This window comes from Erpetoichthys calabaricus, chromosome 4 (assembly GCF_900747795.2).
Source record: "Erpetoichthys calabaricus chromosome 4, fErpCal1.3, whole genome shotgun sequence".
Classification (NCBI taxonomy): domain Eukaryota; kingdom Metazoa; phylum Chordata; class Cladistia; order Polypteriformes; family Polypteridae; genus Erpetoichthys; species Erpetoichthys calabaricus.
This window is the reverse complement of record NC_041397.2, coordinates 194,195,841-194,267,929: the sequence shown is the minus strand read 5'-3', so window position 1 is coordinate 194,267,929 and position 72,089 is coordinate 194,195,841. Positions and strand designations below refer to the sequence as shown.

At 37.4% G+C, this 72,089-nt stretch overlaps 1 protein-coding gene across 1 annotated transcript; it reads left to right on the top strand.

The window, feature by feature from the left end:
• The first annotated feature begins 13,384 nt into the window (after nt 1-13,384).
• On the top strand, nt 13,385-52,684 carry dgat2 (diacylglycerol O-acyltransferase 2). The gene is made up of 8 exons (XM_028800120.2): nt 13,385-13,538; nt 20,039-20,167; nt 20,486-20,593; nt 20,957-21,027; nt 28,353-28,557; nt 39,632-39,806; nt 47,309-47,511; nt 50,881-52,684. The coding sequence occupies exons 1-8, from the start codon at nt 13,499-13,501 to the stop codon at nt 51,033-51,035; spliced, it is 1,086 nt and encodes a 361-aa protein (XP_028655953.1). The 5' UTR covers nt 13,385-13,498; the 3' UTR covers nt 51,036-52,684.
• The last annotated feature ends 19,405 nt before the right edge of the window (nt 52,685-72,089 follow it).

The following is a 72,089-nucleotide window of genomic DNA, read 5'->3' as shown; positions in this document are numbered from 1 at the left end:
CACAGGTTGGATAAGGACAGCTCCAGGTAACTATAAGCTATCTGACTAGGCATGGAGCCTATCAGGGGTTAGCTGTCTGCCAGTCACATACTGTATACTTAGTCTACACAACAAAAAATAATGAATTCTCTAAAATTGCGATATATTATTTTTGTAGTTATTCCAGTGTAAATGAAAATAAAAGAATGCAATGATTAACAAAGACAGAGTGTTTGACAACTGAACACATTTTGATCTTCTCTACAGAACACGTCCCAGAGCCGTGAAATCTCTGTTTCTAATTTATTGTGCACAACAATAACACACATTACTGTGCTCTTGATTTTCTAGGTTCTCCAACTTTGAATTTTGCACTGCTTCAATGTATATGAAAATATCAATACTTAGCAACCAAAAACCAAAGACATAAAGAATTCTGAACCACATTGGGTTACATTAAAAATAAAGACCTCTGTTACAGATCACCAAATTGAAAAATGTCAGGCAATAATAAAATAAGAATCACACAGCAGCAAAGGGGAAGTTGTGATTAGAAGTGATGTTAGTTTTCCAAGAATTGACAGGCTTTGTCTAGAAGGATACAAGAACATGAAGTGATGCTCTTCACAAATTATTTTTTCCATGCTCATATTTTCTAAGCCATATAGACTTTCCATATGCTCTAGAGAGGAGAGGAATGAAGGTCAGCAGGAACAAAACAGAACACATGTGTGTAAATGAGAGGGAGGTCAGTGGAATGATGAGGATGCAAGGAGTAGAGTTGGCAAAGGTGGATGAGTTTAAATACTTGGGATCAGCAGTAAAGAGTAATGGGGATTGTGGAAGAGAGGTGAAAAAGAGAGTGCAGGCAGGGTGGAATGGGTGGAGAAGAGTGTCAGGAGTAATTTGTGACAGACGGGTATCAGCAAAAGTGAAAGGGAAGGTCTACAGGACGGTAGTGAGACCAGCTATGTTATATGGGTTGGAGACGGTGGCATTGACCAGAAAGCAGGAGACAGAGCTGGAGGTGGCAGAGTTAAGGATGCTAAGATTTGCACTCGGTGTGACAAGGATGGATAGGATTAGAAATGAGTACATCAGAGGGTCAGCTCAAGTTGGACGGTTGGGAGACAAAGTCAGAGAGGCGAGATTGCATTGGTTTGGACATGTGCAGAGGAGAGATGCTGGGTATATTGGAAGAAGGATGCTAAGGATAGAGCTGCCAGGGAAAAGAGAAAGGCCTTAGAGAAGGTTTATGGATGTGGTGAGAGAGGACATGCAGGTGATGGGTGTAACAGAGCAAGATGCAGAGGACAGAAAGATATGTAAGAAGATGATCCGCTGTGGCAACCCCTAACGGGAGCATCCAAAAGAAGAAGAAGAAGACAGACTTTCCACAACAAAGACATATAAGAGAAATGAGGGTGATTGATTCTCTGACATCAATCACATTATGGCAAAATCACAAATAGACTGAAACACCCAAAGAAACCACATAGAATTTTAATTTTCAGAAATAAAGAAGCACAAAGAATGAGAAAATTAAGACATGTATGCCATAACCAATAAAAACCATCATTAAGTGATATTTTTATTCATGTAAAATAAAATACCGCTAGCCCACATATTTTAAATTATGGTTGAGTTTCCCAAAAGCTGCATAGCATTAAAAACATCGTAAACTACTTTATCTCAAGATCAATTGAAAATTTACATGGTTGGGAGAATGTGTTTTACATTGTAACTAAAGCAGCACATTAAATACTTTGTAATTTATGTGTTCTCTGAGCCACTTGTTAATCCCTAAGCAATTCTGAAACTGGCCAGCAGTGTTTTCTAGACAGGATGCCTTATATTCATGTTGTGATAATTTATTGAACATTTAAAATGCCAAGATTTATAATTGCCTGGATGATAATATTTTTCTGATGAAATACAATAATGCGTTATTATCTATTGTCACACACACTTGTCATGAGACAACCTCAGGGTTCTTTTAAAGATTGTTACATTCTGAACCAGAACACTCTGAACCACTGTTGCCTAATGCCTTTTTTCCATTCTCTACAGGCACTAGTGTGGTGCTGAGGTGTCAAATGTTGCACAGCTGCACTCGGGTCCTAATTTGGGATCTTGAGGTAATTGACAGGTTGGGTAGGCAGTGTGGTGTAGTGGTTAAGGCTTTGAGGCTTAGAGGTTGTGGGTTCAAATCCTATTACTGACACTGTTTGACCATGAGCAAGTCACTTGACCTGCCTTTGCTCCAATTGGAAAACCCAAAGAAATGTAGCCAATTGTATCATAAATATTGCAAATCACCTTGGATAAAGGCATCAGCCAAATAAGTAAATGCAAATAAAAAAATGCATCACTGAGTTAAGGTTCATGAAACTTTGCAAGAATATTACTTTTGATACAACTAAAAATACAGACTTTATGGCCTTTCAAAAGTTCCTTTGAGAAACTTAGTTGTAATGATGGACATCAAATCACACCAAAACAGTTTAGCCAATGGTAATGAAATTGGCATATTGTTTAGGTTAGGTTCTACTTAAAATGAAGGGTACATTCCATATCAGTGATTCAATGGAAACAATAATGGAGAGTGACTGTGGTGTAATGGGAGACCAATACAAGAATTGTGTATCACTCAAAAACAGCTATGTCTAGCTTCATTAAATTTGTATTTACATTTTTGGTCATGCAATGTAAATTACAGTCTTCATGGACTTTCAAAAATGTTGTTGCAGAGTTGGAATGGGTGGGCCTACACCACAAAAACCATGCATTACTGCAACAAAGCTGAGTTTACCCAAATTAACATATGGCATTTATGCAAAGTTTCTAAAGTTTAATCATGAAAAGAAGTTTAATAGAGGGAACAACACAAAACCTTGTAGTTTTACCTTGCTTAGATGATTCAGTTATTAAGCAAGTCTTCCAGTTTGTTCAAGTGGGATTGAACATTTATTTGTTAAACCAAGGAAATCCAGGAAATAGAAAAAGTACTGTTTATGGTTCCAACCCAGCAAGGAGTTAATGCAATTATGGAATCCATTCATACACAAAAAGAACACATTCATGACTCATGAGAGCTGAGAAATTAATAGCTGTCGGATAGGTAGTGTGTAGATGACGGATGGGGCACAAGTATTTCAACCAGGAATGACAAAAGGGTCCACTTTTAAAACACATAAACATCTGCTTTCTTAACTTAACCCATTACACAAACATACCTGGGCAATGCCAGGCAAATTGACTAGTTTAAGATAAATGTAGCTAATATTTATATCTGCTTTAAAAGTTCTCCACATGAATCATTTGTGTGATTTGCAATCACCAAGTACTTTTTACAGATATTAGCCTGGGACTACCAACAATAGTTTTATCTGGGTCAATTCTCCAGTGTGTCAGAAGGCACAAAATGGGTTTCGGGTGGCTATTAGGTGAAAGAAGGTATGACCTTAAGTGTATACTTATTGATATGAGTAACTAACCCCCAGAAGGTTGATAAAGAATATTACAATGCAGCATAGAAGCAAACCCACAATGTTGTGTTTCACAAGACATATTGAAAATGTACTTCCACTACCTTGAAACACCATCGGCTCACATCAGATCATTCACCTCAGAGATTCCACATAGTAATAGTTGTGTGGGCAATGCTGCCCAATGAAGTCAAGTAGTAATGGAGTTTGGCAATGTCAAAGTTCCTGATCTTAGAACACTGGAAGTACTAGGCTGGTGTGGAGGCTAAGCAGGCCTTCATCCCTACCATTTTCATATAATTATTTTGCTGTTCATCAGTTTCCAGTTGAAAGACTGTTTGTGTTTCATTTTACTTGAGTTTCTCCCTAAGAGAAATTTACAGTAAATGTTTAATACATTTTGGTAATTATTTACTAATCTTTCTGAGGAATTGTGAAAAATAACAAATTATACAAGTTAAATATATACGCTAACAATTTACAGATTGATTCCAGGCTGACCATGGTGTGTCTGAAGAGAGTAAAGTTGGGTTGTGAAGTTGCAGGCACTTGTTCTCTTTGCTGTCTCATCTACTACTTTTGTTTCTTCTTTCTGTTGGAAAGGTTGTCATGTGCCTTAGTAAACAAATACATGCTGTTGTCAAATAAATGAAGAGCAAGCTGTACTTCAAAAAAGTGTGGTTTAAGTTTAGAGCATGTGTCTGTCATTTCTTTTGCATTTGACGTAAAAACCATCAGTGTCTTATTATTTGCTTATTAATATGTTTTAGCTCAATTGCTGGTGATGACATGTTTACTTCATATTACTTTTTTACAACATTATTTCTTCCCAACAGAGGACCTAAACTGACACCAGGAATGTAAGTATTGTTAATTGAATGGTTTAACAATTGACTTGTGAGGTTTTGGCTAATCGACTTTAGGTGCAGTGTTAACAAAGAGGTACTTTAAAATACATATCTTGGGAAGCATCAAAAAGTTACTTGCTCATCTCTAAAATGTACTGTTTTCATGAAACTCACCCTTATTTAGTTCAATCCATGGCTACACTGGCAAAACATACTAAAAATGGAATACTCAGTGTCACACGTGTCCATTTGATGATCACCATCAAAGATCTTCCCTGGTATGTGATACCACCCTAGGGCGAGAGGGAGTGCTGCCGCTAACTGTCGTGTCGTGTCAAGAAACTGCCAAGTGAGGGCAACTGGGGCTTTGTCAACCCCGGAAGGAGGTGTCACTTATCATGGAGACGACTTAACCAAAGGAGCTACAAGTCTAGCAAACAACCAACAGAGCTGAGTTAATCCAAAAGCACCATTATTTTATGGCAATTGCCTTTTTTGTTGATTTGTTTTGCCATTGAGCGTTATTTTTTTGTTAAAAACAGCAAGTAAACAGGGAGAGCCATATTGGCACCCCAAAATATTCTACAACTTTTCTCACTCAGGTGACCACAACAGAATATTTTGGACAAAGTTGAAATGGTTACAGCGTTTAAGAATGTATTAGATTATATTAGGTTAGATTAGATCAACTTTATTGATCCCATACTAGGTGTCTTAAAAGCAAGTATAACCCATTTACCAAAAGTAGTTTGTGTTTTTCCTGTTTAAGACATATCAAAGTATTAAGATCTGTTTGAGAATTTTGTTCACAGGTGTTTGTTCAGTCATTTCTGTCTAAAACGTTTTTTTTTCATAGGATATTAATCTGAGATATGTGTGCAAACAACTGTCAGAAATTAAAAGGAAATCTTATCATTTTGTTGCAATCAATGTATGTTTTGTGTCGATTTGCTCAGTTACAGTATGACATTATCAAGTGTCACAGCTTAGTGGCTTTTTGCTAAGATGTCATGCATCACGATACGTCACATCTTCTATGTGTGTGCATGCCTGTGACATCAAAGTGGTGTAGTCATGTGGTTCTAGAAGCCATCTTATTTAAGGGGTAGACACATACTCAGTAGTTGTCTGCATTTTGAAAAAATAAAGGAGAGACTCGCTGGAGAGGGCTAAAATTAGTTTCTTAACCAATTTAACTTAAAGAACAGTTTAGCTTGTTATTGACTTTGAGCTTGTTTAGCCTTTTTGGTGACTGAATTTCATATTTTTGTGTAACAATTCCTGCTGATGGTTAGAGGCTTAAAAGCCATTTACCCTTGAAAAATACCTTTGCCAGTCACTTAGTATTGGTTAGATCTCTTCTTTTGCAGAAATGATCCTAACCAGTTTAATGTCAGTCTATTATAGAGCATGTCCATACACACATACCTCTACATACTCCAAATGAACAAAAAACATTACTTCTTTAGTTATAGAATACAAATTAAATCTTAGGAGGAAGAACACAGAAGCATAAGTTGAGCGTTTAGAATTCATATAAAAGGCACCATGACTGGAAATTGAACTGAGATCCGGGAGTTGTGAGATAACAAAGCAACCCACTAGGTCACACTTTTACTAACCACATAACATCTATATCATTTACTTGAAGGATTACTAATTGATTTAGTTTGGATAATGCATGAATGAATTTAACCTCAACTTTCAACACAAATAAGTGACAGTATTTCAGTCAGATACCTACTGGTATTTTCCCTGTGCCAACTGAAACAATCACTCTCAACTCAGACAGTTTTATTGCCAAAAAAAAAAAAAATTAAAATAGAAAGGATAAAAGGTCACATCTGGGATATGCACGTGAAACAGGGACGCTTAAGCAATCAGACGTGCATTAGCTGGCAACTAGACACTGTCTGAAATCTACATCCAGACTTGGCAACAGAAAATAACTTTGAAAAGAGTGACAAAAAAGTGGGAAAAAGGTTTTCCAATAAACATGACAAAAGACCTGAAGTAACAGTCTGCATGTACAGTGATGCAATAGCCAACACTGAGTTCAACACTGAGGCAAGATGAGCAGAATGAGGACACTGAAGGTCTGAAGGGTTCAGGCCATTTTAAAAATAGATAGTGTTGGAAACAGCAGACATGTATAATAATGCAATTGAGATGTATTTTTTTTGCATTTATTTAGAGTTGTGTTCATTATCAATGAACAGTTTATGTTTTCTTTGGGATTAAATGTTTGTGTAATAGGAATAAATAGATTATCATTTCCAAAGAATCCAATTGCTAGAAAGTTGTGCTGTTGAGACCCACAAATGACAATGTTTGTTTTTAAATACATGACATAACAGGCCATTGTTATACATAGAGAACTCTGAAGCAGTGCTTTTCAACCCTGCAGGCTCAATGTGGCTGCTGGTTTTCATGGTATGAGAAACTTTAATTAGAAAATTAATTTGAAAGAGTATTGCATTTTAGTTTATTTTAACTGCTGTGCCATGTTGTGTGGATTTACATTCTGAAGTGAAGTGTTGAAAGCTAACCACAAATATTTACTTTCTGTAAATCACCTTTCTTTAGTTAATTCCATTGCAAGGTGTAGACAATGAATAAGCAAACCTCACAGTTGCATAAATGCTGTTTTTATGCAAATTGTATTTGTAGTATGTACTAGGAAAGTATTGTTAGACACATTAGTCAATTTGAATTTCAGATTAATTTCCTGAAATATGTACTTTTATGCACGTGTTATTCAGCATTTCTTAGCATCAACAGCGGCCAGACAGTATTGCATGGGCACATGTGAGAATTCTTTGTAAACATCAAGGAAAGGCAGCTCAGTTGCTACAATACTGTACTTTCTTTTCATTTCCTTTCATTTTGACACACAAATAGGCTTGGGGAAGCCTCCTGTATACTTGAGAATTGACTGCAAATGCGAGAAAAGGTTAAGAAAAAATGGTCTTTACAGACAAGAGTCCAAAACAGAACTGAATAGGTTAGAAAACATGGTGGATATACAGTTGAAGATCAGGAAAAGGAGGGATCTTGGGACCAGAACTGAGATGAGGTCATTGGGCTGCGACTTGTTGGGAGGTGGAACTGGAAGTGACATCTTATGGGACGGGTTCAGAAGTGACGTCTTCTGGGTCAGAACCGGAAGTGAGTCTACATGGGAACCAGGTGGAATTTTCTACATTTGGTCTACTGGGAGATAAGAGAAAGAATTAATGCACTTTGACACCCTGTGGTCTTACTGGGAATTATCTTCTTTTGAGTCCTTTAGCTGCCTCCCATGCGCACGTGTGTGACAGTATATATATACAGGGACAAACAAGGACAGCTAAAGAACAAGGATGGCTATTTAATTATTGTGCAACAAAATGAAAAATTTAAGTGAAGGCAGTTCCAGAGACTGTCAGGTCCAAAGTGAACGCTTCTTTAACTTTAGAAAAGAGATCCAAATCAGGAAAAGAATCCATCCTCTTCAGAAGCTGGTTCTTCAATAAACCTTGACTTCCGATGCTGGGATTCCTTAAATAATAGATTCAAGGCAATGTCACATTAGATGACTTTTCCTGTGGTTTTTAGTTGTAGCATAATGTGACATGCTCAGCGACTCACTGACTGCTAGTCCTGACTCACTCTGGCACATTCAAACAGGCCTGATTATGTGTTAAGTCATTCGTGGGTTCTGTGCGTGTGACAGCTGACAACCAATGAATGCTCACCCAGGTGTTCAATACATATAATGCAGTGAAGAGGAACAAGGAATGGGGGTGTTTTGGACCTCACAAACAGAGGAATGTTTTGTCTGTCCAATGTCTCGTGTTTTATGTACCACAACAGAATGGAAGAAAAGAAAGAACGGCAGAGATTGCTGCAGAACTCAGCATACTTGCTAACCCTTCATACAGCAGTGGCTCTGTCAGGCAGCACATTAATGGCTGTCTCAAGAAGAGGTGAACATGACTCTACTGAAAGTTTGGCATGCATTCAATAAATGTGGCATGTCTAGCGTTTTTCAGTCATGTAAATAAACATGGCCCAGCGGCGAGATCAGCAACTGTAGTCAGCAAGTGTGACACACCCAATGACTAGAAGTTGCGTAATATGACATCAGCTTTACTGGAAGAAATGGGACTTCGAGAGTCAAGTCGAAAATGATGTTAGTGCTCCCCAACAGTGTCCTCCTTTATTTTAGGTGGCATTGAGGAAAAAGAAGACTGCATTCTCTTTTATCTTTCTCCCCATCTCCTACCTAAACAGAGCCTTTAAGAACATTCCTAGTCTTGTGTGTTTGATCTGGAAGACCTACTGGTATACAACCCCAATTCCAATGGAGTTGGGACATTGTGTAAAACGTAAATAAAAACAGAATACAATGATTTGCAAATCCTTTTCAACCGTCAATTGAATACACTATGAAGACAAGATATCGAATGTTCAAACTGATAAACTTTATTGTTGTTTTGCAAATCTTCACTCATTTTGAATTTGATGCCTGCAACACGTTCCAAAAAAGCTAGGACGGGGCAGCAAAACACTGGGAAAGTTGAGGAATGTTCAAAAAACATCTGTTTTGAACATTCCACAGGTGAACAGGTTAATTGGAAACAGGTGTTTGTCATGATTGGGTATAAAAGGAACATCCCCAAAAGGCTCAGTCGTTCACAAGCAAGGATGGGGCGAGGTTCACCACTTTGTGAACAACTGCATGGGCAAATACTCCAGCAGTTTAAGAACAACGTTTCTCAATGTACAATTGCAAGGAATCTAGGGATTTCATCATCTACTGTCCATAATATCATCAAAAGATTCAGAGAATCTGGAGAAATCTCTGCACGTAAGCGGCAAGGCCAAATACCAACACTGGATGCCCGTGACCTTCGATCCCTCAGGCGGCACTGCATTAAAAACCGACATCATTCTGTAAAGGATATTACCACGTGGGCTCAGGTATACTTCAGAAAACCATTGTCAGTTAACACAGTTTATCGCTACATCTACAAGTGCAAGTTAAAACTCTACCATGCAAAGCGAAAGCCATATATCAACAACACCCAGAAACGCCGCCGGCTTCTCTGGGCCCGAGCTCATCTGAGATGGACTGACGCAAAGTGGAAAAGTGTGCTGTGGTCTGACGAGTCCACATATCAAATTGTTTTTGAAAATCATGGACGTCGTGTCCTCTGAGGCCAAAGAGGAAACGGACCATCCGGATTGTTATCAGCGCAAAGTTCAAAAGCCAGCATCTGTGATGGTATGGGGGTGTATTAGTGCCCATGGCATGGGTAACTTGCACATCTGTGAAGGCACCATTAATGCTGAAAGGTACATACAGGTTTTGGAGCAACATATGCTGCCATCCAAGCGACGTCTTTTTCAGGGACGTCCCTGCTTATTTCAGCAGGACAATGCGAAGCCACATTCTGCATGTGTTACAACAGCGTGGCTTCGTAGTAAAAGAGTTTGGATACTAGACTGGCCTGCCTGCAGTCCAGACCTGTCTCCCAATGAAAATGTGTGGCGCATTATGAAGCGCAAAATACGGCAATGGAGACCCCAGACTGTTCAGCAACTGAAGTTGTACATCAAGCAAGAATGGGAAAGAATTCCACCTACACAGCTTCAACAATTAGTGTCCTCAGTTCCCAAATGCTTATTGAGTGTTGCTAAAAGGAAAGGTGATATAACACAGTGGTAAACATGCCCCATCCCAGCTTTTTTGGAATGTGTTGCAGGCATCAAATTCAAAATGAGTGAAGATTTGCAAAACAATAAAGTTTATCAGTTTGAACATTCGATATCTTATCTTTGTAGTGTATTCAATTGAATATAGGTTGAAAAGGATTTGCAAATCATTGCATTCTGTTTTTATTTATGTTTTACACAACGTCCTAACTTCATTGTAATTGGGGTTGTATATATTTATATATATATATATATATATATATATATATATATATATATATATATATATATATATATATAAATATATATATATATATATATATATATATATATATATATATATATACTGTATATATATATATATATATATATATATATATATATATATATATACAGTGTATATATATATATATGTATGTATATATATTACATTTAACATTTTTACATTTAATATTGCAACATGGTTGATATTCAAATGCTTTTTGATAAAAAAACATTTTGGTTTTGCTGTTGGATACCCAAAACATTGCAGATCAATACCACATAACCTTTGAAATTGCAATATATGTCATCTTTAAAACATTAGAACATTACAGACTTCAGTCATTCAGCCCAACAAGCTCATTCATCATATTCATCTAGATTGTCCAAAATAGCATCCAGTTGAGATCTGAAGGTCCCTAAAGTCCTCATTCATTGGTCATGAGTCCAGTCCAGCAGCAGCTTATTCTTTGGTTAACATTATAACATTATAACAGTGATATATTGACAATGCAAAGTTCACTGAGAAACTAAAAGATTAAAACTAAAGATTAATAGTTAAAAATAATCAAGTGTAAACATTATCAGGAAGAGAATATGCCTTGGACTTGTGCATTTCCAAGGTGCTTTAACACAGAGAGAGTTAATTCACATGTGCAACGTCACAGCCTGCCACTAAATAATTACAAGGTACTCCATTTATGGTTGCCCACTATGTTCAAATGCTTGTTTACGTCTGAGTATGTTCTAGTTCAAAAGAGTATTTTCTGCAAGAGACTAATTTTAAAATATTCTTGAAAATGTCACAGACATTCTGATATTGCTTGCTAGTCTCAAATTTGGTTACCATAGACATATGTTGTATCTTCTTTCTGCATAAAAATATGAGATTAAAATGTTTCCTGGTCATCACAACAACCTACATGAGATAAGTAACATATTAAAAAAATCATTTTTTGGTGGATTATTCTTTTAAACTTCATCAATACTGACACTGTAATTGTGTATCGAGATCTGCTCATTATTATCAAGTTGCAGTTTCAGAACAATCTGTCCATTCACTCATTTTTTAACCTGATTGTTATTGTAAATTCCAGAGTGACATCAAGCTGGAACCTATCCCCTCAGGATAACCAGTCTTTTTTGGGAAACACACTATAATGCATATTAAAAAGAAGGGGCTGCTTCTCTCCACATTCACTTGCTAAGTTAATTTCTTTCTTTTTTCAAATCTGATTAATCTAAAGAAGGGTTATGAGGAAATGGTAATCTATTCCAGCATCTTGAGGCACAGAGCAGCATCAATCCCTAGAAAAGGTGTCAATCTATAGCATAGCAGACTCAAATATAAACTAGACCAGTTTAGTCACCACTCAATCTAACCTCCACATCTTTTAGACTGAAGAGGACATGGAGATACCTGAGAAAAATGTACCGTACCATAGGGGAATATGCAACCCTCACACCAAGTGCCAGATACACATCAAAATCCTGTCTTACTCTAATCTATTCTAAATTACTTCTGCAGAAAACAATAACTAAAATCAAAGACTGGAGACAATATAATATTAGAGCAGTTAGCTGTGTTATCTCACATCTCCAAGCAGCTGAGTCTGAGTTGTGCCCAATTATTCTCTATGTAGACTTTGGACATTTTCTCCATGTCTGGGTGGATGTTTCTTTATGCACATTTTAGATCTGACTGGCAGCTCTGAACTGGTATGAATTTGTGCTTTCTGTATCAGATTTGCATTTCGAAATGGGCTGTGTCCTGCTTTGTGACCAGTGCTGTTAGAATTGTCATTATTTCACTGCTGTCCTAAAATTATTTTTGTATGTATGTGTCAGTTGATGGATGGCATACAAACACTGAAAACATTAACTTCAGCTTTAACATTTGCAAATACACCTAAAAACTACATTATAGAATGTTTTTAATTGATTAAACTGAGAAACTAATGATGAAAGTTAGAATTCCTTTTTTATAAAGATGAAGAAAATATATTCCTCAAAAATATAACTTTGAGTTCTACCATAATTGTTTAGTTTTTAAAAACTGTAGGTCAATTCAGTTTAATTTTTATCCATGTTTTTTTTTATCTATACCAGGGTTGTGGAGACCCAGAACATATTGGGATACTGGGATTAAAGCGTCCCTAGAGTCTTTAATAGAGTACACAAAGTGCCACCTAAGGACAAGTGCATGTTTTTTGTGATGTGAATGGAAAACTGGACATATGCAGAGAGAAAGTGTCAACTCTACACAGATCATGTCTAGGTCAAGATTTGAAAACCAGGACTCGGTAGCTGTGAGGTGGTAGGGCGTATATGCCACTCATTATGTGTGAGTTAGAAGTTTCATTTTAGGTGGGTTTAAAAAAAAAGTCTGTTTATTTTTACACAGTTTACTGTATTTATTATGAACTGTCACGCTGTTTAAGATCAGATCATACCTTGCATTTGATGCTGCCCTGCTAAGCTCCAGCACCCTGGACCACTGAATTTGTTCAGACATTACATGAGAATGTTGTGACAGATTCATTTGTTTAATTTGTTCATTTTTAGATTACTGTACATAGGCAGAAACATTGATTGTTTAATTTTCTACACTCTTTACATCCTTCCACACACATACACACACACAATTTTAAAGGTACTGTATTCAATACTTCATTCGGTTTGAATGAAAACCACAAGCCACTAGTCACACATTGCACTCGAATGTAAATAACAAGGCACTAAAACATAAATGACTCTAATGTTTATACACAAACGGTGGTAAAAACCTACTGTGCAAGATACGATGCAAGATAACATACAGGTTAATTTTAGCGTGTTAACTTTTGTCACAGCGAAGCTTGCACTTTTTATTTGTAAAGCCCGAGCTGAACCATTCAGTAACAAAAACTCGACTTTTTATCTTTTAAACAAAGAGATGAGTATTATTTGTAACCAATTTAACCAAATTTAAAAAAAATTATTTTTTTAGAAATTCGTGCTCTAGAAAAAAAGGAATATGTAGCATGCTGTGTCATAACAGCACTAAGACTAGCTCAGTTTCTGCTCCCCCCTGCTCTGCGGTATTGGTAGCGTCCCAAGGATAGTTAAATCGCCGATCAGTTTGGCAGCGACTTGTCATAGTCAGTCGCGGTTACATTTTGACAGCAGTATTCGCCTCTTATTTTTTTTTAATTCATTTTACGAATTAATTCAGCTTTAACAATGAAGACAATCATTGCAGCATATTCTGGCGTATTGCGAGGTAAGAAGGAGAACGAAAAAAGCATTATTTAGGTTCTTTAATGTGTGACGTCTTTCTCTAGAATGTATTTTAACAATTATGATTGTCGTTTTCCTTTTAGTATATTATTAATACGTTTTGTCAAATCTGTTTGTGCTTATAATGTTTGTAGTGGTTGCTTCCTAAGGAAAAATTATATATAAAATGAACGCTTGCGTTAATCAGCCTGTTAGCATCCGAATTCTTTTAACCTCAGTGCAAATGAGTTGCAGAGACTTTCAGGTTTAACTGTTTGCAGGTAATAAGAAGATGGGGTATGCAGTATTTTCCCGCTTGGTGCTTGCATGTGAATGCACGTTCCCAGTACTGCGCGCGTGCACGCCCACCCCTTCCACACGCACAGCGTTCAGATCATATGTATGTTGCTAGCACGCGAGGAGATGCCCTGCTTCTCGGAAGATGAATACCTGCAAGATGTGGTATAACTTTCTTGCCTCTACTCATCTAAAAAGACTATCATGCAGAGGCTTATTAGATGTGTACGGACTGTTTGGTGGGCAGTAAACGAGCACGCTGCTTTATAATTGCACAAACAAGAACTAGTGGCTACCCAGAATCTTCTAGAACTGTAGTAGATGACCTCCACCCTGTCTAACTGTAGCCAATAGACAGTGAAGAAAATACTTAACAAGTGGCAAGAAGCATTAAGGAATGTAACTACTTAAGCTCCATATGTAATGTTGGTGACATTTTATGATGGAATAGTGTTGATGAGGATTACTATCCATACTAGATATTTTAATACTGCTGCTTCAAGAATGTTCAGCCCACACTACCTTGAGGGTAGTACATGTCTTCAAACGTTCATACAGAAATGTGAGGTGTCCTTAAAAAAAAAAAAAAAAAAAAAAAAAAAACCCGCAGGTGAAGTAATTTAAAAAAAAAAAAAAAGTTTCTGTTCTTATAATTCATGATTTTTAAAAAGTAGGGGCCCTTTGAAGCTTGATTTTGCCACATATTCTGTAAAGCTGTCTTATTTCTGTCTTTGGAGCACCCTTTTCCAAATATTCATACGAAGAGTATTGTTTTGTGTTTAAACAACGGACATTGAATGCACAACACTTGCCTTCATTTTTCTTGTGTTTTAACTTGTCTCTCGTTGACTTTGCTGCGTCTGTGGGATATTCTCGTTTATTAATGCATCGAACCATTTTATTCTATATGTTAATTGGCTGCGGTGGTCTGGCGCCCTGCCCGGGGTTTGTTTCCTGCCTTGCGCCCTGTGTTTGCTGGGATTGGCCCCAGCAGACCCCCGTGACCCTGTAGTTAGGCTATAGCGGGTTGGATAATGGATGGATGTTAATTGGTTTGAAATGTGATAATTGTGTGCATTTTATAAAACCGGTCATAAAATATTGAAAGTGAGACCTTTGTAACAGATGTACAGTACTGATGGACCTTTGATTTTTTTTTTTTTTTTAAACACGTCTGCTTAATTTTCGTGATAGTTTTATACATATACTGTATATTCATGCACAAACAAGGACTAACTGGAGATCTAATTCAAAACTGTTATGCTGGGGGTGAGAATATAGAAATTGCACATTTAAGTATGATATTTTGGGCAATTTTAGATAAGGTGCTATTGTACTTTCTTGGTGATATTGTAGATATTTATACATAAGAAAACTGGCTTTCATTTAAAGTCTGTTTTACAGGCTGGGTTAATACTCGTTATATTTGGAAAATACCCTCTGATAGCCAATGGCCATTTTTTTTTAGGTTTCTAAAAAGTGTAAATATTTGTAATTGGAGGATGAGGAATCAATTTTCAGATGGAGGGAACTTTTAAGTGCTCAGTGGAAGCATTATAAATAGTTTATACTAAGCAGTGTTGTGAGAATCAATATTTAATGCATTGCTAACAAATAGAGTTGCATTTTATTTAGCTCACATGTTTTGTTTCTTTGGTTTGTTGTGCTTGTGGTTAGAAACCAATGCATTTTTTTACAATACTTTGAGCAAGTAAGAAGTTAATTTGCACTTATCTGGGACTGTAGTATCTGAAATAATGATTTTTTCTAAATTTTTTTTTTTTTTTTTTTTTTTTTTTAGATACATGCAGCAAAGTAATAAATGGAACACCATTTAAAGAAATGCTGATTTTAAAAATGATTTAAAAACACTATGTATATTTACTGAACATTTTATATAAGCGAAAATGGAAATCAACTTTGCAGTGGTATACAGTCTATACAAAGTACAGTATTTTCTAGTACAAGACTGCAGTCGTCCTCTTGCCCTCATATCTGGGAAGTGTGACACCATGTCCAATGGCAAATTTTATATAACAATGATTGCTAACAAAAATTGCAAAACTTAGTACCTATTAATACAAAGATTAGTTTCAGTGTAAAGTTAAGGATACTGAACTTTTTGAGAAATTGATGCCTTTTTATGTGAACTGTCTGGTTTTCCTTAGAAATGTTTGTCACCTTAAGGTTCGTTATTGCACTTTCACATTTTTTTTTCCCCCATTCAGTTTTAACATTTCATCATTAAATGGCCTAGTGTTGCAGTGTTTTTTGTCAGTTATATAGACAAACAATAAGAATCGGTGAGAGAGAGACGCAAATTTTGGCATTGTACAACTGCATGACCAATGCTTTAATCCACATGTTCAAGACTGTTTATGGAAGTGGAACTACTGTACCACTACAGTATATTTTACTTGTTCACAGCTGTGGTTGGAATGGTGGCATCTTAACAGCTTGCTCTTGTCCATTTTGATGTGCACATTTTGTGCGTTGGGATGGATTCTTTACAAAATATATAGTGATTTACATATTTTCAGATTAGTTTTGCAGTAAAGGGATTTTTTTTTTAAATGTTACCTAATACAGCATAAGTTATAAAAAAAAATATATATTATGGCTTGGGCTAATTTTTCACAAGAAGCAAGAGCAGTTTAGGAAGAATACTTTAATATTTAATGCACTTATAATTTGCTACGAAGCAATTTAATCATGGTGTCCAGTTTCCCATTTGTTTGACATCTGTCTGTCTGTCTATCATATAAAGTATACATAATTTTTAATGTTTAATCCTGGTTAGATGAAATTGGTTACTGGTTATTAATGTTTTGTATGACTTCCCAAGTCAAGTACATGCCTTTTTGAAATATGCTTTTATATTTATATTTTGACCTCATTCTTTTTGTTGGTCGTATTTTTCTTTCTTTCAGCCTTTCTTTTGTTGATGTTTACTTGCTGAGCTGACCGTTCTTTGTGGGCTGCCGCCGTGTATTGTTTGTCTTTAATTTTCTGTGACAGTAATATTGTCTTGTACGGCTCTATTCAATAAGGGCGCGTAGATAATTTAGTTCAAATGGCTCTGGAATATGTGAAGAGCAACAGGTGCAGATCTTTATTTACCCGCGCCTTTATTCGCTGCGCCCAATTGAGGTCGTCCTTTTGAGGCTCGCCTTTTTGTGCGCGCCCTTATTGAAGGATACCGTCTTGTACGTCCGTATGTCCGTAATATATGTACCTTTAATTTTCTCTGGCGGTAATGCAGGCATGCGCGTCGGTAATATGCCTTTAATCTCCTCTGACAGTAATACTGGCTTGTATGTGGCTGTAATATGCGTCACTGTATTGTATACCTTTAATTTCCTCTCGCAGTAATACTGGTTTGTATTTCCGTAAAATGCCTCTAACTTTCTCTGACAGTAATATCGCGCATAGCACCGTGCCACGTGCATGCGCACTTCACCAGAAGACACCCACACACGGACACCTGGACGCACATAGGGATTTTATATACATATATATAGATGTTAACATTGTGCTCGGACTAAAACAAAGTAAATTCTATTTATTCATATATTTTGGTTAACTGAAAATGGTATTGCAGAGATCAACTATAGTGTAATTTGAAATATTTAACGTTACATTTTAAATCCATGTTAACATCTGTTGTACGATAATACTGCTGACTGCAGAATAAAGTAGGTTTATAGTACCATAAAATGTTCAATGACACAGACTGATCACTTTATACTTAATTCTGGAGTTAATTTCCTTTGAAACACTGCTTTGGTCAGAGCCAAGTCTAGTAAGATCTGAACCCACATAGATCTAGCTCTTTCAGCCAGTCCCATGTTCCTTTTAATGGACAAATTATGGTTCAAAGGAGGCAAGGCCTATTTGCTTCTCAGTGTTCTTTATTCGTGCCATCCTTGGAGCTAATAAGGGAGCTAGGCACCTGCTAGGTTCTGTTCGTTTTTGCCATTGTACAACTTAAACAGTAGTGGTTACAGGATGCTTGCTTGTTCTAGTTTCTGGCAAGTGTGTGTTTTAGCAGGATGTGAGTTGGGGCTGTGGTTTCTGACCCACATTTTTTCTGTTTTAGATTTGTGCTGTAAGCAGTTCATTTTGAAAAACTTTTTTTTTTAGGGTCGTCTTTGTCCATCGTTTTGGGGTCGATGTGCTTGATCAACCTTCTTCAAACATTTAGGCTTTCCCACTTTCCCTTCTTCTATACTTCCATTCCAATTACTCTTTTGCCCACATAATTCTCTTCTCATCACATGTCTGTACCACTTCAACCTACTTCTGTATACTTTCTTAAATCTCTCCCACTTTTGTTGTACCTCCGATTTTTTTTTTTTTTTTTTTTGTATCTCCACACATCCATTTTAACATTCTCATTTCTACCACATCTAACTTTATCACTCCCTTTACTTGTCTTGGCTACATACATCTTTTCAGGTCTTGCCACTGTCTTAAAAACCTTTTAACTTTTAACCATTGCCTTACTTCTTCAATCACACAATACACTGATACCTTCTTTCACTTGTTTTAGAGCCTATCTGGATGGAAAAATTGCTCTGATTTTATTTGTGTTGTCTTGGATTCCTTGAAAAAAGAATTTAAATTCAAAACAGTAGAAGAGTTAAAACTAAATGTCATGATATGTACTGTGATTGTCTCTTGCTAATGTACAGCAAATGAACACCCAGCTTTTATTACTGAAAGTACTGTTCGTTTTATTTTTCCATTGGATAGAGACTTAAATATATCCCACATGCTTCTGAAAGAGCACAGATTAAATTTTAATCAGCAAAATTGTTGATAAACTTTAATCGGCAAAATTGATGGACTTTGTAATAGGACTTTAGGAGGGGTTTATGTATGTCCAGCAGCCATTTGATTAGCAATTGATTGAGATGGGATGATATCTATTGATAAAAATACAAGTGGTTTATTTGTATTTAGATTTTAACACGTCACATTTGCAAATATTGCAAGCATTTTTTGACGAGGCATTACATTTAACCTGTGTGTTTATTTGCTATACCTTACAAATGTGTGTGCACATTCTGTAGTGAAATGCTGTGCTACATCTTACATTTGATGTACTTTGTGGGGAACAAACACTTCAACTGAAACTTTCATATGATTTGAAATGTTACTTTTTACTGTATTACAAAATCTTTAACTTGCCTTATTGATTGAAAGGGCAATGGTTAATATTTCTGGTGTGTAGTGAACTTTTTTGGAAACAGACCTTGCTCATTAAGTCATTTTTTTTTCTGCTTTTTTGTGCCTCTTTTATTGGTTATATTCAACCTTTTTAAATTAGTGGTGGCCTTATAATCTTATGAAGATAAGTTGTCATTTCTTTCATCTCCTTAAAGATTTAGTGTCTATCTAGCTACTAATGAGGTTGGCCTGGGTGATAAGGTAAAACTATCAGGAAATACCTGATGGTTCTTAGTACATGTCTTAGTACATGTCTGTTTATGGGACCTATAATGGGATTTAACTTGTATGAAGGGCCAGGCTGGTCATGGTTTAAGTACTTATTTAAAGCAGCAGTTGTTCATACAACCCCAGTCTGCATTAAAGTACTGTTCTGTTCATCTATTTACTTCAATCCATGGCAGTTTTAACGTTTGATAAGGCAATGTTCTTGTATGAGCCAGTGGTACATTCTCATTTGGTTGTGTACACTGTAGTGATGAGGTACAGGTATTTGCCAAACTGCGTTTACAACCCATCTCAAACTAAATTTTCCAAAACTTTCCAAAGCTCTGAGCTAGAGCATATAAATAATGCGAAGGAGTCCAAATGATGCATTTGGTAATTGAATTTTGTTGTGAATATTCATTTTGCAATAAATATCCATTTTAGCTTTGCTGTTTAAGTAAATAGTCGTTTAGGAATATAACTAATGCCCCCACCCATTTGCATTTAAATGGAAAAATGGTTTAAAATGCAACTGTAGAGACAATTACTGTGTTTATTTAATTTGCATTATTTTGATAAAATGTAATATCTCTCCAAAGTAAAGTTGTGCTTTTGTTTAAAAAAAAAAAAAAAAAAAAAAAAAAAAAATAATTATGAAGTGTTTGCATATATACAGCAATTTGACTAAAGAGGTGAAAAGTTCTTGCTTCTTAATTGCCTCAATGGATTTCCTAAATTTTAAGACTATTCCTTCTATAAATTCATTAGGTACTGGAGCAAGTATTCTCTCAGCCTTCCAGGATTTACCATCTATTCCCTGGCCTTCAAACTCAAAGTTGGTGAAGCAACTGCAGATAATCTCTGTTCTTCAGTGGGTCATTACCTTTCTTGTTATGGGTAAGTGATACACACAATTACAAAAATGTGCACATTTGGGCAGCAGGATGTGAGGAAAATGATACTCTTGATGTGAAATTAGAGAAAATGAAAATATTGTGAAATATTTTTTGATGGAAAATCTAGTGGATCTAAGCCTGTTATATTAACTCCTAAAATACTATCCTTGAGATGTGCGTGCGTTAAGCATGAAACTGATTAATTTTCTGGCATTTAATTTTTCTTTGAAAGTCAATTTGCTCAACTGCATACAAAAACTAGAATTCAGTTTCTTAACCTTGAAGTAGTTGTGTGATTTTTGTTTCTTCCTCCCCCAAGGTGCTGCATGTACACTACTTCTTCTTTATATGTTCTGTACTGACTGCTGGGTGATTGCTGCTCTTTATATAGCCTGGCTTGTGTTTGACTGGAATACCCCAGAAAAAGGTGAGAACATTTTAAATCATTTAGTACAAGACTGTAGTCCAAAAACAGCTGGCTGGGCAATGTTCTGCTTTTCCCTTGATAATGTTATATTTGTTTTCCATTTAACACTGCCACTTAAAAGCAGATGTACTGGGTATTACATCTCTTTTCTGGCCCATGAATTCCCATCAGTCTTTAAATAGAACTGTCTTGCTATAAATGAGGAGTCTAGTGTGCCACAGTATAATGGGATATGAGTTGAAAAATCATTTAAAGCAAAGTTTGTGATCTCTGCTTGTTCTAAATGCATATCAAATCCTTTATAATGATATAATATAGATTGCTTATTTTTGTGTATTTTTAATTTTTTTTGTTAACTTTTAGGAGGTAGACGTTCTGAATGGGTCAGAAACTGGACAGTCTGGAAACACTTTCGAGATTACTTTCCAATAAGAGTAGGTTATTTTGCCTTTTTTTTTTTTTTTTTTTATAATCGATTGGTACCACTGTATGTATAAGATGTGACTTTACACAGAAAGTTGTAAGCAGTTTCAGGTGTGAGAAATCACTCATCACTTTAAGCATGTTAGAATTTTATATTTTCTGCCTGGCAGATTTGAAAATTTCTGAGTTTACAAAAAATGTAGAGGAAGGATAAGTGAAAGTCACTTAGGGTCATAAATGAGTGTGTGTGTGTGTGTGTGTGAATATGTGTATAATATATATATAATATATATAATAAATATATGTCCTCTTAAAATAAATTTATCATTTAGTGCTGGCTTACTTAATTTTAATTTATTACTTGGATTAGAGATAGAAAAATGCATAGGTTGACATGACATGTTGGTAGGAATATTTTACAAACTGAAATAGACTAGAATTGTCTTTGAGAAGAACTAATTTTAGAGTTTTTGTTTAGTAGTATATTATTAAAAATGGATTGAGTTATATAACAGATTTTTTCCTTTCCCCATCTCTCTATATAATATATAGAGGGCACGGTGCTATGCGCGATATTACTGTCAGAGAAAGTTAGAGGCGTTTTACGGAAATACAAACCAGTATTACTGCGAGAGGAAATTAAAGGTACACAATACAGTGACGCATATTACAGCCACATACATGCCAGTATTACTGTCAGAGGAGATTAAAGGCATATTACCGACGCGCACGCCTGTATTACCATCGGAGAAAATTAAAGGTATATTACGGACATATATTACGTACAAGCCAGCGACGTACAAGACCGTATCCTTCAATAAGGGCGCGCACAAAAAGGCGAGCCTCAAAAGGGCAACCTCAATTGGGCGCAGCAAATAAAGGTGCGCGTAAATAAAGATCTGCACCTGTTGCTCTTCACATATTCCAGAGCCATTTGAACTAAATTATCCACGCGCCCTTATTGAATAGAGCCGTACAAGACCGTATTACTGTCGCAGAAAGTTAGACACACAATACACGGCGGCAGCCCACGAAGAACGGTCAGCTCAGCAAGTAAACATCAACAAAAGAAAGGCTGAAAAAGAAAAATACGACCAACAGAAAGAATGAGGTCAAAGTCCCTTGCCATTTAATATAGACTGTTCCTACTAATGTTTATGCACTACTGTTCTAGCGCCCGTTATTGTAACGGGCTAAATGACTAGTATATCAAATATTATCCTTTCTTCTTACAAGTTTCTCATCAGACCCTCAATATTTTGTTTCAATCATGAAGTTTTGAAAGCTTCCTAGATGTTAAAACAACTTGCTGCCATCTAAAGTATAATTTATAACACATTTCCTTCCCAATACATGTCTCTCCCATCATATATTACCATTAAGTCAAAGGTCATGAAATACTCTTAACTAGGGATGCACCAATACCGAAACGGGTATCTGGTATCGGCCTCGATACCACATTTTCTAAAGTACTCGTACTCGTTAAAAGTCCCCCGATACCGGGGACCGATACCACGGTCTGAGAAATGTCTATGTTTGAGCGGCGTGTAAGGGGTTAATCACAGGCGCCAAGTGCCCGCCCCCAGGCCCCGGCTGCAGCTCAGAGCGGGGAGAAGGCAAGGTGAGGCGAGACATGTCAGCCGTGTGGAACTATTTCAAAGTGAATGAAGACGACAAAACAAAGGCGGACTGCAAATTGTGCTCAGCGAAATTGTCCAGAGGAGGCTCAAAAGGTAGCGCATTTAACACAAGTAATTTAATCAAGCACCTAAAATCCCAACACGACAACGAGTACAAAGAGTTTACCCACGCTTCTAAACCAACACAACCCACACTGCAGCAAACTCTTGCAAGACAAGAGAAAATGTCCAGAGACAATCCACGTGCTGTGAAAATAACACTGGCAATTATCGAGTACATTGCATTGAGTGACCAGCCACTCTCGGAGGTAGAAAATGTGGGATTCCTGCGTCTCCTCCATGTTCTGGAGCCCAGATATGGTATCCCAAGCCGCCGCTACATGACTGACACGGAGCTGCCTAAACCACACGACTCCGTGAAAAAACATATCCACAGCCTACTGCAAGCCTCCTCTGCGTTTAGTTTCACCACGGATATTTGGACAAGCAGTGTTAGCCCCGTGTCGCTAATTAGCCTAACCTCCCAGTGGATAGACGAGAATTTCTTGGTTTTTTTTTGTTAAATTATATGACTAAAGCTGTTACCTGTAAATTTAAATCATGTTTTTATTAAGTACTCGGTATCGGCAAGTACTGAAATGCAAGTACTCGTACTCGTGCTCGTTTTCCAAAAAAGTGGTATCGGTGCATCCCTACTCTTAACTCTTTTAGGGCTAATTATTTTTTCTTTTTGTCCCAGGGCTGAATATTTTTCCAAAATACTCAGTTTTCTAAAAAGCACACAAAGCAATGGTTTCATGCATAAATCAACATAAAATACTTATGTTGTCACTCTGTTTTATGTTCCAGGAGCCCCATACAGTAGGCATATTCACATACTTATTACATAAGTGTTTATCCCATCACTCATAAGCTGAAAGGCAATTTCTGGTTATAAAAAAAACTGCTTGAAGTAGTTGAGTGGCTACTAATTCGTAGTGTCCACCAGCAGACCGTGTCGTTTGAAGTCTAGTTGCCAGACTGTCTCCCACAGATCGATGTCTGTGTAGTCCTCCCAGGGCGAACGTTTTGTTGGTGTGTCGGCTGCATCAGCATGTCCAGCACTACAATCAGCTGATGCAGGCACCTGACTTTCGTTTTCGATCTCAAGATCACTTGTATCAAAAGTAAACTTTAAGTCAGAGTCCGATTCAGCAATAATACGCAGAAAATAAAGAAAGAAAGAAAAAGAAATAATATGCACAGAGTATCTCGCCCCAGTGTCAATGCCACTCTAGAGGTTGCTTACTCTACGCTACTCACGTACATGCAGGGTTTCATTATCAAGTCAATGAGTTTAACAGTCCTCCTAGCAAAGAGGGTCTACCTATAATGTAACGGTGAGTTTTACCAACATTTACAGCTTTGTCGCCCTCTGCCCCTGATGTCCATCTTCAACCCAATGTGTCGACAAAAGTCGACATCCGCCCTAAAAGAGTTAAAGAAAATGGTGTGCAGGCAAACCATAACAGAATGATCCCTTATTTTGAATAAGCACATTTAAGTCTGTAAAACATCACTTAACATGATAAAGTAGAATAATTAAATATTCTGAAATAAGAACACTTTTGAAATGGACATCCCCCAAAATGTTCATAATCCATTACCATAGTTGAATAGGCATAAAAATACTTACTTTGCTAATGTGTATCTTTTTGCACCGTGGCAGGTGTAAATAATACAGCATAGGAGAGAACTTACTTACTTTACACAATTGCTGTGCCGATTTAAAAAGTGCTTGTGGTTGAATTTGTAGGAGACAAAGATGCCTACCATTTTTAAATACAACATTACAAATGAGTATTGCGTAAATTTAATTTAGTTAATAAATTTCAAACACCCACACACTTGTCACTTTAGTTTTTAAACTATTGCCAATTATTGCACTTTTCATCTTGCTTTAGATAGATACTTTATTAATCCCAATGGGAAATTCACATTTTCCAGCAGCAGCATACTGATACAATAAATAATATTAAATTAAAGAATGATAATAATGCAGGTGAAAAAAAGACAATAACTTTGTATATGTTAAATGTTAATGTTTACCGCCCCGGGTGGAATTGAAGAGTCGCATAGTTAGTTTTAAATTTAAAATTTAAATTTTTAGTTGCAAATGTAGGTGAATACAGGAAATTCAGTACTGAAAAATGTTGACCCATGCAGTACACATTTCAGCTTGGTTACCAGGTAAAATAAACAATTTTAAAATGTTAAATCATTCATATTATAATAAATGTAAACAGAATATTGTAATTGTCCTCAATGTTAACACTTAAAATTCCAATGGTAAAATTTCTAAAAGCAGTACATGTTACAGCACCCAATGGTGCCATTTAGTTAAACCTAACCATACAAGCAGCAGTATCAATAGGTGAAATTGTTATTATTCAGCAAAGTGTTAGTTTTGTTAGTTTTCATGGACTTCCCTTCTCTTTATTTCACCAGCATAGTTTATAAGGTTAGACTCCAGTGATGCATCAGATTGGTAATTCAACAAAACTGACCAAATTTTGTCTTTCAAAGATCTTGAAGTAAAGATCTACCAAGTTAAAAAAAAAAAAAAATTACATATATCCTGCGGTGGGTTGGCACCCTGCCCAGGATTGTTTCCTGCCTTGTGCCCTGTGTTGGCTGGGATTGGCTCCAGCAGACCCCCGTGACCCTGTGTTCGGATTCAGCGGGTTGGAAAATGGATATATATATATATATATATATATATATAATAATATAATTTTTTTTTTTTTTTTTTTACTTGGTAGGATATTTTTCCCATACCGTTAACTAGGAATCTTAGACCTAGTGCTTGCTTACTACACATAGAGAACATTACATTAGAGTTCATTGACTAAATAATTTTTTTAAAAGTTAATAAGGAGTATTACTCTTGCAAAACAAACAATATTTTATGATGGTACTTTCCAAAAGCTGATAGTGTACTTTTTCTGTGACATAACTGGTCACCATTTTATGATGGTACTTTCCAAAAGCTGATAGTGTACTTTTTCTGTGACATAACTGGTCACCCTAGTACCCTGCAGATGATAAACCTCTAGCGGCTCAAATTCATACATATATGGGACAACAATATGACTTCTAGGATGATGGGAATGGAAGTTGGTAGTTTCCAGGTATGTGCGGGGTGTAGCTGTTATGTTGCACAGGTCTGTTACATTTGTTCAACTGCCTTAACTAAAACAGAATAACGTATTTAGATAAACCATGCAGGACTTCATTATTAGAGTAACAAAACTTCAAACATTAAGGATCAAAGGAACCTGTGTTTATTCCGTGTGCTTATTTTACATGACCGAGGTATTGACAACTGCCCAGTTTAAATTTGACACTTTGGAAAATTCTCACTAATGTTCACTGGTGTGTAGTAGTGGTTGGGTGTGTGTTGTGTTTTTTATACTTTAGCACTTGTTGATGAGACAGCCAATTGCCAGGTAGACTTTGATCTCTTGGCCAGAGTAATCCAGATTCTGGTAAAGTTGTTTACTTATACTTTATGCTGATCTTTGTTTAAAAGTTAATACTGCTGCTGCTTTTTAGATGCATCTTGCCTAGCAGGCAGGCAATTATTAGATAAACTGCATATGGGGTTTGGGGGGGGGGGATGGATGGGTTATATTTCTGTTAATGGTCTTTGTGGTCAAAGTCACATTTAAAATATTACATTTAAGTAAAATCTGTTCTGCTTAGTGATGGTGGAGGACAGCTGACCATATATGAAAAAATTTTACAATTACTACTGTATATTTTAACATGTAATCCATCCATTTTCCAAATCAACTTAATAGCCACTGAAGCCTATCCCAGTAGTAATTGGGTGCAAAGCAGGAACAGAAATTAGTCAAGGCACCAGGGCAAACAGACCCATGCACACACTTGCTAGGGCCAATTCAGCAATGGCAGTGTACCTAACCTGTATGTCTTTAGACAATTACTACTGTATATTTTAACATGTAATCCATCCATTTTCCAAATCAACTTAATAGCCACTGAAGCCTATCCCAGTAGTAATTGGGTGCAAAGCAGGAACAAAAACTAGTCAAGGCACCAGGGCAAACAGACCCATGCACACACTTGCTAGGGCCAATTCAGCAATGGCAGTGTACCTAACCTGTATGTCTTTAGACTGTGTGATGAAAAGGGAGTTCCCAGAGGAAACTCGTATTGACACCGGAAGAACATGCAAACTCTACTCTGCCACCATGCCATCCTTTGACATGTAATAAGACAATTTTTCAGTGCATTAAATGGCCCTCATTAGCAATCACGGACTCGCTAAGTTTGATGTGGTGTAGTGGACTGTTGTTAGTTTGAAAAAGTAGTCTTGAACAGTAATGTGTTCTGCAGGGTGTTGGTCCTGTTAATGACATCCCACTTCCTGTTCCTCACTTTTCTCCACATGGTTGCTAGAGGAGACGGCAGAAGTGATGTCCTTGATTGTCCCCCGACATGTTCCCCAACATTATAGGGATGAAATTGGAGATTTGGTTAGATTATACACTGCTTCTCTTCCTTAAGTTGTTTCACTGCAGAACACCCACCATGCTGGGTTGTTTTTTCACCTAACCCCTTCGACCAAAGATGGAAATTGGCCCCGGACAGCACTTTACTCCATGGCAGGACCCACTAGTGCACATATCCATTCACACATGGCTAATATGCAGTTTCACTTGCATGTGTTTCTTTAATATCACTTCAGTAGTGTAATAACCAAGATAACTTGCTAATTTATGAGCATTATCTCCAGCTTCAGGAGCTTCCATACTGTCCTCAGACAGTTCAATACATTGATGGATATGCCGACCTAGTATACTGCAACTTCCAAGACCGCGTAAACTCTGCTCTGCATCTATTCAGCTCTACATGGCCTCAGTGCTGGTGGGTTCTGCCAACCTACTAGGTCTTTGTCAAAAGGCTGAGAAGTTTTCTCCTTGATTACCTGCGTTTTGTTTTCATGAATATTTGTAAATGTTGTATACATCTGCCTTCATGTGCTCTTGTCCACTAGATGGCAGACAATCCTAAATGTGTTTACCCAACAACGTTCATTTCATATGATAATTGTAATTCGGTGTGTTTTAATGTTGTGCTCTTCCTAGACTAATGTAAATGTAAGCATAGTATTGCAGTCTCTGCAGCAATGTTAACATTAGTAGTGTACCATTTAATAATGTAGAAGCAATGCATTTTGTTATACAAGTACCAGCAAACAACACTGCTTCACACTCCTGTAAATACTACATATGACCCCAATACCTGTCCTCCATGTACTGATGAGATTGCTACAAAAATGTTTACAGTCCTATACTCCCATCTACCCCAACATTATTTGTGTACATTTTTTTAACATGTAGCTATTCTTCCAAAGTGCCATTTAACACTAAAATGTAATTGCTCTCCTGTGCCACTAGCCTCTGTTCATTCTAGATTCGTATTTGTTTAGAGCACTCTTGCTTTTTCTCTTGTTGATCAATACTACATCTTCTTTTGACATGGCTATACTTTATATTTTTATCTGAGTTTACTTGGTTTGATACTGTTCTGTAATAATTGTTCTGTAAATTGTCTTATGATATGCATGCTATGAATTGTCTGTTAAATTACTGAATACCTTGCCTTTCTATTTTTCTTTTTTTAAACAGTTGATCAAAACCCATACCTTGCTGCCAAGCAGAAATTATATTTTTGGATATCATCCACATGGCATTTTCTGTTTTGGAGCATTCTGCAACTTTGGTACAGAAGCAACTGGGTTTTCAAAAAAATTTCCAGGCATTCGCCCTCACCTTGCTACCCTGAGTGGGAACTTTAGATTGCCAGTGCTGCGAGATTATTTATTATCTGGTGGTAAGTGTGTTTTTGTTAACTGGTGTGGTAAATGTTAATCATTCACTTTGAAATAATGATGAGCTTCGCTGTGCTGCTTTGTTAAAAATGGTATCTTTTTCACCAATTAGTTTTCATTTGACCATGTACATGAAACTCTTAAATACTATAGTTCTGAATTCCAGTTAATGATGTATCCATGATTTATCAAATATCTTTGACTGGCAGCATTGTAATGCCAGAGGACCAATAGCTCTTTAGAACTGAGCCTATTCAGTATTATATCCCTCGTCATTTTGATGATGGTGATCTTTTAATAGGAATGACCGTAACTTTGGTGTTTTCATGTAATGTAAACAGTTACATTTGAATTTATACTAAAACTATAAATTTTAATATGAATTTTAGTTTTATTTAAAACTTAAAAGGCAAAATAGTTTTTTGTATGTATGTATGTATGTATGTAAATTAAAAAATTTTGTATTAGTCTTGTTTATAATGTGCGTTTCATCTATTGTTTGGTGTCCTTGAGTGTTTAGAAAGGTGCTTAGAAATAAATAAAAATGTAGTAGTATTTATTATTGTGTGTGTTTAAGAAAAATATTGAAATAAACCTGATTTTTTTTTTTTTTTTTTTTTTTTTTTTTTTTTTTTCCTCCGCCACCCCAAATCTTACAATGTATTTTTTTTTTTTTTTGGTTTGTTTTTTTTATGGATGGGTAACAATGAGAATATTGGCAGGAATGCTTCGCATTTACTAGATGTTTTTGCTTGAGTTCAGGAATTTGTTATAAAATGGCAATAGCTTAACTCTAGTCCACCAATAGTATTCTGCTGAGGTGCAGCAAAGGCACTAACATGTGCTTGAGACCAACGTTAAATGTTGGCATTTTACAAAGTGTAGTTTTATTAGTCATTACTTGACTTTGTTCATTACAAAATATGCCTTTCTGGATCATTTAACAAATTTAAAAAATGGTCCAGTCATTTTGAATATAATTTACAATTTCTTTGTTTTTAGTTGGCAGCGTATTCTCATTTTAATGCAATTTTAGATATTTGTTAAAATTAGGAATTTCTTTGTTCTGTGTTGGCAAATGTGATATCTTGAGACATTTCAGTTGGTAATTTTTTTTAATATCCGTTACTAGTCATATTTTGTACTTCCAAATTAACCTTGTACCTTTTGCAATAGTTTAATATTACCAGAGGAGGTGGCATCTGAGCTTTGTACTATGGATTCTTCCCTGCATTTTGTTTGACTAGATACAGAAATTGTTTTAAGGTCACTGTCTTAACTTCAGTATATCTTGAAAATATGATATTTGTCTCCTTACCTCTTTTGCTTGTTAGTTTATTTATTGGTCTCTTTATATTACCTGTGATTTGGCCATATCAACAGCTTCACTTTGTCTTTTTAAAGCTATGCCATTGTAGAACTGTCATTAGTAATTTAAAGTATGTAATCCATTTTCTCCAGAAATTGCTACAGAATATATATTAAACTGAGAGTGTATTTAAAAGGTACTCTTGGCAATTCTTATTTAATTGCTCAGTGTTGCACTGGAAGTCACAAAGAATAAATGAACACTGAGTGATGATCACCATATTGATCACCATATTTAAAAAAGTAAGTGTGTGTGTTTGTTTCACCAAAGAACTGCATTTCTTTACTGTGATAAAGTATCAAATTGGACTATCCTGGTGCAGTTAGTTTCATTTTGCACAACTGAATGTCATTGTAGCGGTTTATTTGCATTATTTTGGTTATGCCATTTTTTGTTTTTTATAATGACCGTTTATTATTCTCTTTGCACAGTTGTGGTCCTGTTTATAGTTGCTAAGCTTATCGGTCATGTGACATGGAGATGCTGTGACTTGCCATGTCCACACGTTCTGCCCGAGTGTTCAAAAAGGTGCAATGCTCAAATTCAATATATCCAATAAAAGAGTGGAAATCCATGAGATTAAAAACAGGACTTAAATTGAGGGGGGGGGGGGGCGGGGGGGGGGGGGGGGGGGGCGGGGACCATCAGTCATTGGGTCAATGTTGCTTTACGTCCCAGACATTTCCAGCACAACTCCCTCTCCCCAGCTCTCCCATTGCTTGCTCAGCTGGAAAAGACTTCAACAGCCGTGGTCCTCTCTAATCCAACCCCCATCTTGGCTGCCTCGAGTGGTGTCAGCCAGACCACTCGGGGTCAGTTGTCCTCATTTTTCTTGTTCACACTGGCACACCTTGGATCCCTGGAGAGGACACCACCTTTATCGCACCCACTCCTCTGAACAATCGGTGACGATCTGTCACTAGAGCACCAATCCTGTGCTCCATTGTGGGACCATGACCGCACTACCTTTCCCTATGCTGGCTGGCTTGTGTTCGTTCTCTCTCTCTCTCTCTCTCTCTCTCTCTCTCTGTGTTTGTTTTCTTTATTTCCTGGTGCTCCCCTTTTTATATGCTGGGGAGCAGTTATAGGTGTGGACACCCGATGCTCGCCCTTGGCTGATAACGAGACAATCAGACCACCTGCATGTGCTGGCAAGGCAACGCACAAACGGCTGACTGCCTTTCGCCAAGTCCGATAAACAGTCTTCTCTGCAGACAACTCACACCTGCTCCACTCCCCAGCACAAGCACATCCAATTTATTTACACGCGTGTTTTTACTTGTTCCTGTTGGTGTTGGAACCCCTTCAGTTTATGCTTCATTTCCTACATACAGTATGTGTGGTTCTCTCCCCCCCCGCACCCGCACACACCATGTGTTTCACTTTCCAGGGAAACGGATGGAATCTCTAAATTAAATACCAAAAGGAGTAATGTAGATTCCATCTAGGCTCTTGGACAGTAAACCAACTCTCTCTTTGCACATACAAGTACTGTATTTGTCCAAAGAGGGATGTTTAGCCTATATGAGGATGTTGTAAGAGATTTTTAATAAAGGCGGAGGCTTGCTAATTAATGCAACATTATCTGTTATGTTGATACCAATATTACACATTTCCATTGCTCCTATTTGGAATATGAATGATTGATAACAAATGAGTGAAAAATATATTTATTTAGCCTGTGTAATGAGAAGAGCTCTATACAAGAATGGGTGCCAGTCAGGGGTTTCTATATGAACCATAGATCTGTTAAGAGAAAACTGATGGTTTTTGCTTTTTCAGTAGAATGAAAACAGAGATGTACATCAGGTAAAGATTCTATGCAAAGAATGAAGGATCTCTTGGCTTTAATATCCTTATAAGAACTATGTAACTATCTCCACTAAACTACAGAAGTTACACATGGCACCATAATTTTGCAGGTTACATACATACAGCATGTACCTTAGTCTTTCAATTGGTTTGTTAGTTACAAAAAATCTTTCTGCCACTAGATGGAGGCATAGAGCTGGCAGTCTTGATCTGTGTGTTTATTCACTTACACACTTTTTTTTTTTTTATTTAACTTTCAAAAGTGGAAAAAAAATTGCATAAACACATGATGCCACTAAGGTAACCAAATGCATACTTTTGAATATGAATTCTGCAGTGTTCATTGGATAATGTACCAGAATCATCCAGCATTACCAAAAGAGTTGTAGTAGTCTGTGGCATTTGCCAGTACACATTTACAGTACTTGACCATATACATGGTATCTTTGCGAGTAAACTTAGTGCTGCTTAGTTCAGTGCAGTATAATAACTATTGGAGCTTTGTTGTGGCTGTATAAACTCATTGTTCTAAATCGATTAAAACATTCTGTAACCAGCACAAATGAGTTTTGAAGTGTACATGCTGCATTTTCAGGTTTTTTTACTCTTTTTAAGTCGCTTTTTTTTTTTCTGCAGATTAGCTGCATCCACTGAAGTTGGTTGAGTGATTATCTACACCTCCTAATTAAATTTAGCACTTGCTTCAAACTATAGATGGGCTAATAACTTTGCAAGATCCCCATTAATTTAAATGATAGGTACTGTACTTTAGATATTAGCAGCTTTCTGACTTTGGTTTATGGGCATCTTACTACTAACGGTATTTAAATAAATAAATAAATAAATAAAAAATCGATACACTGGAGTATTGCAATATTATGTTTTTTGATAGTTCATTAATTCTCAAAAACATAGAATTGATTTTTAATTATTTACATTCAAAGATTCAAGGCACACAGTTCATTTTTGCGTTGTTTAGCTGCTATTTTGTAATCAGGGGTTTAATGTAACAACATAAATTGAGACCGGAATCAGCGTACGGGTTGACGTATGTATGCTTTCAATACTTGGGCGCACGGATCTGGCAGACAACATGGATCGTGTTGTGATAAACTGAACTGACTAGTAATCCAACAACCGATGGCTGAATCCAGAGGAGTTAGACATCCCACGGTATACAGAGTGGAAGTGTGGGCTCATTTTGGCTTTCACAATAAAGAAGGTACTAAGGAGATTGACAAGAGCCATGCCGTCTGCAAATTGTGCCATGCCAAAATCCAAATATTTGGGGAACCACAAACCTGAGAGCACACTTAGTAAGACACCATTCTGATGTACAGATAAAGGAGCAGCAAGCATTAAAGTGGGTCCCTCTCAACTCACTACAGAGCAAGTTAGCACAGACCTCAACTCGTGCAAACAAAAAATAACTTGATCAATACTCTATTTCATTTGCAAAGATATGCACCCTCTTGAGTGTTGTAGAGAATGAAGGCTTTCGAAATATGGTGAATACAATAGAGCCTCATTACACCATACCCTACCGACAACACATCACTGACATCCGCTGTGCCCAAATTGTATAAGGAGGTAAAAATGAAGGTAAACCCCTCAGCTCCAACGCAGGAGACATTGTTACTGCAGAGAAGTGTTCTGAAAGCTAGGCATGTTGACCAGCTCATCTTCCTCCACAAAAACCTTGACATTAAAAAAATAAGCACTGACATGCGTACAAGCTATAATAACATGTGCAATCCAAGTTTAAGATCTGAAAGTATTGACTATGAATATATATGCATTTTCTTCCATTTAATATTTTCTTTAGGAATCCTGCAAGCACTTTTTAAGTTTCACTGATGTAGGCAGATGTAGTTCCTTTTTTCAGATTGCAGAAAATTATAGTGTTATGATGTTGGATGTTAAACCAACATCATAACAATGTGGAGATAGTGAATCAGGAAGTGCAACAGATAAGCAAGGAGGAAGTAAGGACAGCTATGAAGAGGATGAAAAATGGAAAGGCCATTGGTCCAGATGACATACCTATAGAAGCATGGAGGTGTTTAGGACAGATGGCAGTGGAGTTTTTAACCAGATTGTTTAATGGAATCTTGGAAAGTGAGAGGATGCCTGAGGAGTGGAGAAGAAGTGTACTGGTGCCAATATTTAAGAATAAGGGGGATGTGTAGGACTGCAGTAACTACAGGGGAATAAAATTGATGAGCCACAGCATGAAGTTATGGGAAAGAGTAGTGGAAGCTAGGTTAAGAAGTGAGGTGATGATTAGTGAGCAGCAGTATGGTTTCATGCCAAGAAAGAGCACCACAGATGCAATGTTTGCTCTGAGGATGTTGTTGGAGAAGTTTAGAGAAGGCCAGAAGGAGTTGCATTGCGTCTTTGTGGACCTGGAGAAAGCATATGACAGGGTGCCTCGAGAGAAGCTGTGGTATTGTATGAGGAAGTTGGGAGTGGCAGAGAAGTACGTAAGAGTTGTACAGGATATGTACGAGGGAAGTGTGACAGTGGTGAGGTCTGCAGTAGGCGTGACGGATGCATTCAAGGTGGAGGTGGGATTACATCAGGGATCGGCTCTGAGACCTTTCTTATTTGCAGTGGTGATGGACAGGTTGACAGACGAGATTAGACAGGAGTCCCCAAGGACTATGATGTTTGCTGATGACATTTAGATCTGTAGCGGTAGTAGGGAGCCGGTTGAGGAGACCCTGGAGAGGTGGAGATATGCTGTGGAGAGGAGAGGAATGAAGGTCAGTAGGCACAAGACCGAATACATGTGTGTAAATGAGAGGGAGGTCAATGGAATGTTGAAGATGTAGGGAGTGGAGTTGGTGAAGGTGGATGAGTTTAAATACTTGGGATAAACAGTACAGAGTAATGGGGATTGTGGAAGAGAGGTGAAAGAGTGCAGGCAGGGTGGAATGGGCGGAGAAGAGTGTCAGGAGTAATTTGTGACAGACCGCTATCAACAAGAGTGAAAGGGAAGGTCTAGGATGGTAGTGAGACCAGCTATGTTATATGGGTTGGAGAGGGTGGCACTGACCAGAAAGCAGACAGAGCTGGAGGTAGCAGAGTTAAAGATGCTAAGATTTGCACTGGGCGTGATGAGGATGGATAGGATTAGAAATGAGTACATTAGAGGGTCAGCTCAAGTTGAACTGTTGGGAGACAAAGTCAGAGAGGTGAGATTGCGTTGGTTTGGACGTGTGCAGAGGAGAGATGCTGGGTATTGTGGGAGAAGGATGCTAAGGATAGAGCTGCCAGGGAAGAGGAAAAGAGGAAGACTTAAGTGAAGGTTTATGGATGTAATGTGATGAGAGGACATGCAGGTGATGGGTGTAACAGAACAAGACGCAGAGGACAGAAAGATATGGAAGAAGATGATTCGCTGTGGCAACCCCTAACGGGAGCAGCCGAAAGATGATGATGGATGTTACAGGGACAGTGCATTTTCTTTTGTTAACCACTTGAGATTGAAAAATTAAAATAAATCAAACAGTGTTACTACATATACTGTAAATTCAGACAGTATACAGTGCATCCGGAAAGTATTCACAGCGGATCACTTTTTCCACATTTTATGTTACAGCCTTATTCCAAAATGGATTAAATTCATTTTTTTCCTCAGAATTCTGCACACAACACCCCATAATGACAATGTGAAAAAAGGTTACTTGAGGTTTTTGCAAATTTATTAAAAATAAAAAAACTGAGAAATCACATGTACATAAGTATTCACGGCCTTTGCTCAATACTTTGTCGATGCACCTTTGGCAGCAATTACAGCCTCAAGTCTTTTTGAATATGATGCCACAAGCTTGGCACACCTATCCTTGGCCAGTTTCGCCCATTCCTCTTTGTAGCACCTCTCAAGCTCCATCAGGTTGGATGGGAAGCGTCGGTGCACAGCCATTTTAAGATCTCTCCAGAGATGTTCAATCTGATTCAAGTCTGGGATCTGGCTGGGCCACTCAAGGACATTCACAGAGTTGTCCTGAAGCCACTCCTTTGATATCTTGGCTGTGTGCTTAGGGTCGTTTGTCCTGCTGAAAGATGAACTGCCGCCTCAGTCTGAGGTCAAGAGCGCTCTGGAGCAGCTTTTCATCCAAGATGTCTCTGTACATTGCTGCAGTCATCTTTCCCTTTATCCCGACTAGTCTCCCAGTCCCTGCCGCTGAAAAACATCCCCACAGCATGATGCGGCCACCACCATGCTTCACTGTAGGGATGGTATTGGCCTGGTGATGAGCAGTGCCTGGTTTCCTCCAAACGTGATGCCTGGCATTCACACCAAAGAGTTCAATCTTTGTCTCATCAGACCAGAGAATTTTCTTTCTCATTGTCTGAGAGTCCTTCAGGTGCCTTTTGGCATACTCCAGGCGGGCTGCCATGCCTTTTACTAAGGAGTGGCTTCCGTCTGGCCACTCTACCACACAGGCCTGATTGGTGGATTGCTGCAGATATGGTTGTCCTTCTGGAAGGTTCTCCTCTCTCCACAGAGGATCTCTGGAGCTCTGACAGAGTTACCATCGGGTTCTTGGTCACCTCCCTGACTAAGGCCCTTCTCCCCCAATCACTCAGTTTAGATGGCCGGCCAACTCTAGGAAGAGTCCTGGTGGTTTCGAACTTCTTCCACTTATGGATGATGGAGGCCACTGTGCTCATTGGGTCCTTCAAAGCAGCAGAAATTTTTCGTAACCTTACCCAGATTTGTGCCTCGAGACAATCCTGTCTGAGGTCTACAGACAATTCCTTTGACTTCATGCTTCATGTTTGTGCTCTGACATGAACTGTCAACTGTGGGACCTTTTATATAGACAGGTGTGTGCCTTTCCAAATCATGTCCAATCAACTGAATTTACCACAGGTGGACTCCAATTAAGCTGCAGAAACATCTCAAGGATGATCAGGGGAAACAGGATGCACCTGAGCTCAATTTTGAGTTTCATGGCAAAGGCTGTGAATACTTATGTACATGTGCTTTCTCAATTTTTTTTATTTTTAATAAATTTGCAAAAACCTCAAGTAAACTTTTTTCACGTTGTCATTATGGGGTGTTGTGTGTAGAATTCTGAGGGAAAAAAACAAATTTAATCCATTTTGGAATAAGGCTGTAACATAACAAAATGTGGAAAAAGTGATGTGCTGTGAATAGTTTCCAGATGCACTGTATATTTCAAGTTCTGCTTTAAAGGTTCACATACTAGTGTAGTATATAGGCCATTTTTTAATTTTCTCAATTTGTTTATCTAAAGAATCCTGTAAGCACTTTTATTTTTTACTGATATGATGTACTGTAAACAAATGTTAATTCTTTTGTTCGGATTAAAGTGCTATGCATTTTCTTAAACTACTTGAAACATAGTGTGAACTGTGAACCCTTTAAAGCAGGATCAAAAAGTACAGTCATCCCTCACCTATCGCGGGGGTTACGTTCCAGAGCCCCCCGCGATAGGTGAAAATCCGCGAAGTAGCGACCTATATTTTATTATTTATACATATTTTAAGGCTTTATAAACCCTTCCCACACTCTTATAAACCTTTCTCACTCTCTTGTTAACCTTTCCCACACTCTTATAAACACTTCCTATGCTCTTAAACACTTCCTACATTCTTAAACACCGCAGATCAACACTGTACACTGCACGCAACGATCAGATGTCGATGTGTCTGCACTCGCTTTGTGAAGGGGGGCAGCTGAACTCGCGCTGAGCAGAAATGGACTTTGTGCTGCTTCTGCCAAAATGCCTGCTTGTCGCTCTGCGCGTTCGGAAGGAGGAGGAGGAGTGGGGGTGTGTGAGGGCTGAACGCACATTCGCTCAAACCCCACCTCCCCGGAGGCGCAGTTCGCTCCTGCCACTTCGCATTGTCAAGGTGGTGGGGAGCTGAATGAACGCTAAGGAGAAGTGGACTTTGTGCTGGCTTTGTGCTGCTTGTCGCTCTGCGTGTCAATAATTTAAAAGCCTGTACAGCACCTATTTTCCTGTCTCACTGTCTTGTCTTGCGTGAAGTTAAAATGTTTTATAATAGTGAGATGTTACTCATATCCTTAGCCCGACATCCACATATCATATGTGTTAACAAAGTGTGTTTTATAAGTTTACATGTGTTTAAAGCATGTGGGATGGGTATTTTAAGGCTTAAACTATAAAATGTTTATTTATATGGTCTTTCTATATCGCGGATTTTCTCCTGTTGCTGATGGGTCTGGAACATAACTTCCGCGATAGGCGGGCAATCACTTGTATTTAAAAACCCGCGAAGTCGTGAATCCGCGAAAAGTGAACCGCGAAGTAGCGAGGGATTACTGTATAGGTGTTTTTTTTTTTTTTTTTTTTTTTTTTTTTTTTTAGTGATATAGGAATATGTTAATTCCTTTCCTCTGATTGCACAAAAGGTAATGCGATGATGCCTGAAGTTATAGGGACTGTGATAAATGCAGTTGCCGATCCCACTGTTCTGATTGCATAAAGTAAACTTTTTTTTTTTTTTGTTTTGTTTTGTTTTCTCTGATTTTATGCACATAGTGGTGTATTCTTTATACTATGATTTGTTTTCCTTAAATTAGATTTAAAAAAAACACAATACATCACCTTGCTTACAGTATTGCAATATTTTGAATCATAACCCCTGTATTATATGTATCATATCGCAAAGTTCTTACTACTACTGTACATGCATGCAGAAACTATTTTTCTGTGTTCTATATGGCAGAAGCACATGTGTAAATGGGTAATACATTACAGAAACATATGTCTGTGGAATAATGCAATTAAAACAATTAAGGAAAGTAATCATAACATCAGCAAGCCCATGCAGGTAATTTCTGAACTGTGTAATGTGTTTGTTTATTGCATTATCTTTATTTCAATTTGTACAGTTTTTTTTTTTGTTTTTTTTGTCATGACAGTCTTTTTCAACAAAATCTTTATTTTTTTGGAAGAACGAAGTATTTTTCTTCCCGATACTATCTTGTCTGTTGTTTTAATCGTGATTTCTATCTCCTTAAACTTGAATGGTTTTTATACTGTAAGTCAAGCAGTAGGTGTTTTCTGAGGCACAGTAAAGTTAAGTTGCATTCTAACATTTGGGAACTGTCATTTCACTTGTGTTATAAGGTTCAATTATTGCTTGCTCTTTTCCCATTTGTAAATACAATCTAAATTTTGTTCTTTTACCTCCCTTCACTATTTAATCTACATTTTATTGTACCTTCATGTAATCCACACAGCATACTTAAGCTGCCCTTTTTATGTTTTGTTTAGTTTAAGAAACTTTATAGGAACTACAGTTAACACTACAATTGATGTACTATTCTCAGTTTATAATTAAACATGTGTTTTTAAAACTCAATTAACAATTTAATTCTATTGTAGAGATGAATATTTGTTTTGGTATACCCAGACTCCGCATTGGCTAATTTTTTTGTTGTTTTCAACATGTATTCCCTCAAATAATCATCACTTGAGCATGGGAAAGGTGCTATATAAATAAAATGTATTATTATTATTACATGTACCAAGTACTGCCAATTACTCCCAGTTACATGAACCGCTATTTCCAGCATATTTTACTACCTTTTTATACTGCAGTAGGATATTCATTAAGTCATCTAGGAATTGATGATTTGACTGTGCAGGCATAAAGTAGTCTCTGACCAAGACTGGCTGCAATGAAAACTTATTGGTTTCTGCTTTGCTTTATAATGGTTACCATAAATTTGCCAAATTTTTCCTCATTCTAATTATTCTTTGTTGTGTAAGCAAAATTTTACTGTGTATATGAACACAAAATTGAAACAAATGCATTACAGTACTACAATTTTAAACTTTTTTTTGGTCCATTATGAGTTTTTTAACAGACTTGTATGTGCTTTGCAGGAATTTGCCCTGTTAATCGAAAGGCAATAGACTACATTCTCTCAAAGAGCGGAACTGGCAATGCTGTAGTCATTGTTGTAGGTGGTGCTGCTGAGTCTCTAGACTGCACTCCTGGGAAGAACATAGTGACTCTGAAGAACCGCAAAGGATTTGTGAAGCTGGCCTTACAGCAAGGGTAAGAGAATTATACCAAACTGGGCATTTGGATTGTGGTGTATGTCGCCCAGTTTGAGGCCTTTATATAAGGAACAATTAGGAAAAAGAAACACAGTTGTGTTTATTTTGGAGAAACTACAAATTGGCCATGTAATATTCCCAAAATTGATATCGGGAAATCTGTCAGCATGCAGATTTCCAGATTTAACAAAAATCCACATATAACTTTTTTTTTTTTTTTTTCAGGTTCAAACATACAGTAATAGTAGTAGTGGTTACATTTACATTTTGATTGCCTTTTCACTTAAGGTGAGAAGGGTTGGGAAAGATACAAAAGTAAAATACACCCTTTACAGCTCGCTATTTTATTCTATTTTATAACCATATCCTGTTAAAATGTTTAGATATCAGAAATGATCATGAAATGACAAATGCTGTCACATGATATAGGAGGAAGATGAAATTGTTTTGTGCAAAATGAAAAGAAATTGGGGAAATGAACACATGTGTATTAGTGGGGTATTCCTGAATGACTTGGAAACATAATAAACTGGAATAAAGACGTAGATGTTGACTGTTTAAGTCCTTAATGTTTGCTATTCTTATGGCAACCAAGTTGTAATTGTACATTGGGAATACCATACTTTAGTGTTATAAGCTCAGGGGTGGGTTTCATTGGAAACAACGGTGGCCAGTGTTGGCTGGACATTATACATATTTGTGATTTACATCTACATAATTTCCTGCATTAATTTTACAAACCCAATGTGTGTTTTGAGTACACGCTGCATGAGGCATGTTGAACTGAAGGAACACTAAAATCCCTGAAGCCTACGAAAAAAGTTGTAATGCCAGGCCACCTTAAATTCCCCCTGCACCTCTTCCATCAGCGTCATTGTTTTGCAAATGTGTCAATCAGTACAGGCAGCAAGCAGCCTGTTATCCTATCCCCTTACCAATGCAGCTGAAGTTCTCCCATTCAAGTCTATCTGGGCTCCAGGGCTTCAAGTGTTAAGCACCAAGCAGGTATTATGGAGCACTGAGCTGATCTACACAACTTTGAGAGGTATATGGATCATAGTGCTCTGACCTTTGTATTCCATTGCTTGAAGACATCTTAACAGTTGCTCCAGATAAGATTTGTCTATGACCATAGTATAGAGTCAATTGGTAGTGTTGCTTGCTGCCCTGATAGGTATTTAACAACTGAGTCAGTTTGTATGAGGTTAGAAATATGTTTAAGAAAAACGCAGTGTTAAATGTGCACAGCTAGTAATCCATGCCCCCTTTTTATTTAAAGGATATTTTTCTTGATAGTATGAGTGAAATGTATAGCATAACCTAAGTAAAACACACACCACCAGTCAAGAGTTCACAAACCTATGTAAATTAAAGGATATCTGTAACTGCAATTGTTCCCAGCAAGGTGAAAAAAGTACCCATCCATATGAAGGTATTAATTGTTGCTGATGGTGATTAGGCTGGATGTATCTTGATTTGCACATAGGAGTTGACAGCAAGGTTATTATAGTTTTGCCTTTTTATATTCTATGTTTTCTGAATTTACTTGGAAATTCAGTTTAGTTTTTGTTTTCCTTCATAGTGTATTTTTAGTCTAGTTTTTATTTTACAAAGGCATTTCTATTTTTTATATATATATATATATATATATATATATATATATAATCAGTACTGTGCAAAAGTTTTAGGCAGGTGTGAAAAAATGCTGTAAACAAAGAATGCTTTCAGAAATATAAATGATTGTTTATTGTTATCAATTTACAAAATGCAAAGTGAGCGAACAAAAGAAAAATCTAAATCAAATCAATATTTGGTGTTACTACCTTTTGCCTTCAAACCAGCATCAATTCTTAGAGGTACACTTGCAGGAGGTCAGGGATTTTGTAGGATTATAGTCAGGTGTATGATCAACCAGTTATACCAAACAGGTGCTAATGATCATCAATGTCACACGTAGGTTGAAACAGTCATTAACTGAAACAGAAACAGCTGTGTAGTAGGCTTAAAATTGGGTGAGGAACAGCCAAACTGTGCTACCAAGGTGAGGTTGTGGAAGACCGTTTCATGTCATGGCAAGATTGAGCACAGCAACAATACACAAGGTAGTTATATTGCATCAGCAAGGTCTCTCCCAGACAAAGATTTCAAAGCAGACTGGGGTTTCAAGATGTGCTGTTCAAGCACTTTTGAAGAAGCACAAAGAAACCGGCAGCGTTGTGGATCGTAGACGCAGTGGTCGGCCAAGGAAACTTAGTGCAGCAGATGAAAGACACATCAAGCTTATTACCCTTCGAAATCGGAAGATATCTAGCAGTGCCATCCGCTCAGAACTGGCAGAAACCAGTGGGACCCAGGTATACCCATCTACTGTCCGGAGAAGTCTGGCCAGAAGTGGTCTTCATGGAAGAGTTGCAGCCAAAAAGCCATACCTCCGATGTGGAAACAAGGCCAAGTGACTCAAGTATGCACGAAAACATAGGAAACTGGGGTGCAGAAAAATGGCAGCAGGTGCTCTGGACTGATGAGTTAAAATTTGAAATATTTGGCTGTAGCAGAATGCAGTTTCTTTGAAGGGCTGGTGAGCGGTACAATAATGAGTGTCTGCAGGCAACAGTGAAGCAAGGTGGAGGTTCCTTGAACGTATGGGGCTGCATTTCTGCAAATGGAGTTGGAGATTTGGTCAGGAATAATGGTGTTCTCAATGCTGAGAAATACAGGCAGATACTTATCCATCATGCACTACCATCAGGGAGGCATATGATTGGCCCCAAATTTATTCTGCAGCAGGATAACGACCCCAAACATACAGCCAAAGTCATTAAGAACTATCTTCAGCGTAAAGAAGAACAAGAAGTCCTGGAAGTGATGGTATGGCCCCCACAGAGCCCTGATCTCAACATCGAGTGTGTCTGGGATTACATGAAGAGACAGAAGAATGTGAGGAAGCCTACATCCACAGATGTGTGGTTAGTTCTCCAAGATGTTTGGAACAACCTACCAGCCGAGTTCCTTCAAAAACTGTGTGCAAGTGTACCTAGAAGAATTGATGCTGTTTTGAAGGCAAAGGGTGGTCACACCAGATATTGATGCGATTTAGATTTCTTTTGTTCATTCACTGCATTTTGTTGATTGATGAAACACTTCCATTTTTTTTTTTAAAGCATTCTTTGTTTACAGCATTTTTTCACACCTGCCTAAAACTTTTGCACAGTGCTATGTATGTGTGTGTGTGTGTATGTATATACCGTATGTATGTATGTACAGTATATGTATATGTATGTGTGTATATAATATAATTTAGTTTTAGTAATTATAGTATGGTTAAAGAGCTACTATGGAGTTTATTGTTTGTGTCACAATGAAACAGAAGTGTACATGTAATGGGTTTGGATATTATGAGTTTAATGTAATGTTAGTGGAAGCTTACTACACCACACGACACAGTTTACTATTTGGTTTTGTTTTTGTCTGATTAAAACAAGCATAATCAAAGCCAGATACTGAATATGAACAATTTTATGATTTTAAAAATATTTTCTATATCATTTGTGCTGAACAAATCTGCGCTGACTGTCGGCATTTTTTTTTTCTTTTCCTTTTATTGCCCAGAATGGGCCAATTTGTAATGAAATTTAGGTGAATTTTAAGGTGAGGGTTTTTTACTCTAAATGTCTATAGCACACAACATATCCTGCTCCAATGACAAAGTGCTTATAATGAATGCCTTCAATATTGCATTCAAAAATCTCAAATACTAGGCTTTATTTTCTACCAGCCATATTCATCTCTGATTCCATCTCGGGCACAAACAATTTAGACAGAATTTTGCCACCTGCAGGCCTGGAAAGATATCAAAAATTAGAAAACCGAATCTACTGTGTTCTGACAGGTGTGACCATGAAAATCACAGGGGCTAAGGAAGAACAGGGGTCTTAGGCTTGAATTAGTGTGCAGACCCTACTTAGCTGTATTGAGGGAAACCAAGAAAAAACAAGCATGTAGTGTCGAGGTTAGGGGCAGTGAGACTTGAATAGCCCACCATAAGAACAGTAAACCCATAATGAGCATAGCAAGAACAGTTAAGAGTATGAACAAGCACAAAACAACAGAGACAGGATCGGAGATTAAGAACATTATGTAAATCTGTTTATCCAGAGCAGGATCATAGGAACCTGGAGCTTACCCAAGCAGGTTTGGATGCAAGGCAGGAAAAATCCTTGGTATGCAATATGAATGATATGGCTGATGTTAAGAACAAAAAGAATATGATGATTTCAACTATCTATTTTGAGAGTGAAACATTGAAAAAATGGGGACAGATATTTTAAAACCTAATTCTGCTACTGGATTATTTTCACAGTATCAGGTATTTTGAGCTGTGAATATGAACTAAAAAAGCTAAATTAGTATAGGATAAATACAAAAACACATTAGTATGTTTAGCTTATCATCACTTGGCGCCTACCTACCTGTAGTTCAGTAGAGACATTGCCAACTCGGGAATTTTACAAGATTTGTATCTCTTCATTGTTAAAGGACGTTTTTAAAGCAAAAGTAATTGGTTAGGCACAATATGCTGATCTTGCATGATATGGGGATGGATATTTGAGGAGTAAACCACAACACAATGAGCATATTATGTAAATTAAAGAACCATCAATATCAAATCAAATTAATAATGAACATACGTGTTCAGGTAAAGTACCACTTCCAGTTGATGGATTTAGCCCAAAAGTTAATACAGATCTACAATTCTGGGGTAACAACCACATGCCAAATTTCATCAATCTATCTAGGTGCGTTTTTGAGTTATCATGTTTACACACACAGACATAATTCCAAAAAAAAAAAACAACAGTATTTTTCGGACTCTGGAAGGTCTAAAACTTCAAAATCTCAAGGTATTACTATACTTTCTCTCTACTTCGTATGTGAAGTGGCAGATGAATTACTGTCAGCCAAAAGCAGGCACCTGAGAAATAAACTGAAATGTTACTCACTCGTGATTTTTCTGTCCATATGGTAAAGATTTTATTTACCACCACATTCCAGTTTCATGCGTTTGAATTATATCTTTATATACAAGTGCAAAGAAAGGCGTCACGTAAATCGTTCTGTTCCACATGATTTACCTGCATATTCAGCTTGCTCTGTCACCGCAAATGCTGTGTGAACACCCGGCCACCTTCACCAGCCGCTGTTCACTGGATGAACATATATGTGCGGGCGGCTCATGGTGGATGACTTTCAGTTTTAGAGTTCAAAGTTATAAGGGTTAAAAACAAATAGCAAGAATATTCATTCAATTAAGTAAATTATTTCAGTTAGTCTTTGCAGCTACAGTTAGGTCCATAAATATTTGGACAGAGACGACTTTTTTTCTAATTTTGGTTCTGTACATTACCACAATGAATTTTAAATGAAACAACTCAGATGCACTTGAAGTGTAGACTTTCAGCTTTAATTCAGTGGGGTGAACAAAACGATGGCATAAAAATGTGAGGCAACTTAAAGCATTTTTTTAACACAATCCCTTCATTTCAGGGGCTCAAAAGTAATTGGACAAATTAAATAACTGGAAATAAAATGTTCATTTCTAATACTTGGTTGAAAACTCTTTGCTGGCAATGACAGCCTGAAGTCTTGAACTCATGGACCTCACCAGATGCTGGGTTTCCTCCTTTTTAATGCTCTGCCAGGCCTTTACTGCAGCGGCTTTCAGTTGCTGTTTGTTTGTGGGCCTTTCTGTCTGAAGTTTAGTCTTCAACAAGTGAAATGCATGCTCAACTGGGTTAAGATCAGGTGACTGACTTGGCCATTCAAGAATTTTCCATTTCTTTGCTTTTAATAAACTCCTGGGTTGCTTTGGCTCTATGTTTTGGGTCATTGGGCGGCGTTTCATGATACAGATGGACAATCAATTTGACTGCATTTAGCGGGATTTGAGCAGACAGTATGTCTCTGAACACCTCAGAATTCATTTGGCTGCTTCTGTCCTGTGTCAACATCATCAGTAAACACTACTGTCCCAGTGCCACTGGTAGCCATGCACGGCCAAGCCATCACACTACCTTCACCGTGTTTTACAGATGACGTGGTATGCTTTGGATAATGAGCTATTCCACGCCTTCTCCATACTTTTTTCTTGCCAACATTCTGGTAGAGGTTGATCTTGGTATCATCTGTCTAAAGAATGTTTTTCCAGAACTTTGCTGGCTTTTTTTAGATGTTCTTTAGCAGTCCAATCTAGTCTTTCTATTCTTGAGGCTTATGAGTGGCTTGCACCTTGCAGTGCACCCTCTGTATTTATTTTCATGCAGTCTTCTGTTTATGGTAGACTTGGATATCGATACGCCTACCCCCTGGAGAGTGTTGTTCACTTGGTTGGCAGCTACCCCCTGGAGAGTATTGTTCACTTGGTTGGCTGTTGTGAAGGGGTTTCTCTTCATCATGGAAATGATTCTGTGATCATCCACCACTGTTGTCTTCCGTGGACGTCCAGGTCTTTTTGCGTTGTTGAGTTCACCGGTGCTTGCCTTCTTTCTCAAGATGTACCAAACTGTAGATTTTGCCACTCGTAATATTGTAGCAATTTCTCGGATGGGTTTTTTCTGTTTTCGCAGCTTAAGGATGGCTTCTTTCACCTGCATGGAGAGCCCCTTTGACCGCATGTTGTCTGTTCACAGCAAAATCTTCCACATGCAAGCACCACACCTCAAATCAACTCCAGGCCTTTTATCTGCTTAATTGATGATATAACGACGGACTTGCCCACACCTGCCCATGAAATAGCCTTTGAGTCAATTGTCCAATTACTTTTGAGCCCCTGAAATGCCACACATTTTTATGCCATCGTTTTGTTCACCCCACTGAATTAAAGCTGAAAGTCTGCACTTCAACTGCATCTGAGTTGTTTCATTTAAAATTCATTGTGGTAATGTACAGAACCAAAATTAGAAAAAAAGTTGTCTCTGTCCAAATATTTATGGACCTAACTGTACTTTAATAGTTTCGTTTAGTTTTAGTTTTTCATTTAGGTTTTGTTAATTTTATTTCAGTTTACGAAAATGTTTTTTTTATAACAGTTTCAGTTTTGATTTTAGTTTTCGTTAACTATAATAACCTTGGTTGACAGAATGGCAAAATATCTGTTGGGTAATGATTACAAATTTTTATTGGTTTTGGTAGTTACTGAAATGATGTATTTGTATTTATTTTTCATTCCGAAGCATGTTATTTGTTAAAATATTAATGATTAACTGTGCATGAAGGTGCACCTCTTTATCCCTCAAAAATCTTGTTGAAATGCAGAAGGATAGGCTGGTTTTGTTTTTTGTCCAGTCATACTATACATTTGCCACAAGAAGTTGAATTCTAAAGTGAAACTTTTTTTTTTTTTACATGATCAAGAAATTTTATAAATATTAATGTTTTTGTCTCTGGGAGATTGAATATGTTTGATAATCATACAAAAATGTTATTGTTCCTCCTCCACTGTAGTGCTGACTTGGTTCCTGTATATTCATTTGGAGAGAATGAGGTCTATAAACAGATTATTTTTGAAGAAGGTTCTTGGGGAAGAAATCTTCAAAAGAAATTTCAAAAGATAATGGGATTTGCACCTTGTTTGTTCCATGGCTGCGGAATGTTTTCTGCAAACACTTGGGGAATTGTGCCATATTCCATGTCAATCAACACTGTTGGTAAGTATATTCTTACAAAACAATAGTTTTAATTTACATAAATATTTATCGTTCCAATTTTGTCATGCACCTCTTAATTATCTGAACATTTTATACACTGTTGTGTTACAGGACCAGAAGAAGCATTTTATTTCACATTCCATCCTTAATTAAAAACTGGGCTGACCTAGTTGTATACCAACATTTAAAAACTCTAAAGAATATTCAATTGAGATGCATGTTAGCACAAAAATTGTTTTATAATTACGCTTGTTTTCCTTTACTGACATTACACTTTTTAATTGATGTATTGATTTCAGACTGTTTTCCTTTTTAGTAGGGTTTTGTAGTCAATTGTTAGGTTAAAAAACAAAACTGAGTATTTAAGAAAAAAAGTAATAATACTTCCAAAACAGTTGCAATCCAAATTTTAAACTTTTTTTTTTTTGTCTTCACTGACTTTTTTGCACTGATAATTAAAGTGATTGTCTTTTGCTATAAATAAAATTGGCCATTTCCCCTGAAGGTTTCTGTTACTTAGTAACCGATAACCATGATTCATAAGAAACTGACAGAGGATCTACAGGATCTTGCTGTTGAAAGATACAGGTTGAGAAAGAAATTCAGAGGAGTTTTAACAGCATACTAATATGAAGAGTATCTTTAAGATGCATGGCACCACCAGTACACTGTAAATATAATGTCTATCCATAATTAGGAGAAAACTCCTATGAAAATCTACCAAGAACTGGTGGCAACATTTAATTAGTTGCACAAATTCATAATGGCATCGGCTCCTTTGCTGGGTGGTAGTAGTTTTACGCAGAAAACATCCAGTTTGCATGTCTGCTGTTCTATCTTGGTCCCTTCAGATCATGTTGGTCCTAATTCAAAAAGACACCCCTGGAACATAACCTTCACCCAAAAAGTAATTGAGGCATGGTCATGGTAATACTGTATCTAGCTATGGGACGGTGCCCTGTTTGGGACAAATAGGAAAATGAATACCTGTATACGTTTACACATTTTGGTGTAAACCCTGCTGCTTCATTATGGAAAGCATAAGTTAAAGAATAATCCCAACATTACAATGTTTTGAAGCATATAGCCAGGTCAGCTTAACTCCATGGAAATGGTCAGTCAGTGAGTGCATAGACCTATAGCCTATATAAAATTGACTTTCCTAGATAAAAGCGTGCAAAGGAGAACTCTCTCCTACTTAAACAGAGTGGATAAAATTGTAAAATCCAGTTGTGATAAATTGAAAAATAGATCTAACTGAATTGCAACTTTAATTGAAGCAAATGTTGTCCACATTACAGTGTCTCTGAAGTACAGTGGGCAAAAAAAATTCATGCAAAAATAAACCAGAAAACACAAAACCAAATTGGAAACACAGCTGAGCAAATGCAAAGAGTCTTTAAAACATGATTTTGTTAGTTGGCGGATTTTAGACCAAACTATTATATCGGATATAGAGGCATCAAAGTCGTTCTTTTATGCTTGTAGTAGACATGTCATATTTCTACTGTTTAAACCCCAGTCTGCTCTGCCACTGCTTTAGCAGAAAGAATACTGAAAGGAACACAAATGTCCTCTTTTCTGGCACAACATATAAAAATACCTAAAAAGATGAGATCAATACCACTCGTAAAGCTGGGATTGAATCGTGTTGTATGGGCTTTTTTTTTGTGTTGTGTGTGTGTGTTTTTTTTTTTTTCTGCTTCAGTTTGCGTTCTGCACTTCTGTGTTTTCATGCTTCACAATTCGTTTGCACAGTTGTCATTTTGTTTGCATACTGCTCCATTTGCATTTATTGCTTCTGATTTGTTTTTGCATGATTTTAATTTGTTTTTGTGCATTGCACTTCAGGGCCACTGTACCACATGTTTATGTAATCATGCACAGGGTGAGCCAAAAAGAAGTACCACATTTCAAACATTTATTATACAAAAACACTACGAGGTAAAATTTGATACGACACAAGGAAGGGTATACAAAATTTTTTCACTGTTTTAAAAATGATGCCTTCAAGGTGGTAGCCATCATTAGCGATACTCTTCGAGAATTTCTGAATGCTTGTATGACTCGTTTGGCCATTTCAAGGGAAATAGTGGCGATTTCGTGGCAAATAGCGTCCTTGAGGGCTTATTTTTTTTTTTTGTTTTTGTTATTGGTGTGTGTACAACTTCAACTTGAGATAGCCCCACAAGAAGAAATCAAACGGAGCAAGATCAGGCGAACATGAAGGTCACCCAACATCAGCGCATAGGGAGATCAGCTTCCCCGGAAACATTGCCTGCAAAACTTGCATGGATCTCCATCTCATATGAGCTGTTGCTCCATCCTGTTGAAACCAGGCATCCACCACATCCATTTCTTCCAGTTGGGGCCGCAAAAAGTTCTCTAACATTTCAATGTAACGTTCTGAAGTGACAGTGATCTTTGCCCTCTCCTCAAAAAAAGGCCTACAATGCCAAATTCTGCAATGGCACATAAATCTGTAACACGCTCGCTATGCAGTGGGTCTGTAAAGTTCACAAGGTCTAGTTTCAGCCCAATAGCGAACGTTTTGCTTATTTGTGCAACCATTCAAATGGAAATGTTCCTTGTTGCTACACAAGGTGATATCATCTTGAACGGTTTGCAGAATGTTCACGCACAACTCTCCACTGCTCTCCCAGTCTCTCTCAGTGAGTTCCTGCACTACCATCATTTTGTGTGCATGGAAATTAAGGTCCTCATGTAAAGTCCTCCTCAGACATGTTGGAAATGCCTAAGGCAGAAGCATGTTTGCGCATTGAACGTCTAGGAAAATGCAAAATTGATGCGTTTACAGCTTGGATGTTTTCAGGCATTCATACATTCTGAGGACGGCCTGGGGATTTTCTGTTTAATATTGTACCCGTCTGTCTAAATTTAGCCACCCACTGAATTGGTTTCCGATTTGGGACATCACAGTTAGGATGAATGCCGAAGTGCATTCGGAAGGTGCGTTGTATAGTTTCATTGATGGATTTGTTGTTTTTTAAGAATGCTTTGACGGCAAAAGCACAGTATGCACCAGACCAAGGCAAGTTGCCGACTGAAAATTTAAGGGATTGCCTATCAAAGGACACCTGCCCCAACTCACTTGGCTGCCTCTACCTTGCGCAATGACCTTGAGAAATGTGGTACTTCATTTTTGACTCCCCTGTACGAAGACATTTTAGTTTCAATTTAGTTTTACCTAAACATGACTCCATTTAAGTACTTTTGGTTTAAAGATCTTACTAAATTAGTACAGATCTGACATGTTTTGTCCTGATTTATTCTCTGCTGTTCTTATTGAAATTTCAGCTTTTGTGTTGATTTCTGATTTCAGCTTTAGTAATTATTTTTTCTCCTCAGTTGGTGAACCTATAACAGTGCCAAAGATTGAAAACCCAACACAAGAGGAAATCGACCAGTACCATGACTTATATGTACATTCTCTTATAAAACTGTTTGAGAAATACAAGACCAAGTTTGGTTTACGAGACATGGATACTCTGGAAGTCTGCTAAGAGGAAAAAATGTTTGATATTCAACTTGCTGCTCTGTTAATAAGATTTCCATGGATGTGTTTAATCATGAGTTAAGTGACTTTTTTTTGTTTACAGACCATTATGCTATGAATAGTTTAGTTAACCATAAACTGGAGGTGGGCTGTTGAATGGGGAATGCCTGATAGAGATTCCTATAATTTTTCTAAAATGATTCCCATAACAAAGTGTTACTTGTTTCGATATTTGTAATATAATGGTTTCATTGCTCCGATTTTTAATGCTTAATAGTCTGCTGACTTTGTCAAAATGTACGAGTGTTTAGACTAGATAAACGGGTGTAGTGGATTCAGATTGTCTGGTTTTACAATATTTAATGTAACAACAAAATTCTGTTATGGTGTTACTAGTTTTCAGTGAAAATTAAGGAAGGTTTCTCTTAAGTTTATTTTGCATAAACATTAACCAAATTTTTCAAGATTAGAGAAACACTGTTAAACAGTATTTTGCACTTTTGATAACCATTATATATTAGGTTAATTGCACAGATTCTAGCATATTTTTCTATTTATAAAATGAGTGTAAACACACAGATTGTGCAATATGAAGGTTTTTAAATCCTTGAGGCAGCACTTGTATGGTTAAATTAGACCTATAATTTTTTTTTCTTCTATATTTGTACTGACATGGTGCCATTTGGTGATTTTGTCATAAATAAATATTTATGTAAATTGTGTAGGAATTTTTTTAAACTAGTAAAAGTACAATATTGCCACAGATGGTATTCTATATCTGTATTTTCAATAATGTAAATGGCTTAATGTGCCTAATGAAGGGTAGGGTGGGTTTCCAATAGTTAAACACTATTACAAATGTGTTCTGAATGTTTGAAGGGGTAGAAATAACTGTGTTTTGTGTGCGTTTTTTGTTTGTTAATGTTGTATGCATTTAAGAAATTACATAATGTATTTGTATATGCATTAAAACTGTGATTGTCTATATTTGAAACCATGCACTTTATTGCTTTTGTTTTTTGACCAAGGTGCCTTGTTGGTGGTACCTTTTAAATGGTGAATGAGATTCTGGCAAGATTACTATCTTGAGAAACTACTGAAGTGCCTTTATACATATTAGTCTGAAATGTTTATATTTGCTTCATCCAAGAACCCCAATTGTAACTGTTTTATAACTTTTTAAACGGTAAAGGGTTGTGTGTTTGGGTTTTTTTTTTTTTTTTTATTAAATGAAAATTCTCAATACAGTCATGAAAACTTCAAAGCTTTGAATGCTACAGTTATTTGATAAGAATGGTGGAATTCTTACTCTGCTGGAAATGTTCACAAAAAGCAGCCTGAAGTATTTATCAAAGTAATGGATCAATAGAGAGAGACCTGATGTGCAGGTAATTTTATACGGGTTTTATACCTTGATTTTCATGGTACTGTGTGAATTATGTTAATAAGGAATGTGCATTTAAAGTACCATTCATTTACATGAACACAAAATTAAGAATGCCAAAGTCAAAAATCACTTCTTTTTTTCAATATAGTATTTGAAGAAACCTACTAATATTGTAATTCAAAACTTTTGGCTGATGTTTGTGAACATCCTCTTCTGTAGTATTATCAGGGGTAAATTTAAAAATAATTAAAAAAAAAAAAAAAAAAAAACACTCTGGAGAAATGTAGACTTTTTGATTGTCTTGGTACATATGAATTGTAATCTACCTGCAGCTCTGCAATGTAAGGATGTGCATTGATCATTTCCCCATATGTTTATAGTGGATTCATTTATATGATGTGGACAAAAAATTTGAGCTACATCTCTGGAAACTTCATAATGGTTTTTTATAAGGTTGTGTTTATGTTGTATGTTGCATGTGCTGTTTAAATGAATACAGTACATCAATTCAAAATTTACCTGTTTATATACTCTATCAATTTTTACGATGCATATGTTCCAAGTGTTGATGTGAGATGCTTTCCAACAATGGAGCTGATTTGAAATCAAAGTAGATTAAAGTGTTCTTCAGTGGCAAACTGTTAATGAATGTCTGTCTGTTCTAGTCAACAAACCAATAAAATCTTAAAACTTTTTTTTGTAATGGAACAATTTATTTATTTTTTTGTTTGAGGGTGGGAGTATATTGTGCTGCATACCTGTCCATCTATCAGATTTTATAAACCTGCTTTTTCCAGGCTGCAGCCTTTGTTTAGCAGCATGGAGTGCAAAATAGCCACCAGCCCAAGATTATATATACATACATACATACATACACCGCTGGACAGAGCACATGCAGACACGGGGCTCCTTTTAGAGTTGCCAGCTAATCTTATGTTTGTCTTCAAAGATGTGGAAGGATACCCCTCGCAGACACAGGCAGATAGTGCAAACACCTTTTAAGCAGAATTCAAGCCTAGGATGTTGGTTCTAGGAGGCAGCACTGCTAATGGTGTGAACGGAAATTTTAAATTTTATTTATTTTATTTAATTTTAAAGTTTTTAAATCTAGCCTCCTGGTCCTCTCATAAGAATCTTCTCTTTCAGGTTTATTAGAAGCTGCACTGTAGAGAGATTAGATTTATTGTCAGAGAAGTCCCTTTTCACAAGAGTAGTGGTAATTGATCATTGAATTATTACATAATTATCAGAAGTCATTTACAAATGTTCTGGGTAGCTGCAGTTAATACCTTTTGTCAAGCACATTGAATATTCCCAAACATACTTTGTCCAATTCAGCAATTTGCTACTGTAAGACATTATCTCTCAAACATGCAATAGGTATCAGTTTTTCCAGAACAACTGGATGGAAAGTCAAGCCTCATCCATGACAGGGCCCATTCATGCACCTATGGCCAATTTGGAACCAACAGTCAACCTAAACAACATGTATCTGGGGATATGGGCGGAAAAAACATACAGGCATGAATATGCAAACCTCATATGGACAAACAACCAGATGCAAGATTCTAAGCCAAGATGTTGGATTTGTGAGGCAGCAGCACTGTCCATTTCACACCACCAAGCTGTCCCAAAAAAAAGTGTCATGTAATTTTCTAACCCGCTTAATCCAGACCAGGTAGCCTAAAACTAGCTATCGCAGGGTGCAAGGCAGGAAGAAACCCTGGACAGGGAACCACTCCATCGCAGGGTGAATACACACATCAGGGCCAATTTAGCATTGCCAGTGCACCTAACCTGCAGGTCTCTGAACAGTGGAAAGAACACCACACTGATAGAGAGAACATACAAGCTCCATTAGGGGTAAACAAGGGATGTGAATCCTGGTCACCTTAACTGTGAGGCAGCAGTGCTACCGCTGTGCCACCATACTGACCCTATACAAAAAAAGTTCTAAATTTGTTCGTTTATTTTTGTTTGACATAATTAATTATTGACTGTGTGCCAAAATATTGCTTGCACGCTCTTCTCCAAACATTTTTCTCTGAGGCTTAAGTTTTCACAAGTTAAACACATCCTTGACGATATGAGGGAAAACGTCATGACTAAAAGATGGCACAACCTTAATGTGTGCTAAATGTCCCAAAGAGACAGTATGTAAGAAGGAGTAAAAAGGAAGTCTGGAATAATGCCAAAACATTGTAAACTTGATAATGGGCATGGCACTGGTGCTTTAAAGTTTAAGAGCATTGATCATCTGATCCTTATCCTATCAAATCAGTTTTTAAAATACATTCTGCAATATGAACACGGTTGGAAACTTAAGGGCAGATTTTGCCAGTAGGACTTCAGGGATGTTTGAATCTTGACTGATCTTATTTGTACAGTCTAGGGGAATGGGATGGACAAGTGTGTTGGGCTGAATGTCCTGTTTTCTGATCATAATTGCAATGCTTTAGTGAAGTGGCAGAGGTTTATTAAATGTAAGGACAGAGAAATTGTTTAGCATTCTGCCTGAGAATGGCTTTATGCCAGATGAATGAAAAAGTGGCTTGGACAATAAATAAATAAAAATGAGCCAAAAGTTGGCAGCCATAAGATCTACAGTTAATTCAGAAGATATGCTGACTCTTTGGTTATTGCACACTTGTGTTTTGTAGATTTAATGCATGGATGAGGGTATCAATTTGCATTCAATAACCCATAATAACAAAGTCGAAGAATATTTTCATAAAGGTTTGCAAATGTAGAGTCAACATAGAACAAGTGCTGCATCAGAGGCCTAACCCATAAGAGTTGCCAGTAGGTACTGTGGCAAGATGATGATGAAACTTTTTAAACTCCTTCATATAAAGTGTGTTGCATATGGAATTCAGAGGTGAGTTGTGGTAAATACTTGCTGGTGGGCGGTTTGAAGGCCAAGCTCTGGACAGAGAGAGATGCTGTTATTGGTCTATCATGGAAAGGTCAAAACCATAAAGTACCCTCCCAGTGACTCCAAAGGATTAGTTTATTTTAGTAATTTATTAATACAATGATCAAATGAACAGAAACAATGATTTTTTTTATTGGATTTTTTTTAGTTTATAATATGTTTAACTTGCACTTTGTCTTGCTATATACAAAATTTGAAAGAATAAACCTAATCCTTAATTATTAATTTAAAAAGAAATAAAAGGAATACATGTAAAAATAATTAGAAAGAAAGATAGTAATTGACAATAGTAAGTCCACAAATTCTTGAGTTGAAGTCAAAATACAAGGGCAGGAGTCAAAAATCAAGTGAATTCAATATACAAAAGTCTCAAAGAAGAGCACGCTATACCCTAAACTAAATGTCTTAAGTAGTAGTTTATTACTAAGACAAAACTACCAAGACAGCAGATCTAGAAGAAACAATCGCAGCTAACACACAACAATATTGTCAAAGAGGAGAGCAAATCTAGTCCTAACAAAATAAGATGAAGCACCAAGAAGCAAATAAGCACAGTGAGCTATAAACTTAACTAAATTTCAGATCCATGGCAAATAAAAATCTTTTATGCTCCTCTCAGGTAACTGCAAAGCTAATCTGCAGTAGCTGATACTAATGTAAAAAATTAGAACTTAAGTTGCATGCAGTTTGTTTTTGTCAAGCTCATTGAAAAAACATTTGTACACATACAAAATAAGGACAACAGGAATGATCTGTTCATCCAACAGGTCTCATAAAACCAAACTAGCACTAATAGATTTAGACTATAGGGGTGTCAAACTCAAGGCCCATGGGCCATATCTGCATTTTAGACCTTTATTAATGTGGCCTTCATCATTCATATTTGAAACATGTTAAATGCAGCTAGTGATGATAGGTTGGTTTTCTCAGAAGACCCCGTTAATGTTGGTTTCATATACCAAACATATCCAAATACAATTTAACAAAATTACATTTACACCCGCCATTAAGGTTGTTAACTCACACTAGGCACATTTGTTCTGTACTGTGCCCAAGCACGATTGTCCCCAGCTGACTTACACTCACACTGTGCTTAATGTTCTGGACCTGGGCATGCCACTTTGTGGCAAAAGCCAAAACAAGATCTGAACATAGAGTGACAACATGCATGTCAAAATGATTTTACTTATTTTGTGGTTGTTTTGGAGTTGTGTATGGCAGGATGACGCTCTACCCTCTTACAGATTTATTGAGTGTGCAGTGCAGCGTTACGCTGTTAATTGTGCTGCATGTACGAGATTTTTATGGAGACAAATGATGACAAGGAGGGAATTTGCAGCTTTTCTTGCCAACTACAATTCATGTTCATGTGTAAGGTGAGAAAAAAACCCTGTTTTTAACTCAAATGGAATTGAATGAAATGAGAATTGCACTGACTTGTTGCATCATTGATGTCATGTCTGTTTTCTGTGCTTGGGCACATTTAGTTGTCACACTGTTACCAAAAGCTGCTACTGAACCACTCTCAGGCCCACCTCTTTCAAGCAGGGCAGGGCACGGTACAGTTGGCCTGGCACGGAGCAATCACACTAGTCAAACGAACTAGACTCTGTGGGGTTAAATGTGGACAAACGTGCTTGGGCATGGAATGAATTGCCAGTGTGAGTACGCCCTAAAAATGCATCTTCGGTGCCCAATTGCATTTATTAGTGCATCACAGCTACTAAACTGTTAGAAAGAAACTGCTAATGACTCAACAGAAAATGAGTTCTACACAAGTAAAATTCATATTTATAATTACACCTTAGGAATTAGGAATGACTAATTAGTACAATGTTAAAAAAAATTGCAGAATAAATTAAACAGTAAAAACTAGTATAATTAATGGTTAAATTATTAAAACAAGGGCAGTAAGGAGACTCGGGTTCACTTCCCGGGTACTCCCTGCGTGGAGTTTGCATGTTCTCCCTGTGTCTGCGTGGGTTTCCTCCGGGTGCTCCGGTTTCCTCCCACAGTCCAAAGACATGCAGGTCAGATGCATTGGCAATTCTAAATTGTCCCAAGTGTGTGCTTGGTGTGTGCGTGTGCCCTGTGGTGGGCTGGTGCCCTGCCCGGGGTTTGTTTCCTGCCTTGCACCCTATGTTGGCTGGGATTGGCTCCAGCAGACCCCTGTGACCCTGTAGTTAGGATATAACAGGTTGGATAATGTATGGATGGATGTGTAGGTTTACGCACTAATTTGGCTGCCAATATCAAGTAATTTTATTAGTGTGTAAGAATATTTTATGAATAACTGTATTTCCATAGACTCACAAAGACTTGGGTTGGACTTTCTGTAAAAATAATGTATATAATGCAAAAAAAAAAATAGTATCCATGCATTATCTTAAAGTTCTGATCAACTTGATTTTTAGGTTTTTTCTTCTTACATTTCAAAAGTAAAATAAATTGTAATACTAAATACCTTGCAATATTTTAATAAACTGATCTAAAAATCAAAGACTACTTCTATCAGTATTTTATATTTAACTAGCTGTACTCCATGGCTTCAGCCACACAGTAATGAAACAGGACAATCTTTAAAAATCAATAGACGTTGGCACTATATCTGATCGTGTTCACCTCTGACGGGAGAGTGTTCCCCGCGTGGGGAGAAAAGCACATGGCTCTGATATCTGTGGCAATCGGCAGCTCTCTCTCAAAAACGTCAAACGTTACTCCTTACAATCTGTAGATGATAAAGTCTGCTGAACAAACGGGCATCGCTAGCTAAGCGGAGGCAAGGTGCAGTGTAACACGTGGTGAGACGTAGACCAACTCGAACAGAGGCTGGCGAGTGAATGAGGAAGGCCCTGCCCCCCTGCTCTCGGCCCACAGCCACTCTGTTGGATTTGCATACATACATCGGTACCACAAGCGAACTATGGTACTTAGCACAATAAGAGAAATTGCAAAATCATCTGGAAAGTTCAAGCAAATTATAGAAAACAACCAGATCTTAATCTGTTAAGTAATTCTCTCATGAAAAGTGGACAGACATACAGACAGAAAGCACTTGGACCACAAAATTTTTAAAACCATTTCGTAGCGAGCACCTATGGGCCAAGGGTAACCTACATTCCAAATTTCAAGTCCCAAGTCCTCATGGTTTAGGAGATTTTGTGATGAGTGAGTCAGCGGTATTTGGCTTTTATATATAGATAGATTAATTAATATTGCCTGCTAATCCAGTGTAAGCAATTTAGCCAGATACTGGTCTTTACTTGATATGTAGTACAATCTAATGTCAGTTCTGTCATGATAGAATTTTTGGTGTTTACTGTCTTCATTTTACAGATAGAAACAGCACAGTGGTCTGTAATTTTGACTGTTTTTTTTAACATTTTCATGATTGGAATTCCAGTCAGTTAAATTTAGTAATGCAGTAGTGGACCTGGCGACTCCATGTGGCTACAAGTTTTTGTTCCCACTGGTTTCGCAACACTAAATGATGAACAGCTGCAACTACTTCAATGTCAGTCCCGCTAATATGTTCAATGGTAAGTAAATAATGGAGAATAAAAACTGTAAAAACGCAGTACAGTAAATGCTCCCCACATAAATGTTTAGCACATTCCAATAAAAAATTCCAAATTCTACATAGACCCCAAATTATGGGTCAATGAACGGTGTGCTTCACTAAACTAGGAGAATAATTAAAAAAACAGAACCGGCAGCCACATAGGTTCCCAGAGCTGATTTTGAGAGTGATGGGACCGTAGTCATGTGATCTGATCTGATCTTATTGTTAGGTTACAGTGTCCTTTCTCAAGCCTGTTGAAATCAGCTTTTTTTTTTGTTAAAATAATTTGGGCCCTAATAAAGCCTGTGCATACAGCTTCATGACATCGAAATGTGACACTGATTCGAGGTGCATTGGGTATATATAGTGTTATTTTAGGCCCTTAATAACTTTGAGTTTGATACCCCGACTTAGACTTGCTGTTATGAACTCGAGAGTTCCAAAACAACAAAAGCCCCAATAATCGGTCAAAGTGCCCAATAGAGGGGAAAACCATCATCCACGACTAGTCACACAAAAAAGGGCCACAAAGAATCTTTATAAATCAAAAATTTATTTTAACAAAGCTATGTTGATCCAAAATAAGATCTTTGGAGCGCAAAGTCACAGATGGCAATGCCTTCAAAATAGGCAATCCCAATAACAAACAAAGTCTCAATACGACACATGTTTTCCACCAGTGTTTCCCAACGTTTTTTCTTTGATGGCACACTTTTTTGTAACCAAAAACATCTCAGGGCACACCACTATCTTACTAACCACAAACACTCATTGATGTGAACAACTGTCTGAATGAGTGGGACTACCGGAGAAGCCAGTAAAAAAGCAGCTCCAAGATCAGACCTGGCAGTTAGTGACCATGTTACTGGCATCTCCCAGCTGCTTTGTCCCTTTGCCCGCCTCTCTCTACCTCATAGGCAACTCGCATGCCCACTATCCACTGGTCATGATAAACTTGCTGGTGACCACACACCCAGAGAGGAAGACTCTAGCAGCCTGGAGACGTGTCTGAAATGCTCTAAATGCTGTGTCAGCAACCAAGCGATCACGGAGCTGCTTTTTTGCCAGCTTCTCCAGGTAGTCCTTTCCTCCTCAGATGGGTCTCGGTCACCCGAGGAGGTTGCCTCTCTCAGGTTGAGACCCAGGTGCACTACACTATTTTCATGACATGCCAGAGTAACTCTGACGGCGCACCACTGTGCCATGGCACACTGGTTGACAGACACTATTTTACACCACTGGTTTTGTGACACCACAAGTTGTAGGACACAATTCTTGTAATTGGTGGGCCACTGCAAACAAAAGGTGCTGCCCATGAAAAACAAAAAAATAAAATAGTAATAATTTTTGTTGTAGAAAAATAAAATAGTAATAATTCATTAATATATGTCAACATTTAATTCAGCAATTACTGAGATTAGCACATACATATACAGTATGTACAGCACAGTATGTGTTCCATTTATGTTAAGTGGTTTTGAAGCCTTTATTATTGTTATACCTAAAGCTGCACCCTGCCCAGCGCTACACTTTTGGTCTAAGACTCACCGACTATATCAGGATTATAAACTGTAGTTACATTTTACAAGAAGAAGGAAAAAACAGCAGGCCATAAAGGCAATTAAGAAAAAGACCAAGAGATGAAAGTAATGTGAAAAAATGAGGCAAACAGTCAAACTGGGGGATCAGAAATTCAAAATTGCTAACACACAGCACTAACCAAATATCTGCAGTCAAACAAAACTGAAGCACAGATTTTAAGAACCAGAAGGCTGTAAGGAAAAGCACATAAAGGCTTTTTTTGAAAGAGCATCCACAATCTTAAGAATACCTGGAAATGTGTGATGCTGACCAATATACTCTTGTGGCAATGATGTCATATGTTGCACAGTTCCAGTTGTCATACGCTGTTATGACCGGGACCCCCAAGACACATAAGTCCTGAAAAGTTGCAAAAGCATGCCAAACTCCGACTAGATAAACGGGTACTGTATATATATATATATATATATATATATATACATATATATATATATATATATTTGCAGCTGGAGATCCACAAAGGGAGAAAAAATGAATCAGGTATCGTAAAGTACTTTTTATTCCTGAGCTTTCCAACCCTGCCAGGGGTCTTCATCAGAGGATAATGCTTATAATGCCCCCCGATCACACTGACTTAGCCACCCCCTCCACGTAATGTTTTGCTATATATTGCCTTTGATTCTTGTAAGTCTAAGCTTTATCCTCTGATGAAGACCCCTGGCAGGGGTTGAAAGCTCGGAAATAAAAAGTACTTTATGATATGTGATTCATTTTTTCTCCCTTTGTGGATCTCCAGCTGCAAATATGCAAACCGTATCACAGACCTTCTCTTCCATATATATATATATATATATATATAGATATATATATATATATATATATCTATATATATATACAGTATATACATATATACACTAGGGGGTTCCCCCCTGCTTGCTTTGCTCAACAGCCACTTTGCATCTCTGCCACTCACGTGAAGAGGGGGACTGAACGCACCCCAAGGAGATGCGGTCGCTCCTCCGAAACCCCCTCCTAAATGGTGATACAATGGGAAACAAATACAGTTTTTTTTTTTTTACCTCCTCTTTGCTCAATCAGCTGCTGGATTGCTGCTTCTGCTGCTACCATGCCATGTGATCTGCATCTTGCGCAGCCCTTTGAACATTTAAAAGCCTGTATAGCAGCTGTTCAACTCTTTGTCTTTTATTTCCGTCCCCGGGCGTGGTTAAATCACTTGGCACAAAGTCCCGTCTCGCAGGACGTGAGTTCTTGATATTTTTTAGTTTACAATTTAAAAATGGAATAAGAATCTGAAAATCTAACAACATCACATTAAAGTTTGATAAATTCTGAAAAGAATGATACCAAACATATACTGTATATGTAGGTTTTAAAATAAACCCGATTTAAGCCGTGACAAAAAACGTGACATAAAAATGTCACCATTGCACTTTTAGGTTTAGGATTTTATATATATATATTGTGATGGACGACCGGCTACAGACTCCGGTCGCCACCCCCAGGCCTCCAGGAGGAGCCCTCTGGACAGCATAATCGTGCCCCGAGTTCCAGCAGGGCCTCATGGACTTTGTAGTTTATATACACAGCCCTGCTGGATACTTTGGGGACCACCGGGAGTCGCTGTAGGGGGGCTAGTGGGCTCTTATGTGCCCTATAACCCGGGAGTGCGTCATCATCACGTGACAGGAAGGAACGACGTGCTCCCGGGCTGAAGAAAGGACTGTTTACCCTGACCCGGAGGGAATAAGGACTTGTGGGTTTGGCCAGGAACCACTTCCGGGTCAGGGGATATAAAAGGACTGTGGGAAAGCCCAGACACTGAGCTGAGCTGGGAGGTAGGGTGGTAATTTGACAGCATGTAGATCGGGGTAATTACATTCACGGCATTCGTAGTCTGTGTCACAATCTGATTGTATGGGTGGTTACCTACCAGGTAACGCTTGTGGTTGGACAGCGATCAAATAAACGAAACCACACGCCGTGGCGCAACGTTAGGGGCATCGCCTCTGGCGCTGACGTCCGAGGTTCGATTCCCGAGAGGGAGTACAGTGGAGTGTGTATGCCTGATGAGCCCAGAATGAGGGCGAAACACGTGTCGCGTACTCTTTGCATTTATTTGACAGTAAAACTATTTCAACCATATATATATATATATATATATATATATATATATATATACACATAAGTATAGTATATATAGTAAAATAGATAGGGAGACAACAATCATAAAGAGTTGGGGATTGCACCCTGTATACTTGAACATTAAGCAATAATACGTCTTTAGAAACTTGAGTCCAAAATAAAACCGAAAATTAACAAGAACTTGCATGCTGTAAGGGGCGGGCTCTTTGGGACCAGAAGCAGAAATTATGTCTCTAGAAGGTCAGTTTGTCTGCAGGGGAAAAGAGGAGAAAGTGTTAGAGAACAGTACCGACCCCTGGTCTGGCGGAGAAGCACATTTAAACGGTCTCCCATGTGCACATATGTGACTACTATAGAAATCCACTGGTGCACAGTCCTGATCAGTTACTAAAACATGCAGTGGGCACCATTATTCACATTAAAGTTTTGCCTTTCCAGGACATATGAGATGTTGACAGTCCTTCCTCAGAGCTGTAAAAGGCTTCATACTCTTGTTAGGGATATAACTGCATAAACTGTAGCTGCACAGCTGTATTCATCATCAATACAATAATGCTTTTTTTTACAATGTGGCATTTAATATACTAGTGAAATAAAAGTAATACACAATTAAAAAGTATCAAGTCATACAGGTGACCAGCTGAGGTAGGGCCACCCAGAATGCTTAATGTAGATCTCAGCTAAAAAATGATAATATCAAAGTTAAAATACAGGGCATCCATGAATAAGTGAAAGGTTCACAATACTAGTAACTGACCTACACAGAGAGGATATGTCTAAACAGGAAAACAACAAAAGGTAACAGGAAAACAAGGAGACTGTCCGACTACAGTAATGGAGAATTACAAGAGCTGTGTTTACTCTTAACAAAGAAGAAGTAATAACAAATAAAGAAGTAATAACTCAATTCAAAGAGCTCATTGAGTCCACCTAAAGTAACTGTTCTCAGTTTGAAATCCAATATGCCTCTCTTCCACAATTAGCAAACCTCCCTATGTGTGTTTCATCCTACTCCTCCCCTTAATCTGACTCCCTGAGTGAGTTGAGGTGGCCTCTTTTAGTGCTTCTGGGGGCAGGACATTGCTCAAAGGGTCAGATGGAAGCCTTCTAAAGTAAAGACAGTCCTTGGCAGCAACCTTGAAACTGTACATTTTACTATATATACTGTACATCTCTATATATATATAAAATCCAACATCTGTCTGTCTGTCTGTCTGCTTTTCATGAGAGAACTACTTAACGGATTTACAGTGTGTTTTTTTCTATAATTTGCTTGAACATTCCGGTTGATTTTGCGACCTCTCTCATCTCACTAAGTATCATAGTTCGCTTGTATTACCGAATTATTTGTGCAAATCCGAGAGAGCTGCTGCTGGCCGAGGGGAGGGTGGCAGGGCCCTCCTCACTCACACGCCAGCCTTGGGGCGTATCTTACCTCCTCTTAGCTAGCGAATGAGAGAACTACTTAACAGATTCAGATCAGGTTTTTTTCTATAATTTACTTGAACATTCCGGATGATTTTGTGACTTCTCTCATCACGCTAAGTATTATAGTTTGCTTGCAGGAGTGATATATTCGCGCTAATCCGAGACAGAGGCTGCAGGCCGTGGGGAGGGGGAAGCGTGACATCAGGAGCAGGGAGCCAGGCAGGGCCTTACTCGCTGTCCTGTTTCAGCTAGTATATATAAAAATCTTTCCCTTGTTCCTTGTGTTTATTTCACTGAGGTCCAAACTTTGCTCTGGTAGGAGACAGCAGAACTAAAACTACGACATTTTTTTGTCTAAATACTGTAAAAAGACAAGTAGCAATTAAATCAGTAAAAATATCAGTGGTTGAAAGGAGACCCTTGTTATTCAGCATCATTTTCACCACTACTTTGAATTTCTTGTTGACAGAATAGATCATTAAATATATAGCTTGGGATGAATTAATTAACTAAAAAATTGGAATATAAATGTTTATCATCTGATGTTATTGTCAATAAAGAAATCTAGCTTGTTCACTCTTCAGTTCTGAATGAGGCTGGTGGTTTTCCTTGAATTATCACAAAAAATAAAAAGCACTTTTTGGTGGGTCAGAACACACCTGACTCATGCATGCTGCAGGGAGTGACATGAATGCAAGCATAGCAATGGGACTGATAAAATACTAAAAAGTGAAGATATTATGGATTGTGAAAATGTTGCAAGACTGGCATGACCTGGAGAATCATATGAACAACAGGAAAATGTAACCAAAATAATAAAAATGTAATCTCTGCTGAACTTGACATACTGTATGAGCTGCCCTAATGTTAGAGTGATTAGGACCTGGCTTTCTACAGTGTGTAAAATGTGACTGAAGTAGACTGAAATTTGAATAAACACTTGCAATTCATCTGCAAAAAGTTAAATGTACTTAGAAAAATTCTGAAATAAAACATTCTCTAAAGGACAAACGTAGAAATTACAACAAAGACTTGAAGCAACGACAATTGCAAGATCATTTTGGTACGGTGGAACTAAAATCCCTTTAAATTGACCTATTATTCCTGACCATTTTTGTATTTTCCAAAACCACTAATTCTTATAAAGGGGTGCAGAGACTAATACTGGGAACATTGTGTGCCATACTGGGTGTGTCACCAGTCCATCTCAGACCACACTCATTTACACATCCATATTCATTCATACCAGGCAAAGCCAAAGTTACCAGCTAACATGATATATACATATTGGTATGTGGGAGAAAACTGGAATGCCCAGAAGAATCCCACAGCAGTCCCTCCAGCAGTTTTATAGACTCCCAATTGATATCTATGGGATGTGTATGTGTAAAATCAGAGTACTCGGAGAATACCCAACACAGACACAGAGAAGACAGTGTGTAAGCTCCACACAGACAGTGAACAGGCAGCACTAAACTCTGCACAACCATAGCACCTGTGCTTGATAAATATTTATGGCCCTGAAATAATAAAAAGTAACTGTTCCGTACATATAATAAGGAGAGATGCTGGGTATATTGGGAGAAGGATGCTAAGGATAGAGCTGCCAGGCAAGAGAAAAAGAGGAAGGCCTAAGAGAAGGTTTATGGATGTGATGAGAGATGACATGCAGGTGATGGGTGTAAAGAACAAGATGCAGAGGACAGAAAGATATGGAAGAAGATGATCCGCTGTGGCAACCCCTAATGGGAGCAGCTGAAAGAAGAAGGAGATCAGTAATAAATTGTATATTATATCCAGTTCCGACATGTAGGGTGAGGCAATGAGGCGATAACTTTAGGCAGCACTTTGGTAAGAGTGGCATTTTCATGCAAAAACATTGCAAAATAATAATACAGAAAATGAGAGTTAATTATAAACATTAAGAAATGTATACACATTAATTTCCTTATATATATACTGCCTTTAAAAACTGTGAGAAACATTTCTATTTTAAGTTTCAAATTGTGCAAAACACAGTTCACACAGTCTCACTGCACCACAAACCTCCTGAAAATCCAAATGGCGCATGCGCACTTTGAAGCTGCAAATCAGTGCATGATTTTGTTTTTCCTGATTTTCATACGTTATTGGGTATACAGTACATTGATTTGTGAAACATTGTTAATTTCCAAAATGTTATAGGTGTCAATCAGAAGTACAGTGTACACTAAATAAATCTCTTTTAAGTTTGCAATGTGTGTATTTTGTTTAAAAGGGCAGGATACAGTATGAGCATGCCAAATATAGGAGCATACAGGATAAGCAAAAATAGTTCTGCCACTGCAAACCCGAATAAAAAAAAATTAGAGGGGTGAAGAATGCCTACATTATTATTTTTTTTATATTTTGTGTATTTTAATATTTTAAAACAAATCTTTTCCATTTTGTTCCCCAAAAATAATAGATATTGTTTATTTATTATTTTGTCTGGTGTTACAAGAATGCAATGGATTGTGGGAGTACTGTATTGTGAAGCTTGTATTGCAACAAATAATATGGAGGGGTGGGGACTACAAAAATATACCTTGCCTCAGGCAGCATTATTTAAAGTGCTGGCCCTGATTACATCATTCTGTTTCCATATCGGACAGTACTGCACGTCAATGTGTTATTCCTTTCCAGTAAATTACTGAATACTGAGTTTTAACTGTTTTTTTTTTCCCACAGTTATTTTATTTTTTTTATTTTTGCCCATTCCAATTCTAAAAGGCATCTTTTTGGTTTAAACTAGGTCAATTGGCATATGCCTTTATCAAAAGATATGATCATTGCCTGCTTTAAGATTGGCTTCCGTTAAACCTTTATTAAATAAGGCAATTCTATACTCTAAATGTCCTCAAAATCTCCATTTTCCCATCTAAAAACATTACAGCATTAAAAATCTGTCTTATTTACATAGTCACAATCTACCAGAACTTTACCAGTGTGTTTTAAATTCGGATCAAACACAGCTGAAGTAGTCTTGCTTAAATTTTCTTATCCACTTTGATTTATATTAAACATGTATTATAATTGTTATGTAGTATTCTAATACAGCTCTTACTAAACTAATTAAGTTAGTGTCCATTCCAATATGAGATATATTATAATATCTTAGATCAGGGGTAGGCAACGTCGGTCCTGGAGTGCCACAGTATGTGCAGGTTTTTGTTCCAACCCAGTTCCTTAACGAGAACTCAATTATTGCTGATGAAGCACATATTGCTTAAGTGACATTTTAATGCTTCATTTTAGTGGTCTCGCTTGTTAAGGTTCTCCAACCTTAATTGCTTATTTCAATCTTAAACTGCTGCATTCAGTGTTTTAATTGCTCCTTATTAGCAATAAGATGTAAAACAGGGGTAGGCAATGTCGGTCCTGGTGAGCCGCAGTGGCTACAGATTTTCATTCAACCCAATTGCTTAATTAGAAACCAATCATTGCCAATCTCAGACCTTATTTAATTTTATGGCTTGTTAGTCTGTGCAATGTAAGGCTTTTATATCGTAGATTTTTTTCCTTTCCAAGGATATCATCCAAATGATTTGAAGCCTAAAACAGATCATTTTCAGTCTGTCACATTTTTCTATTAAGTGTTTTATTAAATCAAACAGTGCATGATGAACACACACAGATGTAATTGGAAAAAAGCTAGCTGGAGAACTGCTGGCTGCTTTGTCTTTTACATCTTATTGCTAATAAGGAGCAATTAAAACACTGAATGCAGCAGTTTAAGATTGAAATAAGCAATTAAGGTTGGAGAACCTTAACAAGCGAGACCACTAAAATGAAGCATTCAAATGTCACTTAAGCAATATGTGCTTCATCAGCAATAATTGAGTTCTCGTTAAGGAACTGGGTTGGAACAAAAACCTGCACATACTGTGGCACTCCAGGACCGACATTGCCTACCCCTGTCTTAGATAATGAGAACTGCTCTTGGGCCAGGGTTATCTTCATGTTTTGTGATTTTAAAAAGTATTGTCCATTTTAATGACAGCATGGTGGCACAGTGCTTAGAGCTCATAGTACCAGGAGAATAAGTGAATATGGACACTATGAAAGTGTGCCCAATGATGGACTAGCTTCCTTACAGCACTGGTTCATACCTTGCACACGATTCTAATTGGATAGGCCCCACTTCTCTGTAATCTTCTAATGGAATAAAGAGGTTCAGAAGACAAATGGCTGGCTGGGTGGATTTATTTTCATTTGCATGTTTTACACATCTGTAAAACCTCATAATACTTATCCTGTTACAACCTTAGGTAATTTCTTCAATGAGATTAACCAGAGGATGGGTGAAAACTGCTTATCTTTAAACACAGAGAACACTGGAGGGCTTTTAGAGGGTGGACATCCTGCAGCTTATAATGCAATTCCTTTAACTAAATTCTGAAAGCTCAGAAAGGAGTTCTTCTAAATCTGCTGGGAATTTAGGTGTTATTTTTAACTTGAGCCTTTCTTGGTCTACACTCATTAATTCACTGTTAAAGATTTAGTTTATCAAGCTTTGCAATATTTTAATTGAATCTTACAGAATGGAACTTAAAAAAAATAATTAATGCATTCGTAATGTGCAAGATGTGTTTATCTGTACTAGTTAATTTAGCTCACAATCTTTGGGAATGAAGCCTATATTAGAATCATTGCTGCAAAGCAGGAACCAACATTAAGCTGGTGCCAGTCCATCACAAATCACACTCGTACACACATAGCCACACTAGGTGGATTTAGAGTTGACAAACCCACTAATACACTTCTTCTGGGATGTCTGAGCAAAATCAGAGAAAAACTGTACACAGACACAGTGAAAACATGTAAAGTCTGCCAATACAATGCTGAGTCCGGGATTCAAACCCAGTTTTATGGAGCTATGAGACAGCAATACTAACCACTGCACCACCATGCAGCTTCTCCCTCCATGCACTTTGAATAATTTAAAATGTAGAAATGAGGATCATAAGGAGAATTATCTGCCTTAATAAAAGGATAACTGTCTGTATGTCCGTCCAGTTGCTATGTCTCTGTCATTCCAAAAGATGGCATATTACAAACATTTTCAGTAATAAAATGCATTGTATTTTTCATTCCAGTAGATGGCACACCACAAACATTAACACTGCTTTTACAAATCCCATACCAAATGGCATATAACAGAGATGGATGCATTACACGGTGCACTGCAAATGTTAACGCTGAGGTTTATGTTAATTACTTACATTTAACCCATCTTAGACTCCGGTTATAAGGCTCTTTGTCATCTTCCAATTGCGTTAAATCCTGTCTCATAAGCTGTGAATGGATCACCTACCTTTTACCTTATTTTCCCAAAACAGGAAGTCACCACAATGTGTATCATCTTCCTCCATTTTTTTTGGATGTTATTTCTTTCAGCCCTCCATCCCTAAATCCTCCTACTTTACTGGTCCCTCCTCTTCCTCCTCCTTGCCTTTTCTCTTCTTCTTTTCTCTCTCCTGGAATGTCAGTGGCCAACACCCTTTTTATTGCATACTCTCCCTCTCTGTTTACCACATGCCTAAACCAGCACAGCCTTTATTCCTGCAAATTTCTGCAGATGTTTCCCACTGAACACATTACCTCTTGTATTCATTTTTAATCTTGTCCCTTCTCGTGAACTCTACTGACCACCAAACCATACTGCAAAAATCAATCTTGATCCAAGCTTTTTAGTCATGACCACTATATCTAAACTATACCTTACTGAACATACTTTCTGGACTTTACCCTACAAAATCAGCATGTACTCTTCCAGTTTAGGATGCAAGGTGAATTGTAAGATCCCAGAATAAACAAGATTAGGGGAGCAGATAGTAGCTTTAGTTGCAGGATCTTTGGAATGATCTCCCAGCCAAAATGTACATTACAACAGTTTTGACAAGAACAGGCCATTCAGGCCAATAAACTTGCCAATTACTTAAATGACCTCATTTCTCTATAATGACAAGTTGCATTTATAAAGTATCCAAAGTACATGAGTCCTATAGGGTCTCAGTCATTGAAAACAAGGCTGAACGCCCTTTATTATAACATGCAGTACTCATCTAATTTTTCATTATCGATTCACACTTCATCTGGGGTTTGATTCCTGCATTGCACTTGATGGTGCTGGTATAGCCGCCATCTCCTTATAAGTAAACAGACAAACTGATGGATAGTTTATCACTATAGTGCCAAACATAGAGGTATAGTAAGTTTTTTTATGGACCAATGGGTGTGGAAGGAAAATATTTAGATGTAGCACACCCACGGATAAGAAATCAGTGATGCAGAAGGTTGCACTAACCTCTCCTTAGATTCCACCACCTGCACTGCTTATTCCAGTTCTACGACCTAAAAGCAAGAAGACAATACTGCAACTTGAGGACAAACAATAGTGTTGCCTGATTCTATTTTTTTTTCTTTAATCCAAATAAACCCTTACTGCATTCATTATACAGAGTTAGCAGCAGGTACCCCAGATTTTGTCTGTGTTTTTGTCTCTTATCTTACAATATTGTTACTTCTATTATTCTATTCTATCTATGATAATATCGCTGTTACATCTATGGGCTTTAATATGATTTTGTTTCCTTTTCATCCTACAAGGTGTCAAATCAGCCCTTGTCCATGCAACATCTCTTGGTAATGTTACATGGCATTACAGGAGTACTCATGCACCACTTTACACTTTACTGCCAAAATGTCTGTGTATGCTGCACTGCTCCGGGAGTAGCTGGAAAACTGTAAAATATCACTTCTACTGAAGAACTCTGAGGGTTGTCTTTTCTAAAAAGATATATAATTAGTTCAAATTTGTGTTGCACTTTTTTCCTCTGACATCAAGCCTTTGGGACGTGCTGTGCATTTTTTTTGTTGTAATATGTCCGACTATTAATACTAAATGACTGTTTTTATGTTTTCACTTCTGTGTCTGTTGATTAAATGCATTTAAAGTTGATTAAGTGCATTTGAGAATGTTTTGTTATGTGTTTACTGGAATGTTTTGAAACCTTTAATAATATGAAAAGCATTCTGTAACAATACTGTTGTTACTACGAGTACCTGTTAAGGCAAGTTTCCTGTCCAAATGCATCTTGTTGGATTTCTGGACCCTTAGGGCAAAAAGCTTTCATCACTATTACATTTTCCAGCATGGTGATGAAGTGATAAAGTAACATTGCCAGAGTGTACTCCATAGACTAACTGTTTAGCTACAGTGCTTATAAAATGTACAGTATTCACCCCCTCAGAAGTTTAAAAAATATAATATTATATAACTTTGAATCACAATGGATTTAATTTGACATTTTTAATATTGATCATCACATAAAGACTCTTTAATTACAATGTGAAAACAATTCTCTGCAACATGGTCTAAATTATCCATCCATCCATTTTCCAACCCACTGAATCCGAACACAGGGTTACGGGGGTCTGCTGGAGCCAATCCCAGCCAACACAGGGCACAAGGCAGGAACCAATCCCGGGCAGGGTGCCAACCCACCGCAGGACGGTCTAAATTATTTACAAATATAAAATACAAAATAATTGATTGCATAAGTGCTGACCCTTTTCAAGTAAGTATTTAGTAGATGCACCTTTAACAGGCATTCAAGCCTTGAGTCTGTGCGAACAGGTCTCTGTCAGCTTTCCACATCTGGACACCTCAATTTTTCCCCATTCTTGTAGTTTTGGCTTTATGCTTGGGATTATTGTCTTGCTGGAAAGCAAATCTCCCAAGGTGCAGGTTTCTTGCAGACTGCACCAGGTTTTCCACCAGGATTTTCCTGTATTTTGCTGCATTCATTTTTAGCCTCTACCCTCACAAGCCTTCCAAGTAATGTATCCCCACAGCCTGATGCTTCCACCACTGTGCTTTATGGCAGGGATGCTGTGGTTCTGACAATGTGCAATGGTTGACTTATGCCAATCATGGCGTTTAGTCTGATGGCCAAAAGGCCCCATTTTGGTCTCATCAGACCACAAACCTTCTTGTGACCGACTTCAGAGTATCCCAAAT

What these genes read in the sequence shown, in the direction of transcription:
- dgat2 (XM_028800120.2), top strand. Translation starts at nt 13,499, where the DNA reads ATGAAGACAATCATTGCAGCATATTCTGGCGTATTGCGAG. An exon ending in ATATTCTGGCGTATTGCGAG is followed by an intron (nt 13,539 to 20,038) that starts GTAAGAAGGAGA and finishes TAAATTCATTAG; the next exon opens with GTACTGGAGCAAGTATTCTC. An exon ending in CTGGAATACCCCAGAAAAAG is followed by an intron (nt 20,594 to 20,956) that starts GTGAGAACATTT and finishes GTTAACTTTTAG; the next exon opens with GAGGTAGACGTTCTGAATGG.